Source organism: Paroedura picta, chromosome 6 (genome assembly GCF_049243985.1).
Source record: "Paroedura picta isolate Pp20150507F chromosome 6, Ppicta_v3.0, whole genome shotgun sequence".
NCBI classification, from domain to species: domain Eukaryota; kingdom Metazoa; phylum Chordata; class Lepidosauria; order Squamata; family Gekkonidae; genus Paroedura; species Paroedura picta.
In genome coordinates this window covers 61,246,551-61,307,498 of record NC_135374.1, presented here as the reverse complement: position 1 = coordinate 61,307,498, position 60,948 = coordinate 61,246,551, and the positions used below count along the sequence as shown (strand labels likewise).

Here is a 60,948-nt window from a genome sequence, read left to right as displayed (position 1 = left end):
AGATCAGGAATGGGTTATAAATGAATATCCCATGGAGCACCATTAAATCCATTATAACAAAATTGAAAGAATATGGTTCCGCTACAAACCTGCCACCCTCCAAAAATCACAGATTGGGCAAGAAAGGCATTAGTCAGAAATGCAACAATGATACCAAGGATAAAATTGAAGGAGCTGCAAAGATGGGGATATCTGTTCATAGGACTACTTTAACCCATATACTCCACAGAGTGTATGGGCATGTGGCTTAAAAGAAACTATTGCTTAATTCAAGTAATAAGACACATTTGGAGTCTGCCCAACTACATATGGCATACTCCCCAAACACATGGAGGAAAGTTCTGTGGTCAGACAAGACAAAAATTGAACTTTTTGGCCAGCTTAGGAAACATGCAAACCCAACATTTCCTATCACTCTGAGAACACCAGTCCCACAGTGAAGCATGGTTGAGTCAATATTTATTTATTTTTATTATTTATTTAGATTTATATACCACCCTCCCCGAAGGCTCAGGCTTGGCTGTGGGGATGTTTTTCAACTGGTCAGGACTGAAGGAAAGATGGATGGCACTAAATATACAGCAGTTCTTGAGCAAAACCTGTTTCATTCTCCCACAGATCTGAGACTGGGATGAAGGTTCACATTCCAGCAGGACAATGGCCCTAAACATATGACTAAAGCTGTACTTGAATGGTTTAAAGAGACGAATGTTAATGTCCTGAAATGGCCTAGTCAAAGCCCAGACCTCCATCCAATTGATAATCTGTGGCATGACTTGAAGATTGCTGTACACCAATGCTACCCATCTAGCTTGAAGAAGTTGGAGCAGTTTTGCCTTGAGGAATGGGTAAAGTCCCCGTGGCTAGACATGCTAAGCTGATAGAGGCATACCACAAGAGATCTGCAGCTGTAATTGCAACAAAAGGTAGCTCTATAAAGTATTGGCTTTGGGGGATGAATACTTCTGCACAGTCATGAGCGCTGCTTTTCTTATGAGCACTATTTGTGTCATAATAAAAATATGTTACACCTCCAAAGTGACAGGCATGTTGTGAGAATCAAATAGTTCTTGCCCCAACTCACCCCAACTTAGTTCCAGGTTGTAATTTTATTTATTTATTGTGCAACTTCTGTCCTGTCCCACATGCCTCAGGGCAGTGAACAACAGACATTCTTAAATATTTAAAACAATTAAAAAAACAAACAGTCTTGTTAGAAATCTATTAAAAAGTTTAAAATATAATTTAAATCAGTATATTAAAACCAGTAACCCCATTGGGAGAGGGGGGTAGGGAAAATGAGGGAGGCCCTAGTCAGATGTTTCCTAAGTTTAGTTCTGCTGGCCTAAAACATAAGCTTGGCAGAGGAGCTTCATCTTGCAGGCCCTGCAGGACTGTACAATGCAACAAATGCAACAAAACAGGGCAAACTCTGAGGAGGGTGAATACTTCTGCAAGCCACTGTATGTTGCATCAGTGTATGGCACAAAACCTTCTTAGGTATGGCACCCAGCTATATCAACAAACCGTTTTTCCACAGCAGCTTGCCTGTGACTTTCATTACCAGGTTAAAAAGCCCAGCCTAATCCAAATCCTTTGTTTGGGTCTCCACTGAATTGTAATAGCTCTGGCTTTTAATAAATTTGTTTGTTGCTTGGTAAATTCATATACTATCATCTGAAGCCAGCTGCTCTCACTCATCAGATGAAATTTGATTCAAGAAAGAATATTCATGAGAGTTTGTGGCCCTGTGGCAGGGATGGCTAAACTGTGGCTCTCCAGATGTCCATGAACTATAATTACCATGAGCCCTTGCTAGCATCATGCTGGCATCTGGCATGAGGAGCTCATGGTAATTGTAGTCTATGGACATCTGGAAAGGCACAATTTGGCCACCCCTGGCCTATGGGGTCATGCTGGGGGGAGCAAAGGGAAACGGAGAGTTAGTGTGTGAGGGGGTGATAATCCAGAGGAAGTGATCATGGCAAGGTAGGATTGCCAACCACCAGGTGGGGCCTGGAGATCTGGAATGCCAACTGATTTCCAGACTTCAATTCCCCTGGAGAAAATGGATGTTTTGTATAGTGGACTCTACACCATTGTACTCTGCTGAAGTCAATTGCCTCCTGAAATCCTGCCCTCCCCAGACTCCACCTCAAAAACTTATTGGAACTTCCAAACCCAGAGTTGGCAACCCTATGGTGGGGGCGAGGGATGAGGTTGGTGTTGCTGCCTCCCCAATACATAGTCTATGCCCGCATTTCTCAACCTTTTTACTACTGAGAAATCCTTGAAACATTCTTTAGGCTACAAGAAACCCCAGCATGACAGGATTGTGTAGAATATGGTTGGGAAGCATAGCTGTGTACATGCCCACCTGGGATCCTTCTCCTTCCTACCGCCTCCTGTCTCATCATTGACCATCTGGGGAGGGGTTGCCATGATCATATATGTTCATATCACCTGATAAATGTTTAACAACAGCGCTTCCAGGGCTGTCAAGAAACTCCACGGTTTTATCGAACCCCAGATGAGAAAGCATGGTCTAAGCTGACCACCTCATTATAAAGCTGATTTATATATTGTTCTGATGTGTTGAGTAAAGAGAGGCATTTATTTTGATTGCACTTTTACTGTCTTAGTCATCTTGAACACCTAACAAACGATTAAAATAAGTAAAAAAGACTATACTAGCTTTACAATTACTTTTGTATAAAATTACTGCTAAATTCATTGATTGCATATTTAAGCTGCATTCATAGCATATTTAAGTAACAGAGACTCATATTAGTGCCATTTCATTGTGACAGGGTCTCTGGACATGATATGAAATTATTGTAAAAAGGTAAAGGTAAAGGTATCCCCTATGCAAGCACCGAGTCATATCTGACCCTTGGGGTGATGCCCTCTAGCGTTTTCATGGCAGACTAAATACGGGGTGGTTTGCCAGTGCCTTCCCCAGTCATTACCGTTTACCCCCCAGCAAGCTGGGTACTCATTTTACCGACCTCGGAAGGATGGAAGGCTGAGTTAACCTTGAGCCGGCTGCTGGGATTGAACTCTTATGAAATTATTGTATTACTTCTTAAACTTCCCTTTCCTGCAAGGGGGCTCTTTTATGCAGGCTGGCTTTCAGATGTCATGGCACAGTCTGTAGTATATTGAGTTATAGTACTGATCTCCCATTTATTTAGTACTGGATGAGACCATTCCTTATTTTTCATGGTTGGATGCACCCTTTGATACAGATGGAGACGTGTGTTTCCATCCAGGATTACTAGCTGCTGTACACAACTAATTTGCAATGGGGCCTATAAATATGCTTTAAGTGAACGAAAGGCTGGTTTTGCCAGTTCCCTTTTGTTAGCTATTCAGTTGTTCACCTTCTGCTGCTATTGCAGTGGATCACTTTTATGTTTGTTTTACTGAACACCTGCTTGTGGCTTAACTATTTCAGCTCTTCATCAGAGCCATTCATCAGGTGTGATGCTCCTGACTGGCTCCAGTTTTACAAGACTATAACGTCTCTGTTTTCATAGTACCTACATACACTGCACCCCCCCCCCCCCCGATACAGGCTGAGTTCCCCATATGGTTTCCAGATGGGAACATATTGGTTTTGTTAGCCACCTTCGAAGCAGTCTGTCAGCCAGGTCCCCTCTCAGAAACAAATAAATTGTCTAGTGTCTACTGTATTTCCTTTCAGGCTGCACTCTCCACTTTAAACTTGGCTGTGTTTCAGAGCAATCAAAATCCAATCAGCCATTGTGCTAACTCCATATGTTTTATTTCCAGACTGAGCTGTGCGAAGGAAGCGAAAAGAATTTTAGATCTGTGGCTGCATTCAGGGTGACGGGCTGCAGATCCTTTTGTATGTTTTTCATTTGAAGAGAGCCTATTGAGCAGATATCAGGTTTCGTGGCACAAAGAGTGGGAAGCCCAATACTGCCAACATAGTTGTCTTTCACAGGACGCAGGGCACCTGTGATATGAAGTAAGACAATGTGCTGGGCATGTGAGACTCATAGGGATGAGCACCAGGCATTACACAAGCTTGACAAGTCAAACGTCATGAGTGTCAATCTCTTCCATCGGCACAGAGAGTCTTCCTCTTAGGGTTGCCAGTAGTCTTTTGCTGAGGAATGTTGCCGCTGCCGCCTGAGCCCCTGCTCCACTTGCGTTTCCGCCGACGCCCCTGACTTCCTGCTGCGTGCTGGGGGGCGCTGCCAGCAGCAGCTGCGCAGTGCCATGCTGAAGGGGAGCCCCAGCATGGCGGCTGCTGAGCCGGCAGCAGAATGGCAGGGCAGCCCCCGAGGCAGCAGCCATGGAGGAGGACAAGGAGGAGCCATGGCCCGGTACCAACTGATCCATGGACCAGTGCCGGTCTCCGGACCGGGGGTTGGGGACCACTGCTCTAGAAGAGCTGAGTTGCATTGTAGTTTTCTAAGGTTACTATGATATGTTGCTATTCTCAGCTTTTAAAGACTTCTAAAGTGATCTGAAAATGACATAAGCAGTGGGGTGTATTGTCTTTTGCCAGTGATTTTACAGATATATTACATTAGAAGACAATAACACACAACCACATTGTGATGGTGGTGGTGGAAAGTGTTATCAAGTTGCAAACAACTGATGGTGACCCCATAGGGTTTTCAGGGCAAGAGACTAACAGAAGTGGTTTGCCATTGCCAGCCTCTGCAGAGCAACCCTGGAATTCCTTGGTGGTCTCCCATCCAAATACTAACCAGAGCTGATTCTGCTTAGGTTCTGAGATCAGACTAGCCTGGGCCATCCAGGTGAGGACAAGCCATAATATATGCAGTTTAAAAAAAGAATCATAGTCATCTGCAACACATATTCCACTAGTATGACCCCCAAGGAGGCACACTAAATACCACTAGGTAGGAGTACTCCTTTGATTGTAAGAATCAAACCCAGGCAATGCAGATTACACTGCAAAGAATCTGTAAACCACTCTGTGGGAGCGGTAGGAATAAAAGGCTAAGGGCAATGTGGGAGGAGAAAGGGGCGGAGTGAGTCCGGGATAAAAACTTGCAGGGGCCAATCAGGCTCCTGATTGGCCCCTCCGAGTGTCAGTCTGGGGGTTGGCGGGGAAAGAGCCTTCACTGCCAGGAAAGGAGCAGGAGCGCCACGTCGAAGATGCGGCGGTCCTGCTCCTGTCAGTCCAAGAGGTGAGGGGGCCAGGGGAAGAGCCTTCACCGCCCGGTGGTGAAGCCGGGACATCGGGGGGGAGGGTGGGCGAAAGGCTTCCACGTGCGAAAGGAGCAGGCCTGCTCCTTTTGCCGTCCAGAAGCTGGGACCTGAGGAGGGGGGAAGAGAGACATTCCCAGCCCGGTGCCTGGGAACACCTTTAGCCTGGGGGGGGGGGGGGAGGAGACAGGCACTTCCCAGGCTCCCGGGCAGCATGATCGCTGGCTCGAAGAGCCGGCGACCGTGCTGCCCTGTTGCCTAGGAACGGCTTTAGCTGATTGCCACTGTTGGATGGTAGGTGAATTTCCTCCAGGTTAGGCTGGATTCTGTTTTGGTGGAGGGATCACTTGAGCATGAAATTAGGGTCACTGTGGGTGGGCAGGTAGTTGTGAGTTTCTGCATTGTGCAGGGGGTTGGATTAGATGACCCTGGAGGTCCCTTCCAACTCTATGATTCTATTATATGTTTAGCTCTTGAAGCTGCCCATGCTTGTCGCCACTAGCACTTCCTGCAGTAGTGAGTTCCATGTGTTAATTACTCTTTGGGTGAAGAAGTACTAAACCTGCTGCTCATTAGTTTCATTGAGTGTACACAAGTAGGGATGATCTATTTGGCTCAGATAAGCCACAAAATACTTGAATCAGTACTGATTCATGTACTTTGGGGGCTTAACCAAGATGGATTCCACATCCCATAGTTTAAACAAGATAAATCAGAGAAGCCCGAATCACTTGATTTGGCTAATTGATTTGCTTGACTAAAGTCTCAGAATTCTCTGAGGGGCCCTTCTGTTTTTATGCTTTTCAGTTCCCATGCTCCCTGTTGTGTGCCTAGTTGTTATGGCTCTTCTCTTCCCATCTGGAGGTGTCAACTGTAAACTGTACTACCCTTTAATGATAAGAACCATTCTGAGTTAAATTGTGTACCAGGGAGGAGGGATTTGCCTCTATAATTGTGTTACATTTACTTTTGTTTTTGTCTTCGGCAACACAGAAGTCTTGTGATGTTGTTTTGTACTCTCCTGAATAAACTACTGAGTTTCTAGCCAAAATTTCAAGTTTGCCTTTTAAAGTGAGATTTGCCATGGAACATTGACAGATTGTCAAAGACCCCTTTCTTCAATGTTCGTCTAAGTTATAAGCAGCCCTGCTTGAGCTCAGTGCCATATTAACCATCAAATAATGGCCCTCAGAGAGATGACCAGTCCCCATAGAAGGTAAGGCAGCTGGAGGTCGTTTGGTGACAGGAACTATGGCAGGAACCTTGGAAACACCATAGATTGCTGATCCTGAGGATCAGCTCTGTGTCAGGGTCTTTAAAAGTGTCCTCAGCAGACCCCTCTGAAGGTGTGGCGTGTGGGCTCTGCACAGCCTCAGATGGGATCTGCTGACGAGAGAACCCACCAAATACCCCAGCATGCCTCTCCCTCTTAGCTAAGCTAAGCAGATCCTCAGCTATTTTTAAGTCTCTGTGCTGGGGGTAGGGGGGAGGCTAAATGACCCAAGCAGTTGATCCACAGAGTGAGGCCTATCTCCGTGGATCAGCTGTTTGTCAGGCTATGGCCAAGTTGATTCTACTGTACTCAAATCACGTGAATTCCTATACTGATAATTGAATTGGGGTGATTTGGGTATACCAGAATCAATTGCGTCTGAATCAAAACAGTACCAACTTTTTTCTTGGTGCATATCCCTTCTCATATGTTCTTGTATATCTTCCCTATTCCAGGCATAATTTTGTAAAGGATGTCATGTCACCCTTCAATTGTTTATTTATAGGCTGCAACACATATTTATACAGGAACATTCTGATACTGGCTGATTCAGTTTCAGTCCCCTTCATAATAATCCCCAGCATAGCTTTTGCTTTTTTATTGCAGTTGCACACTGAGTTGACATCTTCAGGGAGTTATCTAACATGGTGGTTCCCAACCACCGGTCTGCGGCCCGGTGCCGGGCCGTGAAGGCCCTGGCACTGGGCCATGGCTTCCTGCCTCCACAGGGCCGCACCAGGCGCGCATGCGCGGTTGCACAATGTGTGGCTGCAAACGCACATGCGTGGCACTCCTGCACATGTGTGGCATGCGCGGCCGGGCGATCGCCCTCCCCGCCGCCACCAGTCTGCAGCCTGGAAAAGGTTGTGGACCACTGATCTAACACATCTGCAAGATCTCTATCCTGGTCAGTTATCCCCAGTACAGACTCCATAAATGTATATTGATAGTTAGGAGTTTTGGCTCCAAATATGTATTACCTTTCACTTGTCCACACTGAACCTCATTCGCCATCCTTGACAGATCCCTCTGGAGCTCCTCACAGTCCTCCCTGGTTCTCCCTGCCCTGAACAACTGTGTGTCATCTGCAAACTTAGCCAGTTCACTGCTTATTCCCAACTCCAAATCACTAATGAACAAGGAAAAAAGTACCGACTCTAGTACTGAACCGTGCAGTACCCTACTGCTTACCACCTTCTATTGTGAAAATTGCCCCTTGTGGATTAAAAACAGGTTAATTAACAGGAAATCTATAAGAAGACTTGCCCTCTTATCCCACAACTGCTGAATTTACTTAGGAGCTTTTGACAAAGAACTTTAATCAACTTCAAAAGTTTTCGGGAAGTCTATGTCACTCCTGTCCACATATTTGTTTACCCCCTCAAAGAACCCTAACAGGTTAGTGAGGCAAAGTCTTTCCTTAGAGAACTCATGCCAATTCTTCCTCAGTAACTCTTGTTCATCAATATGCCTACGAATTCTGTCTTTAATCATTGATTCCACAAACTTACCTAGGATCAACAGTAAACTGAGAGGCCTGTGATTTCCCAAAATACCTCTTGAACCTTTTTTTTTTAAATGAAAGTTACATTAGCTACCTTCCAGTCCTTGGTTAATGGAGGTAGATTTTAACAATAGACTGCATATTTTGTTAAGAGTGTGACTTGACAGCACTTTCTACCACCACCATGAGATAGGAACAAATATATTGCAGGGGAGTCACTTATAGGAGGGAGAACCATTCATTTCAGAAGTGTTTACGTCTAGCTGTAACTTGGTGGACAAGAGAAAAGAAATGGGCACAAGGCTCATGTGATTCAGCCCTACCTCTGGGACATAACATATGACTTCCATAAGGTGAAGCCTTCTTTCAGAGAGTCAGCAGGTAATAAGCTACATAGAGAACAGGTGAGACAACATGAGTGGAATCCAGCCTTCCTTTGACTTGTCCAGTTGCTCTTTCATAACCAATAATTTATACCAGGTGGTGTACATTTGGTTAATTAAATGCAGCATGCAAGGCAGACAGGGGATACAGGGAGAATATTAATACTTGTAGCAGCAGCAAAGTACTGTAGCTTAGTTCACAGGGTGCCACTGGTGCAGCTTTCAGTGTCCCCCATGGGCACAAAATGTTCAGGTTCATTTGAAATGACTATGCTCCTTGAAGTATGAGATGAACTTAATACTATCAGCTACTGTATATCTGAGACATAGAGACATTACATCATACTACATCGGTCTGGTTTGTGGCTGTAAATCCATCCCCTCTCCCTCCAGAGATGGCATCAGGGTTGACAGGAGCTTGGCAGCTTTCATGTTGGTTGTAAACAGACTTGGCAGGACTCATTGTGGTGTTTTTGCCAGGGTGTCCTGGCTGTACATGGTCTGGTGGAAGCCAAACCCTTCAGTGTGTTGACAGGGGCATGGCTAAAAGGGGTTCACTCTGTAGAGCATCAAGGAAAATGCTGATGTGGCATCTATAAAGAACAAAGAATGCAGTTTGTTCTCTAACTCTACTGTTAGTTTATACACCCAAATTTATCAGCTTCAGAATCCACTACCAGGCCTGGATTTGCAAGGCTCCTCTGAGGCTGCTCTGTTCTCATCTGCCCAGGGCCTAGGCAGTATGTCCTGGTGTAAGTAACATGTGCCATGATCCTTTTAGAAGAAGAAAAAGAAGAGTTGGTTCTTATATGCTGCTTTTCTCTATGGGAAGGCGATTTAAGCGGCTTATAGTTGCCTTCCCTTTCCTCTCTTCTCAGCAGACACCCTGTGAGGTTGGTGAAGCTGAGAGAGCCCTGATATTACTGCTCTGTCAGAACAGCTTTATCAGTGCTGTGGTAAGCCCAAGGTCACCCATCTGGCTGCATGTGGGGGAGTGCGGAATCAGACCCGGCTCGCCAGATTAGGAACCCGCACTCCTAACCACTACACAAAGCTTGCTCTTTTTTACCAATCTGAGGCAAAGCAGAAGCCCCAGCAAGTGGGAGAGGATAGGCTGATGAAACCAGCACTGTTTTGAGAATGCAGTGAACATAGTCTGCTCATAAATAAGCCCACAAAGGAGAATACCCTCCTTGATCTAAACAATCATACATATGGCATGCATCCCAGTCTTCTCCATCAAGCTCAGTTCTGTCACATGGCACATTGAATCACAGTAAGCTGCACAACTTTTATCATAACATTTGTGTGGGGGCTGGGGGGGGGGTTGGTAGCTTCTGCCCAAATACTGACTTGTTGGTGAAATGTCAAACAATGAACAAAAGGAATTACTTTGCATTTCAAGAGACAGCTTTGGTATATGGCTGTGCCTTTAGCTGCTGTAGCTCCAGTGAAGCTCAAAGTATTCCAGAACCTGCACTATGTCATTTGGTAGTGGCTCACCAAAGCCCCAAATGGAGTTTCCACCACCACCACCACCCTTAATCTAGTCGGCGCTTTTAACTAGAGACACTGAGCGTACTGTAAACTGGTTCTGAGATCACTTCAGAACCCATGCTAACATGGGAATAGCAATCATTATACACTATTCTGACAAGCCATGGCTTGCTTATAACTGTGTGGGCAAAATAATAAAGCTCATTCTTGAGTTCATGCAGTCCTATGCAGAGGTACACCCTTCTAAGTCAAACGAAGGCCTGGATTTGGGTTGGGAAATAGTTGGAGATGTTGCGGGTGGATCTGGGGTTGGTGGGGCTTGGGGAGGGGAGGGATCTTAGTTGTGTGAAATGCTATGCATGTAAACCTTTAAAAATTGCCATTTTCTCCAGGAGAATTGATCCGTATTGTTTGGAGACAGGAACATATATAGGGCTTGGCAACCATGTGACGTGCCACTTCCTGGGGGGCACCACTGAGCTGCCTGTCCCCTGTCCCATTCCCCTGCCAACTGTGTGACTCTCTCCCCCAATGGGGTGGACACATGGCATCTGTGGCACCTGTGGTGCCTTCAAGTAGGGTGGGCTGGAGCACCAGTGGATTAACATGGCTATCCATTTTGGTATTGGTATGTTTTTCTTTAAACAGTTTAACAATAGTTGAAAATAACCACAGGAACTGTGTGAGTGAATTATTATTATGTCTATTTATGTGTCATATAGTAGCACTATAATGATGAAAAATCACTCCTTTATCATTCCTATTTTATACTAGTAAAAAAGTCCATTGTATAAGAAATACAATGGGCGCTAGCAGGCGGGGGCAGAACAAGGGACAGGCGAGGGTAGGGTGAGGGAAGGTCGCGTGCCCGAAAGAGGAGGCCTTTTGCTAGGGCGAGCGGCAGCGCCACGGTGTCTCGGCGGCGGCCTGGGAAAGGAGTGGAGAATGGAGGCCATGGGTTCGTGCGGCGGCTCCCTGGCGTCGTGGTGCTCTGGCCAGCGGTATCTTCTTTCCGGCGGCCATTAGGCAAGGGAGGCCCTGGCAGCGGCGCTGCGTGCGACTGCCGGCGGGGGGGCTCCCTTGGCCGGCGGCCTGACGCGGCGAGAGGCGCTTCGTGCCTCCCGCTGCGTCAGGCCGCCGGCAAGGGAGCAACTGCGAGCTGCACTCTGCGCGGCTTGCAGTTGCTCCCTTGTCAGCAGGGCGGGGATTGGCCCGGCCGATGGTCTGTCTGGAGGAAGGGGCCAATCGGCACCCTTCCTCATCCCGAACAGAGCCCGCCCTAACTCCTCCCTATAAGCCCTTACGGCTTTACTTAGTCCGCGGCACCTGTGGCGCCTTGGGCTGTGTTAAGATAATTCTTCAGCATATCTATCAAGGTATTATGCTTGTTGTTTTTTGCCATTAAGTCACAGCTGACTTATGACAACCCCACAGGGTTTTCAAGGCAAGAGACATCCAGAGTGGTTTGCCATTACCTGCTTCTGTGTCACAATTAAGTGCAATTCTAGGCTTGCCAGCCATTTGGAGAAAGAAAAAAAAAGTCCCAATAAAGGCTTAATGGGGTGTTACTCACCTCCATCCCATGAAATGTGTGTGTGTGTATGTAAAATACCATTAAGTCACAGACAACGCATGGTGATCCCAGCCAGGGTCTTTCAAGGCAAGTGATAACCAGAAGTGGTTTGCCATTGCCTTCCTCTGCAAACCATTCTTTGGAGATCTCCATTCCAGCTCTTAAAAATCTACACCTGCCCATTGCCACACATTAAGCCTGTATTGAAGAGCAGGATACTTTCTTACTCTAGATTGTTGGCAAACCTGTGTAATTCATAGAGAGGACTCTAGACTAAGCTTTATCCTGATCATCACTAATGAACTCTGAAAAAAGGAGCCAATAAATGCTTACAGATGGATATGCAGGTTTGTGAAATATGCTTTACTCTCATGTGAAGCTCCTATGGCACTGCCTGATTCTTCCTTAGGAAATGCATGAATACTTAGGAAAAAAGCTATGGAATGTAGGCAGCTTGATTATTTGTCATCTGCAATTTGTGTTTACAGAAATGAGTTAAAATTACAGCCCAAACGCCTTTGGAATAGTTTCCATCAAGAGGAGTGAAAAATAACTCTCTGCTGAGGCAGACAACTGGAAACAATCAGCAGGCTTGCAACCCACATAGGCGGTAGCAGTAAAAAACACCCTTTGCTCACAACAGTTTTAGCTTGGCTATGTGGCCCTCTAAACTTGGCCCAGAAAATGCAGAGTTTCTCCAGACATGCTTAATATACTCTACTATTGTTGTTTGAGCGTCCTTATGTTCTCTGAGGGAGCTTTTAAACATAGTGTAGTGGACCCATTAAGTTCACACCAGGGCTTATTTTTCTGAAAACAGCATACTATTCAGGAGTGAAATAGAGTGTTAGCCTTTTCTTCTAGGCTGTATTTCAAGTCACATTTTTGTTTGGAAAATAGGGGTGGTACACCATTGTGGGGGAGCTGTGTGTGTGTGTGTGTGTGTGAGAGAGAGAGAGAGAGAGAGAGAATTTCCAAATCTGATAAATGTTGACGATCCTGTGTAAATGTTCTGTTTATCTAAAAGCTCGAGTGTACCGCTGCATGTTAATAGTCATTTAAATAGGATTGTCAGCATTCCTTTATGTGAGTCTGAAAAGTGTAGAAACATATATTCAGATATTCACACACACGCATGCACACATATATCCATATGTAATATAATACAATGTATATGCTACACTTAACTAATCCTTGTAAAAGGAACATTATCCCTTGAAAACCTTTACAATCCTATATGCCTTCTGGATTTCAATGGGAGGGAAAATTGATGAAAAGATTAACTGAAATAGTTTCTGGTGGGAGACTGGGGGAGAACTAAGCCTCTTGGCTAAATCTTTTGCAGATGGCAGACAGTTTAATTGCTGTGGTAAACTTGTCTGACGTTGGAAAACTTTGGGTGTGATACTACTAATCCACTGAAACTGGCAAAAATAGGTCTCAAACGATGCCATGCCATGTGTCCATTTCAGAACTGCAACTTGGCTGCTCAGATTTCAAGAAGAGTTTCCTTTCTCCCCATCTTTCTCAGTTTCTTTCCCCCTCTCTTGACCTGCGCAAATTGTGCAAGGCCCATTTGAATTAGAAAGCAATAGAAACATCAAATCAAGGAAAATCACGGAAGGAAGCAAATAAGCCCGCAATATTCTGCTTCACTGAGTAGCCTTGAAAACTAATGTGCTCTATGCAGCTGCATAAATTTATCTAAGGAAGTGCTTTTTGGCATGCTAATATAAAAACTACCTGCAGGAATATGGCCTGCAGATTAAAGATCTCTCTTAATTTTTTTAGTATTTAGAATTCCTAGATACTGATCCATGATCAGATATGGTATAGTTTACCTCCAACTCATTGCTGAATGGCCAAATGTTGTACACATTTGAAATACCTAGCCATCCTATCTTGTCAGAAACTAGGAAGACACCTGATTTAAAGAGAGGGAAAGCTCAAGGGAGCCTATTAAAAACATGAATTTTGTATCACACTAGGAGAAATTTGAGATCCTCCTTCCTAAAAAATGCAAGTGAAAATTAAGTGCAATCCTTAATTTCTATAATTATCTATGCAGTGTTCCCATTAATATTTACCTGGAAATCAGTAATATTTGATGCTTGCGTAAGTTTTCTCCTCATGCTTATCAGAATAGCAATCCTTTGATAACTTTTATTTTACATTTTTTTAAATTCACTATTGTCATCTAAAAACCATATCATCCCTCTGAGAGTTTCCATGGGTGTAAGGATTTCTGTCCATAGATCATTACTTTCTAGTCTTCCTCACTCCAGCTGCAGCCCAAAATGCACATTGTAATCCTTATATCCACAGAAACACTGTGGTGAACCCAAGCCATTGAGCAGATGTCTCTATATATGACACAAGGCAGAGGTCCTTGATCTTTTTGAGACTGCAGGCACGTCTGGAATTTTGAGCGGGAGTGGTAAGCACAACTCCAAAATGGACATATGTGCCGTTTCCATTTCTTTCTAATAAGCCATCCTTCGGGGGGGGGGGGGGTAAAAAACTTTTTCTGCTGCATGTATATGGGCTAGCATGTCAGATACAAACCTTCCAAATGTGATGTTGACACATTGATGTTCCTAGGAAGGCTAGGACTTTCTGTACATAAACAGCATCTCTGTCCCTAAAACCTTTTTATTTGGCAGTAGTACTAACCATTCAGTTATGTTTTTGGATCTTACTTACATTGCATAAATTAGCTGGATTGTGCCTCTACCTTCAAGATCATTGCAACAGACATTTTACAGAACCACTAGATGGTAGCTGTATACTGTGTGTTTCCAAGCCGACTAGTATAATATATAATGATGATTACCAAATCTCATTCAACTTTTGACTGCATTTCAGCATTGTATATATAGAGGGCACCATATCATGTCTAATAGTAAAATGATAGTAGTGATGTATTTGATAAACTGATGCAGCACACATATAAGTCAATAATTATTCATATTACTACTATTTAGCAATGAAAAGCGGCTTCAGGTGTGTCTGGACCATAGTCTCTGGATAAAGAGACATGAGAAACATGCAAGAGCTTGGTAAATTCATCTCCACTGAAATGCCCACTGCACTTTCCGTTTTCAAAATGTAATTTCATAATCATATCCCTTCCATTCTTTGTGATTAGGCTGTTATATAAATTTATAATATAAATTTCTTTTAGGTTTCCTTAAAACGGGGAACAGATATCTTTCATAATTATTGAAGCAAAATTTCAGTTTCTCATTGGAGTTCAGTTTGTTGCACATGGAAACTATGGGATTTGTATCTGGTTTTTCCCCCCTTTGTAATGATATGTTTTCCATGATCTGGATAGCCCAGGTTAGCCTGATCTCATCAGATCTTAGAAGCTAAGCAGGTTCAGCCATGGCTGGTATTTATATGGGAGACTTTTAAAGAGTACCAGGGTCATGACTCAGAGACAGGCAATGGCAAACCACCTCTGAATGTCTCGCACCTTGAAAACCCTACAGCATCACCATAAGTCAGCTGTGACTTGATGGCCCTCTCCACTGGGAGCAATGCCCTAATAGCACAGTCATGGTCAAGAACAACAGCACAAAATACTGATTGGAAAACCAGCACATCAGTGCTTATTGCTATATGTTGTGTGGATTGTACAAAGCACACAGGAAAAATATTTCAGTTGACTCTTCCTTGACTTTGAAGATATGCGGTGGGGATCCCAGCTCAGTAACTCCAGATGATTCCAACCTGGTTCACACATGCTCGAGAATGGTGTGGTAATAATAATGAGATGGTAGAATGAGCTGCACCACTTCTGAATGCATGTGGAACACCACATTTGTAATGTTTCCCTATATTAATACTCCAGCAAATATAAAATCAACACTGCCAATAATGGTAGAACCATTTCCCTCACTATACTAGTTTTGTACTTGCATTGAGTTTTTATTAATACAGAGGAACCCACAAGTTGGAACTCCCTATGGTATAGTCCATTCTACTGCCCTCCTTCTCCTACGTGTATGAACCAGCCATAACTATTACAGGTACAGCAGTTACCATTTCAGACTATGATCTGGGAAGCCTAGGTTTGAATCCTCGTTCTAATCATGGAAATTCATTGGGTAACCAACGGCCAGTCACACACTCACAATCCAACCTATCTCACAGAGTTGTGGAAATAAAATGGAGAACAGAAGAACAATGCAAGATAATTTTGGTTCTCATTGAGTAGGAAGGTGAGGCATAAATGAAGTGAATAATATAAAACATGGGGGCAGATGGTGGGTACGAAGAAGAGAAGGAAGCAGGGAAAGGGGTTGCCAGGGGGGGAAAAACTTGAAAGACGGGAAATGGGGGAAAACAAGACATTCTTTAAAGTTCCACCACTTATTAATTACTATGTGGTTGTTGTTGAATAGTAGCAAGCAGCCAGGCCTGTCAGTGGTTGCTACCAAACTCAGGGTGTTCAGGGTTCCCACTAGTTCAGGAGATCTCCCACTTCCAGCTGGCTCTACCCACTACCACTAACTGGGTGAATGGGGGAAACTGCCAAGAGAAATGAGTATGATGGCAGCTGGTTTTGCTGGCGAGACACTGACATCCCTTCCAGCATGATCCATAAGTGATTTAGTGTCAGATGGCACTTTAGTGTTCACCCCAAATACTGTTTGAACCATAGACTTTGGGGTCAATGCTAGAGCATTGCTGGGATGTGATGGCATAACTTCCAGGTCATGCCAAAAGTGATGTAAGCACACTGGGCTACTCTCTAGCACAGAGTTTTGGCTGATTGTTAGATTGTCATTGCAGATGCAAACACTTCTGGATTGTGCCAAAAGTGACATCCCCACAGGTGGCTACAAGCCTTGAGCTGGCAACCCTGTCTGGGCCTGGCTCACTAAATCCTCCCTCATAGGCCCAACAGGCTTGGCAAGGACTGTGTCGCCTCTCCTTGCCTTTTACTGACAGAAACAAAGGCCTGAAAGTTGACAATAAAGCTTTGATTGCTTAGCAACCCCCACAACAGTCACTTGTAAAAGGGGCCACTGATGTAGCATCTTATAGATATTTTGATTAAATTGGTTGTCGGGAGTGATTGATGGGCACAAGCTGGGGGAGGTGCTGGAAGCTCATAGTGTGTTCCTCACTCCTTGGAAGGAGATGAGGAATGCTGCAAAAGCTGCGATCGTGGAGAGAAAAACAGGGAGGGCTCTCTAGTGCAAAATGAATGTAGGACGCTGCAAAATGTTGCACTGATCCATACTGCGCTGATCATGTTACTTTTCCCTTTGTGCAGAATGGCCCTGAATATTCATCTCTAGATATTGTATAGGCTAGTGCAAATATAGGCTTACATGTCAAATGTAATTTTTCTCTCCCCTCACAGTCAAGTTACTGGCAATATAACTGCCAGGCAACAGGACTACTTCAGGGCACTATTTTTCAATGTTCATGGATTCCTGTGTGGTTTGAGTAAGATCATTTGATCTATTAAATCTCTAATCTCTTGCTGAATGTGCAGAAGAAGGTCTATAGAGGCAGTTATAATGCAATCTGTAAAGTATTAACAAAACTTTAGTTCATGAGTAAGATCCTTTTTTAGTATATTACACCTATGTATTCATTTCGGCATGATTTTAACTAACCAACTTATACAGAATTTAGTACTTTCACCATTGCATTGAACAGTACAAATTCTCATGTAAAAAAGGTAAATGAGGATATACATTGATTTGAAAGCCTCTTGAAAGATAAGAGGTATAAGTTCAAATTACAAATGTTTTGGTGAACGCAAAGTGAACAAAGATTAAATGTCCACTGTTACGGCTGTTTTTTGGCTATACATAAGTTTTCTCAAAGTCATTCTTTAGAGGCTGAAACTTTCTATGCATCACTAAAGCAAAATGTTGAATGATCACCCATGAAAATCTGAGCAAAATCAGTTCAGCTGCCTTTGGAGTTCTGTGGATGACCATATGGACATGCCTGATTTCAAGTGTGCTCTCCACATATATAGCACAGGAACTCCAAAGCTGCATCATACTCTGCTCATTTCTCAGGGGGGTCACTGAAGTCTAGTGAAAAACTGGGAATAAATATTTTGGGTTGAATCCAAAGTCATAAACCTTGAGTACAGATAAACCATATAAAAGGTAAAGGTAAAGGTATCCCCTGTGCAAGCACCGAGTCATGTCTGACCCTTGGGGTGACGCCCTCCAGCGTTTTCATGGCAGACTCAATACGGGGTGGTTTGCCAGTGCCTTCCCCAGTCATTACCGTTTACCCCCCAGCAAGCTGGGTGCTCATTTTACCGACCTCGGAAGGATGGAAGGCTGAGTCAACCTTGAGCCGGCTGCTGGGATCGAACTCCCAGCCTCATGGGCAAAGCTTTCAGACGGCTGCCTTACCACTCTGCGCCACAAGAGGCTCTTTTAACCATATAAACTAAGCTTCTTATTCCTCTTTCTTGAATCTATTAAATGTCTTCATTATGCTTATGCTAATTTGCTGCTCACTTTCTACCCGTATATATGGACTGGTAACTTCCATTTCATTGTATCTGAAAAAGTGTGCATGTACATGAAAGTGTGCATGTACATAAAACTCTGTTGGTCTTAAAGGTGCCACCAGACTCAAATTTAGCTCTGCTGCTTCAGACCAACACAGCAATCCACCTTAATAGGTCTTTTGATACTTGATGGGCTAATCCTAGAAGCTCCAGTCCACCACCAATAACCACCAATAACCAATGGATGAAGGGAGAAGGGGTGATTAGGCCAATTGACCGAACATACATACATACATACATACATACATACATACATACATACATACATACATACATACATACATACATACATACATACAAAATTAAAATGCATTCAGAAATGTCCCCATATGGAAGAATCAGATGGTCTCATGTGGTAGAGTTTGGGGTGGAACTGGCTGCTCCTGCCTCTACCATTTCACTCTCACTTCCAGTGCTGTGTGGCACCCTTGCCTCTGCCAGCTCCTTTGCCTCCCAGGAATCAGAGCAACTCATATCGCTTTCATTCCTTATTCCCAGACACATGGTGGTAAGTCGTGTGACGTATACCAACTGAGGGTTTGGGAAACCCCCTTATGGAAGGTTGCTAGCTGCACTGTGTTTCAAGAGTCCTGGGAGAAGAGGAAGGAATAATTTATTTTATCTGGTTCCTGGGCAGCAGCAGCAAATGTTGTAGTTCCCTGTAGCTGTGGGGTGGTCTTTTGCAAACTGGCCACTGATGGTACCCCCTGTTTAGCTTCCACTGAGTCCATAATGAGACTGTCATCTGAGGCCAGGGCACTTTGTTTTACTATCAGTAGATGTATGTCATAGTATTATTTGTCTTCTAAATAGTCCACATATACCACAGAGACTGTTGCCAGCATTTCTTTTTATTCTGGGCAGTCTTTCTGTTTGGATAATGTATGAAGGTCAAGTAATACTAGGAGTTAACTTGTGGCAAGATGAACTGTTAATCTTATGGGTTTAATTACTTTGGAGTATAAACATCCCTAAATGTTTAAAGTCCAGATGCACTTCTGAAACCAACAAGATATTCAGAATATAAACTTTGGATAATCAAAGCTCCCTTTGTCAGATACAAGTAGGAATGGAAATTTCTCAGCTTTTATATCCCAGTCTAAGTGTAAAACTACAGGCAATACAACTGAACTCACAAGTTTCATCTACCGTGATAGTTGATAACTTGCTGTATTCAATTGCCAGTGAAATGCTAACAGATTTCTCCCACATGCACTTTCTCCTACCTCTCCCTTTTGACCCTTGTCCATACAGGACCATACAGGACAGGTGACTGCTTGAGGAGGGGGAACTAAGCAAAATCACTTCCCTACCTTTTCTCACATGTGGCCTTATTTCCTATTTGGAAATAGCACCTCTCTTTTGTTTTAAGAGCCATATGATTATTCTTCCAGAGTAATTCTCTTTCTAGCAACATCATTGGTTCTACCTAATAACTACAATTATATATAACTAGCAGTGAAGCTTTTGGCATTCAAGAATGCAATGGTCCTAGCCCACATGTTTGGCCCCCTGTCCCCCAGGCCTCTGGTGAGTGGGATGTGGGGTTGGGACTAGAGCAGACCAGCCAGCCCTCTGTCTGAGGGGCCTGCAAGCCTCTCCCCGCTTCCCAGCATGCACAAGGCAGAGGTGAGACCGTAGCAGACCAAGCAGCAAGCAGGGCTGCTAGGGCTGGCTCTTCAACCATGGTGCTGCTGAGCATGGCTATCCCTCCTCCCATGCTCCTCAGGGTGTGGGAGCCATCCTGAGGATAGGAACATCCCAGCTGCTGGCCCGCTGACCATGTAGCCGTCAAATGTGGCTGTTCCTTCCCATGCCACTCCTCAGCAGGTGGGAGGTGGCATCAGGACTGGAGTGGCCCAGCTAGTGAGCAGAGCCACCAGAGCCAGCCTTCCCACCAACAGCACTGCTGAGCATGGCTAGGCCAGGATCAGAGTGGCCTGGCTGGGTAGTATGGGCACTGAGGTCAGCCCCTCTGCTTGCGGTGTCATCAAATGTGGCCAGGGACGATGCGTGTAGACTGGAGCAGGTGAGCCAGGCTGCCAGCCTGCCATGCATTCTCCTGACTTACCTTTAACCTCTTGCTGCAGAGTGACTCCTCTCCCCACCTGGTAAGAGGCCAGAAGCAGCAGAAAGTAGGTGGAGGAGGAAGAAGAGGGGAAGGAAGATGAGTAATTGGCTCTGAGTGAAGGAGTACATATCCTCCACTGAGGGCCAGTCAGGGACTTTGGAATGTTTAACACATTGTCAGAAGTACGTGCACAATTTTATATATTATGATTAAATGGGCTATGCACTAAAATACAAAGCATGCTTCTCTACCCCCCCCCCCCCCAAATTGGGAATGAGATTAGTTTTTAAAAGCTTCAAGGCTCATGATTCCAAAAGGGGTGGCATTAAAAAAGCACTATGCATCTATGATTAGAGTCAATGCAGCTGTCAGAGGGCTGGTTTTGGTCCCCATCACGTATTGGATATGAGTTGAGGATTCTCCTCAGTTTGTGTTGGGGCAGGGACTTATGGGACATAGGCAGTATCATAGATATGGCTGCATCACTTCCACAAAAAACCTGGAAGTGATATAGGGAAGTTCTAGGAAATGCCAGAAGCTTTCTAGTAAAACCATAGAGTTCCAGCTGATTCCTATAGCTACCCTACATCTCCTATAGCTACCCTACATCCACAAAACCTGGAAGTGACATAGCAACCATTTTGTTTTTCCTGTTGTTTCTCTGAGGCCGATTCTTCAAGGGCAGAAAAGGCCGGGTGGCATCAGTATGGATGTGGGGCTAATCCCCACGTCCACATGATATCACCGCCATTCTTCCCACCTCCAGGGCCTGTCACAGGTTGGGCCCTCATTTAACGTGGGCTAGGGGAACTCAGGAGAATCTGCATTCCCTTTTCGCACTGTGGGGCAAATGGAGCCTGTCCCATGGCAGGTCTGTGTGGACGGAAAGGGCAGGCTCCACCCCACCCTACAGAGGATGGGATGAGGCAAAAAAAAAAAATGCCCTGGTCAGCTTTGCAATGCTTAAAAAAAATTATTTTGCAGGAAGGTGGGATTGCATTCCTATGCAATCCCACCTTCCTGCAAAATTAAAAAACTTGGATGTCCCCCCTCCCCACCGTGCAGGGGAACCTGTCTGTCGTTGCTGCATCCTCCTGGGGGACACATTTCAGTGGCAGAGTCGATCTGGCACTGAAATGTATTCCCCGTGGGGTCACAGAAAGCAGTGGAGCAAGCAGCTCCACAGCTCTGCACTGGTGGAGGCCTGGAGTGGCACCGCTGGTGCAGAATCTACCTGAGTGTCAGCAAACAAAGAAGGCTGCCAGCAGGAATCCTCCAGACATAGTGGAAGTCCTACCTCAGTTCCTCAATGTATACTGCAAAATTATGGTTTAGGACCAAAGGTAGGATTGCCAACTCTGGGGGCCATTCCGCACCAGGATCTATGTTGCAAATTGGTTGCGGAACAAAAAAACGCCATTTTAAATAGTGGAATTCGTCGTTATGCATACCTTACCTGGCTTTGTAGTGGAATCCAGTTGCGTTTCTATCGTTTCCCACAGGTTTCCGGTCTCGGCAAAAATCGCTAGCCAGGAAGCGATATTGCTGAGCTTTGTCCCGCCCCTGGCCGTCAATCAAACGAGCAGCCAATGGGCGGCCGTTATCATGCTCCCCAAAAGCCCCTTTCCCTTTAAGGCAGGTTTAAAACACACACACACACACGTTGCAACGAATCTGCGTTGATTCGTTGCAACAGAGAGACCCATCTAGCTAGCAGGTGGTGTTTGAGCTGCCGTTTCATCATTGCCACGCTCCCCCTGAGTGAAAAAAACACACACACACCCTGCACGGGCGCAATTTTTGGCCGAAAATAAAGTGAAAAATAAAGAGAAAATAAACCAGTCCTTCTGGGGAGGGACTGCAGCCGGGGAAGCCTCGCTGGGTAAACGAAGGCTCGCCAGTGCGTTGATCTCTGCTCACTCTGAGAAAAAAAAATGGTGATCGCTTCGCTGGAAGATCAGAGAAGAGAGCCAGGGGGAGGGACTTTGCAGAAACCACAACAATGGTAATGCACAGAACTTTCCCGCTAGTGTTGCAGATTGGTTGCAAGAGTGTAGTGCTTTGCGGAGGGTGAATCCACTTTTTGGGATTTCTCTGAAAGCGCTACAATGAAGCGCTTTTTGCTGATCGGTTTCAGGAGTGTGGCAGATTGTCACGTTGTGCATAACTGCAAATTAGTAGCGATTTCAATTTGCCACACTCCTGCTACAAAGAATCAGTGTGGAATGGCCCTGGGTTGGGGAATACCTGGAGACTTTGGTTTTAGAGCTGGGAGTGGTGGGATTGGGGGATGGAGGGACTTCAGTGGAGTATAATGCTATGGAGTACATTCTCTAAAGCAGCGATTGCCTCCAGGGGAACTGATCTCTGTTGCCTGGAGATGAGCCATAATTCCAGGGGATCCCCAGGTTCCACCTGAGGACTGGCATCTCTAACCAAAGGGATGCCAGTCCTCTTCCACCCACATCATTTCCCCCACTGAAACCCTGTGGATGGGTGCTACTGGGCCTGTTAGGGAAGCCCACCTATATTCCAAGAAGCATGTAGATTCCCCCAAATAATTCCTCCTAGGGTAATGTGTGAAAAGGAAGTCATTGCAGCTTTCTCACTTTTCCCTTCTCCTATTCACTGAAATCTGGTAAAGGGTCCCTGCTCCTGACCTTGCAGTCTTGGGGCACTGGGCTTTTGCAGGCTTTCGCTTTAGCAAAACACTTGTGCTCACTGGTATGCATGTAAAGTGAAAATTCTCTGTCAATAGAATCAGAGATTATGAAAAGCTGAATAGCTACAGCAACAATTATCTACTTAATTTCTTCTGCATATCATAATTAATACATTTCACTGTGCCTATCAACTGCAGAGAAAATTTGGGTTGATGTAACTTTGTGTCTAATTTAATCCATTAAATTTAAATAACCATTACTATATTTGTTGGCCGATGCCAATCATGGAAACTGCAAAGCTAGATCATCCACAAACAAAACATGCATTTCTACCTATTTGATAAGACTCTCCAAAGGAAAGGAAAATAACCCCCTTTCCCTATGAATGACCTAATGAAATTTAGGTATTCTTAAAATGATTGAGAGCCAGTTAAGAGTGGAAGTGAGAAGGAAGTAGCAATTCACTCCCTCAAGCCTCTAGGCAATTATGGAATCCTTGTGGGCAACTGAATAGAGGAATCTCCAGATAATTGGTTCTCTCTGTGAATTAATAGGTTGTTCCTTTGAGTAGTATGCTGAGGGTCAAACATGACAGCAATGAACAGGACCACCTGTAAATAAGGCTGAGGCTTCTGCATACCTGGGAAACTCCCTAAATAAGCAAAAACAAACAAACCAAAAAGGCCAAAACCCAAAATTAATTAAAAAGCAGAAATGATGAAAGAAAAGTCTAATGAGAACTGAGCGTGCATATTTCTATCGAAATGCTGAGAACAGTTGAGAGATGGTCAAAGTTTAGTTATGGTCTCCAACACAACCCCATATGAGTTCTCCTCAGCTTGGGCTGGGAAAACAAACGGCTGTGAAGGAACTGCCCTGCTCAAGCCCTTAAAAGTTTATGATCTGCAGATATGAGAGGCTCTCCAGTGATTTAGATGGTTCCTTACAATACCCTGCATTCCCTCCAGTTTGCACATATGAACTGCAGACCCATAGTATGTATCCTACTCATCTGAAACTGATGACTGACTGAAGGCCAGTTCTGATGTTCTTCAGTAATGTGGATGTTTCCTCCCACAGAAACTTTGTTATGCCACTTTCACATGGATAAGGTGTTGGGAAACAGCTCCACATGGAACACATTAAAACAATGCTTCACATCAGGGTCATCATCAGTTTTTAATCAATGCATGACAAATTTTATTTTCTGCTGGAAAAAAACCCGAAGGACAGCTAGTGATAGAAACCAGATTTCTTACACTTTTGTATATTGAAAAAGTCAATTTCAGAATGGAATAGTAGAACCAATGATTTGCAAAAGGAACATAGTAGATGTGAGGGATTTATTTTAATGTCTGTGGAAATAGGAAATTCCTGATATTTGACTGCTGTTTCTTTTGTAAATGCACTCTTTTGAAAACACCATGCTACATGCCATAGACATATTTAAACATGCATATGTTATTGCTGGCTATTTTACAGCTGTTTGCCTCTGGATAAAGCTCTGTTGTATTCTAACTGAGCAATCTTTCTTTGTAATATGAACTTAATGCATTCACACAAGTGACTGGAACAAGGCATTTCTTCATTTCTGGAACCATTAATGACTTTCTTGAGAGAAACTATGAAGTCGTTTTTGTTGTGTTTGTCAGCTGGGTTTTGACTGTATGTTTTGTTCTATAAAGGGGCTATTCAAAGCTCTCCCTTCAGGCTTAATTAATTGCAGACCCTTTGGAAGGCCAGGCCTCCAGCTCTGGAGAGGTTCCAGTCTGGTTTCCATTTAGCCTGTGGGCTGAATCTAAGCATCTTGAAACCCTCCTGGCATGTAGCTGCCTGACTTCTACTCTCTTTGTAGACACCTGAAGCAGAGCTACATCTATCAAAAAGAATTTAGAAAGCATTGTTATCATTTGCCTTCTAATGGGTGCAGAGTTCCCTCCTCCCCATTTTGTGACTTACTTATCAAAGGTAGATTGACAGAATTTCCTAGAAATTATCTACACTCAAAGCAGAAAGACGATCTGAGGAACTTCTTTAGTGATAGTGTAACCTTCAGACAAATACAAACTTTTTGGGGGCTTGGAAGTGATGTTGCGCTGCTGTCCTTGCCCTTGGTATACATATTTATTTTTATTTTGCATGTTTATGTAGGTTTTTAAATTGTCCCTAAAGGTAAAAGAAAAGCTAAAGCAAACCCAAAGAAACTTGGCCAGTGTTACTGTAGAGATGCATACTTATTTTAGTGTGATGGTGGAGAGTACTAACTTATTTGATAAAGCTCATGATGAATAAAGCAACACACTTTCTCACTTCCTCCCCAAGGCACTATTAGTAAAGTGATTAAGTTTATGGCTGGTACTTGAAGGATTGTGGATAACCATCTACTTATGTGCTCACATAGTCCTTAAAAAAAGGCTAAGTAGTAAAATTATCTAGAACAGGCACTGCTTTTGTTATAGATTTTTTTTGAAAAAGGCATGAGAAATCCTCCATTCATTTTTGAATAACCCTAATGATTCTCTTTGTCATGGCTTTTACTTGTCTTTAGGAATATATAGAGGTTGCATGTAGCTCATGGCCTCCCAAAGCACCTCAATTTATCCCAGGGGATGGTTAATTTACTCAGTTGGCCAAAGTCCCAAGTCTTAATGAATTTTCCTCTTCAGCTTTATTCCACCACTACCCCTGGACATACAAAACATATAGGACTCTTTTCTCCTGCCACCACTAGAAAATGGATGAAAAATATAATCTACCTGAGACTTGCCCATCGAAGGCTGCACCCGGCTCACCTGAGGCAAGACAAGGCAAAGGCAAGGGAGGATGCAGTGTCTGGTTTGGGCCACCCCACCCCATGCTAGGCAGCACACCCAAGCAACATCCAGTGAATTGGTTAGGCAGGCTACCTCTTTCTTTCACCCTCTCACATTTGGGAGGGGAACTCAAGGTCAGGCAGACTACCTCTTCTTTTCTCTCACCTTTTCTTGGTGGCTGAGGGCTGGGAGAGGGGCCCTTTCCCAAGGTTTTTCACTTCATCTGCAACTTCTCATAGGGTTGCTGTGAGGATAAAGGTTGTTGTGTAGGAAAGGTGATGCAGAGGGAAGTGAGCTGCTGCTCACAAGTCCTTCCAGGTTCCCCACTATGCAACTGGGCCTGATCCAGCAACTAGCGCTGTGAGACTGCGCTGCTAGGGGCAGAGAAGGAGGATAAACAGAAGACCATCAGTGGGGAGGGGGAGATAAGGACAGGTTCATGGGTAGAGAGGAAGGGGAGGAGGCAGGAAAAGGAGAAAGGCTATGGGGACTTTAAGGAAAAGGAAAGAAGAAATAAGCAGGTGAGGAGATAGTGGGGGAGGAGGGACCACAATACGCCCTGCAAGCTCTTGGCAGCTTCCTGGTCATAGTTGTCAATCTGTACTTAAGATTCTCTATTTTGTCTTTTAAAATATGTTGTTCCAAATAAATACTCCACACCTATTTCAAATATAAGGCTGATTCAGGTAGGTGGATCTCTTTCTATATAGGCCAAGTTAGCCTTTTATGTGGCTGACAGACAAAACGTTTTTCAGGAACAAGGGGAAAGTTGGACTCTACTTGTACTCAGACTCTCTAATTGTCAGTTTGTTTTTGATACAAAAAAGAAAAAGCATATGACTGAGGGAAAAATACCTAACGCTTATTAAGAGAGAATAATAAATGGATAGTAAACAAACTCTCTTCTTACATCTAAAAGTTACCCCCAATTTACCTTCCTTATAATTTGCAATGTTTTACACAGATGCCTCCCTAGAATTGCCTTGAGATGTTTCTTCTCTCCATCCCTTCTCCCACTCTTCCCTTTCTACTACATTCTTCACTAGCCAAAGCTTCCACATTGTCTTCAAGAACTGTCCTGCATTGTAGTAGTCAAACCTAAAAGTTACTGATACATGGATCAATTTGGTAATGCCAACTCTATCCACAAATGAAGAGAGTCAACTACTGGCCAACTACTACAATAAATGGTGGCTCATCTCAAGGATTGGAAAAACAGAATGCTCCTGTTTCCATCTCAGTAACAATCTTACCAACCATGAACTTGCCTTGCTAACCTTTTAGAGTTCTTTGAGGAGGTAAACAAACATGTGGACATGGGTGACTCAGTAGTTGATGTTTATCTAGTCTTTCAGAAAGCTTTCGATAAAGTTCCTCATCAAAGGTCCTAAGTAAACTCAGTATTCATGGAGAGAACAAGTCCTCTTGTAGATTAAAAACTGGTTAATTAACAGGAAATAGAGAGTGAGTATACATGGGCAGTTTCATAGTGGAAGGTGGTAAACAGTGGGGTACTGCAGAGCTTGGTCCTAGACATGGTACTTTTTAACTTGTTCATTAATTATTTGGACATTGGACATAATGAACATGTTCTATTTCCTGTGTCCGTAAGTCAGCCTACTGTTTTTTGTGGTACTCTTGTTTGTTTCATGTCCATTCTGGGGTGTTTCAGAGGCATTTTGACCCAGAACAGGTTAATAAGGGGGTGAGAGTTCCATTTTTTTCATTTCTAAAATATTGTTCTCTACTGACTGTAATGCACCTCACTGATTTTTACAGTTCTCTTGTTTGTTTAATGCCTGTTCCGTCCCATTCTGTGCCATTCTAGCTTTTACCCTGTCCCATAATTCTATACATTCTCAGTGCTCCTTGGATTTCTAACTCCATACAGATGCAGCTAGGGCAGGAAGGTTCCACCACTCTTTGCAGCAAGGATGGGTGTTTTAAAATTTTTTTTGTAAAGGTGGGATTCCATAACAACACAATCCTACCTTCATAAACAAATTTTAAATGCCCTGATCAGCCCCACAGTGCCACTAAGCCCTACAGAACTGAATGGGGCATTTTTTGTCCCCCTCCACAACACCTCTTCCCTGTCCACACAGGCTGGCACCTGGATAGACCTCATTGGCCCCATAGCAGACTGGAAAACATGGAAATATCTGCATTTCCTTGCTGTGGGGTAATGGAGGGCATAACACGAGCCAGGCCCAGGCCGGGCTGGTGACAAAGTTGTATGGAAGTGGGGATTAGCCCCGGTGCCCTACGAGTACTGGCCCAGCCTTTTCTGCATGTGCAGAAAACATCACAGTGGCTTACAATCACCAGCCCTTCTGGCCCAAGGTCACCCAGCTGGCTGTATGTGGAGGAAGAGTGAGGAATCAAACCTGGTTCTCCATATTAGAGGCTGCTGCTCTTAACCACTACATCAAGCTGGCCTTTTCCCAGCTGCAATGAAAGAAGCTGCTGAAGCTGGGACCTCAAAGTACTAAGAAGGGCTATCTTTCTAGAGATGCTTTGCCAGGCAAACTTAATGAAAATGATGAGGATTCTAAAGCGCTTCCTGTCTCTTCTGTTATCTGAGCTCTAGGGGCCAGTGTGGTGGTAGGTTTTATGGTGAATGCAATGTCATTTGATGGGTCATGGGGAATTCCACTGCTGATTCCGCATCCAGTGGATTGCAGCAGAGAAAATGCTGCCTCATCGCTGAAGGACACCATTGTAGAAAGGACTGGAGAATGTGTCTGAACCAGTTTCTGCTGAGAAGAACTATTTGGAAACTGATACCATAGAATCCCAATAGCCAAATAGTTGGATCTTTAGCATAAACACATTTCCCGGAATGAAAGCTTGTGCTAAAGTTGTGCTGATACTTGCTCCTTAACCATGAAAGCTGTTTACTTTGACTTGGCAAGTATGTGCAGTAACTTGCTTGGGATTTTCTTTTGACTTTGGGGTAGGATTTGTGTGTTTGTTTTTGCTTAATGAGAAAAAGAGGGACATAGTTATGACTTGCTCACTCTAAGAAAAAAACCCAACAGCTTCTGAATTTTATATTCCATCTAAGTTGTTTGACTGAAAATGAGTTCAGTGTCTCTTATGCCAGTATGTCCAACCTCCCATAAACATAAAAGGCAACAGCCCACCAAAGCTAAATCTCCAAACAGTTTGGAGGTCTGGGCTCCAGACTGTCAGACAATATTTGCATGCATGCAGTTGTCAGTTTTGCATGGCTGAAAGACATATCTGACATGCCTCAAATGTTTTGCATGTGTGCAATATCGAGGTAAAATTGCGCAACTAACTGGAGCCAGCAAGAGTAAGGGATGCATAGAGAAATACTACTTTCCTCATTCCAGCTTTCCCTTTTGCAGCTAAACAGAGTACAAACTTGTTATCTATCCATGGAGCCAGTCTTGACTGCTCCCTTCTACACATTGGTTTGTCTGTTGTCCACAGAGGTATGCAAAAAACAAGTAAGCCTTTTTAAGTACAATGTAACAGGCTTTAGTCCCCACACTGAAATGTTTGAGACTTAAAATGCATATATTGGCTGACTGTGCCAATATATGCGCAACAGCATATGATTATGCCTCATCTGTTTATTTACGTATTGTATTTATATACCGCCCATCCTGAAGGCTCAGGACGGTTAACATGAAACCAGAAATGATACAGGTAACTCCATTTTTTAATATTGAGCCAACGCTGGTTAAGGATGGTACCCATGGGGAAAGGTGTGATTATAATGCTAAAACCACATCTTCTAACTGCAAAGAAAAGCACAAGAAATATTGTCTTTTAATCTCTGGTCCAGAAAATCTGGTGCTATTATGCATATACCATTTTTTTCCATAATCAGTTCAACAACCCTTTTAAATCATCCTTTCGAAAACCGCTTTTAAAACATTCCCATTTATGCATGTGCTCTAATACTGCGTTGCTTTTTTGGGCACTGATTATGCATTTGAAAGGGGAAACTTCCTCTGTTGTGCTGTAGTGTCACCTGATCGCCACTCTGGCACAAGCTGCTGGCAGGAATTCATGGGAATTGTAGTTCATGGACATCAGACTTTAAAACAAGAAATGTGGACCCACTGGCTTTTGAATGCAAAATTAACACCTTTCTCTCTCTGAGGTATACTGTTCCTTGTAGACAGTGGGAAGGATGGGCCACAGGTCTCCAAGCAAACGTAAAGCTTCCACCATCCCTTCCCCTCCCCTGTGGAGGTTTTTTAAAACTACTGATGAGCCCCAAATGGGAGCCATAGCCTATAGCTTGAAGCAGTTCTGCTGCCTCATTCTCCCATGAAACAGAACCAGCATTTCAGGTAGCTGCTTAGCCAATGCAAGGCAGCACATTGGCCCCCCTCTGGCCATATCACTGATTAGAGGTGGAACTCTGTAGTCTCAGGAGTGTTTGCTGTGGCAGGAAATGCCACACATACCAGAGAAGTGATCCTCCTCATTTACATGGCAATTAGGTGGTTCAGTTGTCAGGGAGATGAACAAATTGCATGTTCATGTGATTGCTGGCAATCGGCAGCAGGTGCCTTGAGCTCCCATTGGTGGATGAGGGACTGTGAGCAGAAAAGGGATTGTCACAGGGGTGGAAACCAAAAACACACTAATGTTTATTCATGAAAAAGAGCATCCTCAGTACCATCACAGAAGAAAAGTAGTTGCAAAGCTAGTTTTAAATACTACACTGAAAAAATGCAGTCGACGCTATGAGGAGGGGTGGCCATGCAAAATCAAAAATACTACAATGGGTTTTGCACAGTTAAAACAATCCTATGTGCAGAAATAAAAACAACAATGTCTTTTTGGGCAGACTTTTTGTGAGGTTTCCTGCCATGCATAATACACCCTATATGAAAATGCTTACTGCCTTTCTTTAAGGAAATGTAGTATCTCCAGCTGCAATTGAATGGACTGAAAATGTAGGTATTAGTTTTTAGGGGGATTGCCTAATTTGTCAGCATAACTGTGGTACCTACTTAGCTATACATTTCTACAGGGCATCTCTGAGACCTGGGAGATCCTGGAGTAAGAAAGTATGTAACATTATAATTGTGAGATAAAATAATTTGTAAAATAGTACTGGAAGAAGAAATCCAAACCCTTATAATTGCTCACAAGAATATCTAGGGAGTACAAAATGCAGTTGTCCATGGTTGCCAAAAATATGACCATACAAATAAATGGACATGGGGGAGGGGTATCTCAAGGAATGAAAAGCAAAGGAAGTAGAAGTATTCAGGATCATACCCTGTGAACAAGTCATAGTCTGATTATCATGATACAGTATTAAATGCAGTTTGGTCATCTAAGAATTGTAAAAACATGAATGAGAATGTGTAAATAGTTTCATTTGACCTAGTTCATGTTTAAAACAGACTCTGACTCAGGCCGTCTTTGCCAGCAGTTTCCCCTCACATAAGATTCAAAGGTTGCTGGAATAGCCTCCTAACTAGTACGTGTGAATTGTGGCTTGCACAAATGTGTGTTTCTGTGACATCTGAGGCAGGGAGGGGAGGAAAGAATTTCATATAATCAAAAGCAGTTATCAAAATCTGGTCTGCCTGAAACTCCCACAGTTCTGTATTAATAATATATAACTTTGAGCCCAACTACACCTTATGTTTTCTTATATCCTTCCTCAGGACTGGTCATAGATATGTTCTGGGGACTCCATGCTTTCTGCGCATGTGTGTGTGCGTGTGGCCCAATTTGGATTTGGACGAAGAAGGTACCCATTAGCCTTATGCTAAGGTCATATTAGATAGTTCTGTATTTTTAAACAGAGGAGAAAGAAGGGGGGAATCTTGATAATGTTTTTGGTATTCTTGAATACATACTACATTTCCATGAGCAAAAACTCTGATGTCCACCTGGGTTATTATTCAGAATGCTACTTTGCATGGCATTGCCAAATTTATACTTTCTTTACAAGCCTTTCTCCAAATGCGCTGCAGTTTCTTCACAACATATATGAAGAGTTAAAAGCCATTATTATTGACATTTCTTGCCACAAATGAGAAATCTAACTGTGCTGTGTGTGTTTTTACATGACCATCAGTCTCACCATCTTTAATGTACTTTTCTTTGCTACAATAGAGGGAGGTAAGATGTTGAATTGAAATGCAGACACATTAACTCTCTATACATATCTCTTTCAGGCATTGCCTTCTCAGGGATGATCCACTCATAGGTGCAGGAACAATCTTAATCCCAATTGTCTCCATGGGACATTAGTGGATATACTTGTTTTTAGGATAATGGCTGGCCAAAATCAAACACAGAACACATGGAAGGGTACTATTTATTATATTTATTTATTTATTTCTATACTGACCTCCCAGTGAGCTGGCTCACAGTGGTGTACATCAGTCAAAACATATAAATAACACAATGAAATTAAACAAGCTTTAAATAAAAATTCTAAAAACAGTCAGCATATTAAACAATGCTGATGTCAGAGGTCCTCGTATCAATCACCTTCTGTTTTTCCTGACTAGCTTACAGTCAGGGGGGCATCTTCGATAGGAGGAGTCCAATAGATGTTATTTCACTGACCCCAACAAAAAGCCTGGTGGAGGAGCTTCATCTTACAAATGTAGTGGCTAGGAGCATGGCCCTAAACTGGCAAGCCGGGTTTGATTCCCCACTCTCCCACATGATGCCAGCTGGGTGAACTTGGGCTAGTGACAGTCCTGTTAGAGCTGTTCTCACAGAACAGTCCTGTCAGGGCTCTCTCTGCCTCACCCACCTCACAGGGTGTCTGTTGTGGGGAGGGGGAAAGGAAGGCAATTGTAAGCCACTTTGAAACTCCTTCATGTAGAGAAAAGTGGCATATAAGAACCAACTTCAGAATAATTTGAAAAATTAAAAAAAATACTTTGGGGGGTTTAAAATATCCACAAATTAAACAGGTCTTGTCCACATATATGCAAATTATGCGCTTACCAGAAGAGTTGGTGGCAGCTGATGCGAGGAGTTCCACTGTGGTGGGAGATACTGGGAAAGGCTCTGGGTTCAGCCATCATGACAGCAGATGTCAGGAGAGGCTCCAGGCTTAGTGACAGTGGCAGCAGATACCAGGAGAGGCTTCAGTCCCAGGCATGGTGGCAGACTCTGGGAGCCACATTGGGCCTGACCAGGCCAGGTTGCCCTGGAGGATGCCAGGAACCACTCTGGACTCTACGCTATGTGGTAAGGCCTGGAGCCACTCCTGGCTTGGCAATGGGAAGGGAGGTGGGATCCCTCCACACACATCTCATGCCCCCCCCCTCTAGTGTTTTTACAATTGGGTCAAAAGAATCATTCTTCCCATGCCAATGAAAACAAAGGCAAATCAGGAGGTCTGGGACATTTATTCCTAATCCCTTTCCTAATAATCCCTAACACAGAGTTTGCCTTTTCCACTGTTGCAGCACACTGGGCGGACACTTCCACTGAGGTATCCATTATGATGCCAAAATCATTCCCCCTTTCATTCTCAGTGTAGTGGTTACAGAGTTGGATTAGGATCTAGGGAGACCCAGTTTCACATCCCTACTCTGCCCTGCCATGGAAACAGGTTCATGCTGAGTGACCCTGGGCCAGTCAGATACTCTCAGCCTAACCTCCCTCACAGAGTTGTTATGAAGATGAAATGGAGGAGAGGAGAATAACAGAAGCGTCTTTGGGTCCCCACCAGGGGTATAAATGAAGTAAATAACAGATATTTTAGAAACTAAAAACAAGGTCCAAATCATTTCAAAAGTGGGAAGACAGATGTGTTTTCATTTCATTGTATGTATCAAGAAAATGGAATGAGCAAATCAGAACTTTTCTTCTCATTGTGATTGCCTAAACCAACAATTTTGCTGCTTTGGCAAGCAGATCCACAAAATAATTTACAAGATTTGCAACTACCACAAGTAGGAAGCTATTACAGCCTCAGCAACTTTGGGGAATTTCCCCCCAGATGCTAAATTTGCATAAAGGATAAAATGTCTGTTTTTTAAAGTTGCTTTTACGGTCTTGGTTGACTCATAAGTACTGCTGTTAACATGTGCCAAACTGCATGTCAAGACTGCATCCAAACATTTTCAAGCATCATACAAACACTGGTTGGATTAATTTCATTATAGATGTTTTCCATAAAAAGAAAATGTTCACAGTCTTACTTCAAAATAGGATGCTGTTGAACGTTTTTTGCCACATGACAGATAAGTGTTTTGGCCACAAGATGTCAGAGCTTGACATGCAGATACATAGACACATTTCTGAGGGGAAGCCCTGGTATGCGGCAGCTAAGAGTGGCACCTAAAGTCTTAATGAATAAGTTTGGCACCTGATAAACTGAACTGTAGCTTACAAGAGCGTATGTCACAACACATGTCTTCAGTGTGCCACGAGACTTTGTTATTTGAATTCAGGCATACATACATTTCATGTTATTCTGTAGCAAGGGTCAAATTTGATCGCACTGAAACATAAAACATGTTCACTGACAGCCTTTCGAAGGGTGTCTAAGGTTCTTTCCTCAAGGTCTGTTCTCATACCATGTAAGAACTAGCCCATGACACTTTTTTCTTCAAAATATCCTATTTGTGCAAGTGCTTGCTGAAAGTGGTATAGTTGTGCTGAAAGGATGATTCTTCCTCAGCAACACTAGGTACTGATTACTAATTAAATTTAAAAGACCCATTCCTACCCATCCAGGCTTAAAATCTAAAGTTTAAACACATGTACAGAGGTCACAGATTAACTGAACAATTACCAATTTGTAAATCTTATGTAAGTTCCCAAAGAACAAACTAGGGGGTTAGAACTGTACAGAACTGTTGGGCTGCTGACCTTACTGATATACTACAGATTATGAGGACCACTGCCTGGCATCGTCCAGCAGAGCAAAGCTTTTTAGATATATTGAAAAGTACTTCCTATGTGCTTGCCAGTGCCTGGTTTAGCACTACAGCATGAAATCACCTGTGTGGGGAAAATGCTATCTAGAGAAATTCAAATGGGAAGATGGGAAAACCATGTTCAAGTTTTGTCTTTGCTACAAAGTCACCTGTGATCTCTGGCAATTCAGTTTGTTTAGCTGGAAAACAGCTTACCTGTATACCTTTCTGGGCCAGCCTGAGGAAAAATATATTTAGTATAATTGGGATAGCATTGACTAGACATCATCTGATTTGCTTATCATTGCTAGCTTCATGTATATAATTCCAGTAATTTCTCAGATTTAGTATTTTATATTCGTTCGATCTACCTGTTTTTCCTACATTTCCTTCTGTTAATGTTATATGACCAGTATATATTTATATTTTATTGTCTCCGCCATCTGCCATTCCAAACCCATCCCTGAGGAGCTGCCCCAGTTTGTTTTCACTTCAAGTACAGATCAAAGATCCCTTGACAGAGAAATCTAGGAGAGCCTGTATGGACAGAGGGCTTGCACATATGCTCTGAATATTTCTGTTGTCCTTTGCTCCACACAGACTACAGGACTGACCCTTAAACTTTTCAGTAGTTGTGGAGCACATAAGTATTTGAAAGGTGGTCACTTGGAGGAGGGCAGGATGCTGTTTCCGTTGGCTGCAGAGGAGAGGATGCACAGTAATGGGTTTAAACTATAAGTACAATGATATAGGCTAGCTATCAGGAAAAAATTTTTCACAGTCAGAGTAGTTCAGCAGTGGAATAGGCTGCCTAAGGAGGTGGTGAGCTCCCCCTCACTGGCAGTCTTCAAGCAAAAGTTGGATACACACTTTTCTCGGATGCTTTAGGATGCTTAGGGCTGATCCTGCGTTGAGCAGGGGGTTGGACTAGATGGCCTGTATGGCCCCTTCCAACTCTATGATTCTGTGATTCTAGAAATTCCAGAGCCCTTTTTATTGCTGTGAGGTCAAGGACAGTCAATTTAAATCCTATTATAACATGGATGAAGTGTGAAGCATTAGTAACCTTTCCAGGAAGATTAAAAATTGTGCATATCCTTGGATGGCATTCTAACCTTTCCTTTATTTGTCTCCATACAATTAGATAATGGTTGTGTGGATTGTTATCTAGTTTAGATTCGGGACATTGGCAGTTTGACAAACCAGCATTATTTTTATCCAGCAATCCAGCAAGTAATTAAATGTAGTTTATTTGAATTCAGTCTTTATGGGGAACAAGATGGAAATCAACCTACAATATGTTTGCCTTTGTTTTGGATCTGTTATGTAAAGTTCAAAGAGACATTTGCAAAGATTTGAAATAGCAGGTTCAGAATATTTAGAAATGTTCTTAATTGTGCATTTATGTCTCACTGAGTTCAGTGGGAAACTGGCACATCTGGCACTGGACTGCACCCAGTGTCCAGCATATCATATTGCTATGAAATAGTCGGAATCAAGCTTTGTTACTGGTGTAGGACAATGCCTTTAAAAAAGATCAGCATGACAAAAATAAATTGATGCAAACGGGCAGGCTCAGTAGCATAGTACTGGTCTGGTTTCATATGAATGAACCTTGGACTTAAATATCCTCTGATCTCCCTCCCCATCCTTCTTCTCTTGAAATCTCCGCTTTCCCTGACTCTTTCGAAGGAAATCATTGTGGCATGAATGGAGTGTCTCTAGATGGACAACTCCATCCACAACCATCCTACAGCTGCCCCTTTAAACTGGAGAAAAGCAGGGTTTTCCCCTTTATGATTAAAGATGATATCCCCAAAACACCACGAGTCATGCTTGGGATGAAAAAAAAGTCATGTAGATGCTCCTAAACAGGATTAAACAATCTGGGGGCTTCCTGCTTTCCACGAGGGAAAAATCTCAGTGTGGAATCAGTCCTGAAAAACAGGCAGGAATTTTTGTTTGCTTTGAAAATTGAATTATAAATCAGGAAGTGTAAGTCTCTGCTTTGTGCAGCAAACTTGATTGCTTTGGGTATATCAGTATTACTCAGTGTTGTTGCAGGATAGAGATAAAGCAAGAATTACAGAAATATGTGTTTAAATTGGTCCCCCACTCACCCCATGCACACACGTACATGTGTGTCTGCTGGGTTCAACTATTGTTTCAGTCTTAAATTCATTGTGTAGCCTTAGTTAAGATACATAGGATTTTGCAGCTCTTCTTCCACTTCAATCAGAGTTTCCCATTTGCCTTCAGGACGGTTCACGTAAACATTTATTTTAAAAAACTGATGTCATATTCAAAAATCCGCACAGCAAATCAGCAAATATGGACTGGAAACACAGAAACTTACAGTCATCAGGCTTCAACAAAGAGCAAACAGTAATTAATTTTATAAAATAGATATTGTAGTCAGTTCTTCTAAAAAAGTGGAACTTTCATTCTTCTTTTTTAAAAAAATTATATTCAGCACCTACATAGTTTATGGCAGTACTTCTGAAGAGATGGTTTCTTGTTTGGATTCAGTGATTCTTTCTATAGTTGGATAAGATATAGTAGCCCTGAGGCAGTGCATAGTTCAGTGTCTCATTTTCTCCTGTGTTTACATTTAAATCAAGAGTGGCTTGTGCAAGGGATACAGGGGTCATTGTATAAAGAGTTCCAGAAAATACACTTATTACCAGTTTCCCTATCACACACTTCTCATTCTTTGCTTATAAGAAAATATTATTAGAACATAAAAGCCCCAAATGACTACATTTGATGATGTCTCACTTCAGACTATTTGACATAACTTCATCTATCATGTGTAAAGCAGCAGTGGAAAGGGCCCCGTTTAGGAGACTTCATTTGGTGAGAGCCAGCTTGCTGTAGTGGTTGAGTGGCAGCTTTTAATCTGGGAAGCCAGGTTTGATTCCCCACTCCCCCACATGCAGCCAGCCGGGTGACCTTGACCTTATCAGTGCTCAAGCTGTTCTGACCGAGCAGTGATATCAGGGCTCTCTCAACCTCACCCACCTCACAGGGTGTCTATTGTGGGGAGAGGAAAGGGAAGGCGACTGTAAGCAACTTTTGGTAGAGAAAAGTGGCATATAAGAACCAATTCTTCTTCTTCTCCTCCTCCTCCTCCTCCTTCTATCAAGACAGCAGCACCATGTTGAGTGTGTTTAGAGCCCACCAGCCAAAGATGGTCACTGCAGTATATGAATGTAGCTTTCATTACTTCAGATACACGACTGAGTTTTCATTCCAAATGTAAATAAAATCCTCTAGAAAATGAGGTCCTGATTTGAACAGCTGGAGGACAAGAAGCAAGAAGAGTAAATAAAGGCCTCTGCTTATATTTTGTGTTAACTTGAAAGGGAGCTGCAAATAATTAGTCAAGTGAGCCATTTGCAGTATGCAGTTTACTTTATACATTTAACCCCATGTTCTCTTTCAAAATGAACTTCAGAGCTTATAAATGTGAGTACAGGTAACTGAGGACTGGTTTCATCACAATTTTTGCAGGGAGCAGGTATGAGGCAAGGAGAACTGCCGTAACATATCGTATTTTTTTCTATGAGGAGTGTGTCAAGATTATTGCAATTTATTACAAACTTGTAATGGGGATCCAGGGGTGGCAACCTTCATAGTTGTTCCTGAATTATGACTGACCAGCAGACCACAGGGATCAGTTCCCTGGAAGAAAATTCCAGTTTCAGAGTATTGGGATTTGCCCTGCCCCTTCCAGACAAACAACATAACAGCAATCTGAAGCAGAGCAACCCCTTTCCAAGCCAGTTAATTTCTGTGGTATTAGAAGGGGTCACTGCTTACAATTGCACTGTCAGACAGAAGCTAGATCTTCTTCAAAGAACTAAATTGGGTCTACTTATTTTAGATCTTATTCATAACTATTTGTCAACAAATTTCACTCTAGAGAAGATTGAACTTCATTAAATACAAATTAGGGCAAATTCCCTATCCTTCCTGGACGAGAAAGATTTTGCAAAGTTGGGAAAAGTTGCAAAAAAACCCAAGTTGCAAAACGACTGGATCAGGAGGAAAACAGACCAGAGAATTTGTTTATTTCTCATCACAGGAAATAATGGAGATCAGATGAGTGCATCCTCTTTGGGCACCCATAGAATTGGATCCCCTAGTTCAAACTTTTTGCAACTTGGTGGTTCTTTTAAGGACAGGCTTCTTCAGCAAGTCTTTGGGTGATATATGTCAACCAGTTCTCAATCCACCTAACAGTAATAAGATCTATACCACAATTTACCAACTTGCCAATAAGAATTTCATTTGGAACCTTATAAAAAGCCTTACTGAAATCAAGGTAAACAATGTCCACAGCATTCCCCAATCTAGCAAGCTAGTAACTTGCTCAAAAAAAGAGATAAGGTGACTTCCGGCTAAGATGTCGTTCTGAGAGGGTTGCAGGGCATCTGCTCTGCTATCTCTGAAGCCTGACAGGGGTCAATCGCGCAATCAATTGGCAGAAAAGAGGAGGGGTACGCAAACCCCACCTCACCTTTCTACCCAGGAAGTTCTTGGGGCCGTCTCCAATCCTTTAGGGAGTATATCTCCCTGGATTATAGGCTGTCAGCGTTCCAGGTCCAGAGGACGACTGCCATATTCTATCTCGGTCTTTCGTTTCTCTCTTTAATCTTAAAGCATCTGCTTCAACCCTACACGACGAATTACTGCAAATGAACGTTGTGAACTGAGGGGAGGACATCGGCTGAGTTCCAAAACTGCAAGTATCTCTCGTCTTTTTTTCTCTGTCTCTCTTCCTGAATCAAAGCCCTTTGTTTCCCCCCTCCTTTTACTCTGCTCTGCCCGAAGCCACCTCATTATGAGGCAGGCTAATTCTCCTAACTAAGTAGAAGAAGGACTCAAATCAACTCAAATTAATTGGCAAAAGCTCTTACTGCAATTGTTTTGGTTTTCAGAGATAAGAGATAACAGCTGTGAATGGAAAGATCTCATGAGAACTCTGTTCCAGCACAAGAATATCTGCCTTACTGACTTCAATACGTCACATGCCTGTGCCGGAACATTAGAGGATAAAACAGAGGACCTCTACTGGCCACTTGTAAAATTGTTTGAGGCTGGCTGTTGTTTTTTAAGTCAAAAACATGTCTATGTTAAAAAGATTGGCTCATCTAATAGAGAAACAAACCCAAGATTTCAAAGCATTTACAGAAGGATTGGTCAAAAATATCTTTAAGGAGATCCAAGATGGCAAGGAAGAAGTCTCCAACAGGAATGATGGATCAATAACAGTGGCTGATGACAGCTCTAAACAAGGTGGAAAACCAACAGTAGAAGAGAAATCTGAAATTCTGGAGACGGAAAAGGGGATGCCGGAGTTCTGCAGCCCAGATAAGGACACCCTTTTAAAAAAGACATACAGCCATCTCAAAGCAACAGTGTACAAAAATCAATCAAAAGATATATGGATCTGTAGTGAAAGTAACCGATTTAAAGGAGCTCTTTGGGGGGAAAATTGTATTGATACTGGAGTCCAGGAGGTGCAGTGGCCTCAAGATTTATCGATGCATATTCTGCGGGAAAGAGTACAACTGCACTTTCTACGCCAAAGGCCAATGGGACAGAATATAAGTCTACGGGAACGACAAGATGCAGCAAGCCTCGAGATGAGACCCCCTTAAGAAGACCAAAAGCTCATATTGTTCTATGTTTAATGTTAAGCATTTAATCTAAACCTGGAAACTTACTATTTCCTGTATTAATAACATATACTGTATTCTATATTTCTATTTTTATGAAAAAGGGGAAGCAGTGTTTTTTTCTCTCTTGTTTCTTTTCTTTTGTAGGCATATAGATAATATAATCGTTAGTGTTGGAAATATAAAATGGGGTTTTCCCCCCTTATTTTTTTTCTTCTTTATTAGTGTATTGTTATAGGGCCAAAGCTCACACTGATCTGTAGAAAACGTTTAATGTTAAGCTCTCAACTTAAATCTGAAAATATACCTGTCAGGATGGCTCTTAGAATGGGTCAAGTATAAATTGTTTTGTAGATGTATCTGTATTAAGGATAAGGAGAAGCTATGAAATCCTCTTGTAAGTTTTTTTTTTTTGTACATCTTTAAGGCAAAGCCCTACTTTCTTTTCCCTTCATTAGAGTATTGATACAGGGCCAAAACCCATACTGTTCTACAAGAAATGTTTAATGTTAAGCATCTAACTTAAACCTAGAAATATCTGTCAGGATAGCTCTTAGATTGTATTAAGCAGTTAACGTGAGGTCTATGATCTCTCAAGTAGGTTGATTATTAACAACTTCTCTTTTGTATATCTAAATAGGCCTTTTAAAAAAAAATTAGTGGAAATGTGGATGGCTCTTAGACTCAGTTTTGGGCAAAAGTTTATAACATTGTGTAGTTAATGTAGGGTCGTACATTTTCAAATGATGATTATATTTTATATTCTACTGTTCTTTGTATTAATAACTCGTATTGCATCCTATATTTCTATCTTTATGAAAATAAAAAAACTTGTATAAAAAAAAGAGAGATAAGGTTACTCTGGTATGACTTATTCTTAAGAAAGCCACACTGACTCTTAGTAATTATAGCCATCCTCTCTAGCTGCTCAAGGACGGACTGCTTGATGATTTGTTCTAAAATTTTGCCAGCTATAGACATCAAGCTGATGGGTCGGCAGTTACCCGGATCCTCCTTTTCCTCCTTTTGAAGATGGGGAAACATTTGCCTTCCTCTAATCTTCTGGCACTTTACCTGTTCTCCAAGAATTGTCAAAAATAATGGACAGGGGATCAGCAATTACATCTGCAAGTTCTATTAGAGCAGGGTAGTCAACCTGTGGTCCTCCAGATGTTCATGGACAACAATTCCCATGAGGATTGTAGCCCATGGACATCTGGAGGACTACAGGTTGACTACCCCTGTTTTAAAGAAGAGTTGGTTCTTATATGCTGCCTTTCTCCACCAGAAGTAGTCTCAAAGCGGCTTTCAATTGCCTTCCCTTTTCTTCTTCCTACAACAGACACCCTGTGAGGTAGGTGAGGCTGAGAGAGCCCTGATATTACTCCTGATATTTGGAGTGGGTATTTGTGTGGATATATAAATATGTGAGATTATTTTCCTTCTGCTAATGTGTATGTGGACATGTGGTCGCATACATTTTGTGGGAAGTGGGTCATAGAGAAGGTGGCAGTAATTACGCAGTGTTTATTTTTCAGAATGCCAATGCATCTGCAGGAGCATCTCTACTCCATGGATGACCTACTGTACAAGAGGGCAGGCATGGAGGCAGGAGGTTTATGTAAGTGGGTGGAACATACCAACCAAACCTGTACAGTATGCATTTGAACCTACAAATTAGGTGCATTTTATATTCCAGTCACTTCAGGCCAATTACCATCCAGCTGTTTTCTTTTTTGTGTGTGCTCACAACTTTATGATTACAATAATTGCAGGTGAAATGAATGGCATTTGGGTGTCCCCATTTGGCTACTAGGGCATCACATGGCCTAGAAAGATGAAATCCACAAATAACTGTGGGCAGGAAATCTAGGTCATGATTGTTTGGATTAGGAGCACTCTAAGGGCAAGGGACAACTTGGATTATATGCACAGGCAGAAGGCCTTTTTGGAGGTGGGAAAAAGCACACTCATTATCCAAGCTTGAAAGTTTGCAGTTTTCTTGCTCCTGGCTTTTGAATTTAGCACCAAATCAAAATTTGGAACAAATTGAGAAATGGGTAGCATATATATTGGATTTGCCACTGGAAAAAAAATGAAGCGGCAAACTCCTTAGGTAACAGAGCATAAAAACTACAAAACAACACATTGTTAAACACTGGGATAATAACCATGACACTCTCTTCCTTAGCATAATCCCAGCTATGTCAGAAATGGCACACACTACTTGGAACCTAGAAGGTTTCCTTACTTGATGCCAAGGTATGTTTCAGAGCTCCTTAGTTCTGATTAGAACTTAGAAGACAAATACATCTGTATTATTGCTGGTTATTGCTGTGTTGAACGATTACTGAGTTTATCTTCCTTACATTTGGTTTTGTTCACAAATGTCTCAGTTTGCATCTCTCACAGTTCATGGCATTTTGACCACACTATTTACATTAAAATAAAATCTGCATCCATGTGTGTGAATATATATAATTCTCCACATGGCCATCAGTGGATACCTCCAGAGACTGGGAGCCATTAATAGACAAGACTGATCTTTCCACGAAAAGATTGTGGGAAAGATTTGTGGGGTTCTAGTCCAGCACAATTGTGGTGGGAGCAGCCAGACTAGGGGCACATTACTCCCTACAGTTACTCTGAGGGAAGAGGGGGGGGGAGGGAGGCTACAGCCTTGATCCATGGGGGGAAAATACAAATACAAATACAAATAACCTTTATTTTATATTCTGCCCTTTTTGGGAGCTCAAAGTGAGCAACAGCACAATAGTACACAACGATAGTACATTAAAAAAAAATCTTCATTCCCCCCAGTTAAAATTTACAGTCAAACGGTGGGTTCAGAGTTTTCAGAGTGATCTTCCTCAGTTCCCAGAGTAGGGCCAATACGTCTTGTTGATATTTATGGATATTGACCCTATGTCTGGTGGAACAGCTGTCTTTCTCCCATGATGTCCCTGATGTCTCCCTGAGAAGGCCCTGGTCCTGGTCAAGGTCAATTTCACTTCCTTTGGACTGGGAATCCTAAGCAGAATCTGATCTGCTGATCTTAAGATTCATGTGGAGTATAAAGGAATAGACCAGGGCCAGTTTACCCATGTAAACTGTATAAACTGTATAAACTGCACATGCTATGAGCTCTGCACTTCCAGGGGTCCTTCCATGGATCAAGGCTGTAGCCTCCCCCCTCCCCCCTCTTCCCTCAGAGTAACTGTAGGGAGTAATGTGCCCCTAGTCTGGCTGCTCCCACCACAATTGTGCTGGACTAGGACCCCACAAATCTTTGAACTGGCTCTGGTGCTATAGGCCACGCAAATCCTTAAACCACTCTTTTTAAATAGATAGTCCCACAGATATGTTGGTCCCAGACCATTTAGCGCTTTAAAGGTTAGCACCAAAATCTTGAATCTGATCCAGACTCTAATCTGGAGCCAATGCAGCTGGCCAAGCACCAGTGTCATGTGTGTCCTCCATTGGGTCCCTGTGAGGATCCTGCATCCTAAGAACTGGGCCCTTCTAAAGATAAGACAAACTTATTTTCTGTGTATGTTGAGAAAGGAAAGTGTTGGTGTGACCAATTCTGCACTGAGGTGTAAAACATGCAACACTCCTGCTTGCAAATGTGTGATAGGAAATCACATATTTGCATACTTTCTGATGGGAGACCAGTCCCGCGTTATCCCTCTGGCTCATTGTGGCTTTTTGCCTTAACAGTGGTTGTTTTAAGGTTTCAAACTTCCTCCCCCGCAGAGTCCTGAAATTAATTGTTATGGGGAAATGCCACAATAATAAAACATTTTTACAAAACTTGCACTTATGCGTTGCTTAGGGATCATGCCACAACAATAAAACATTTGCTTAAATCCCTTATTGGGATTCTTTGTATAATGGTCTCTCTTTATGTTTGGATAGATTGGCCATGGTAACCAGAGCCCAATGATTTTGTGTTAACAATAAAGATTTAAAACAAAGAGCATGGCCACCAAGTTAAAAGGGATAGGGCTGCTGCATCACATGCCCCCCCTCCCATTCATACCTCACTGCCAGAAAACACAAACAGGAGTTTGTTTCAGCTGCCCGTTCCAAATATTACTGTGCACACTGAAGAGAACATTTTATTTGAAGTGAGGGCATGTTGCTTTGCGGTCCTGTAGCTATGCGGACCATGCCATTAAAAAAAATTCGATTAGAAAATAGAGAGGGGGGCAGGCGCGAGGGTGGGCAAAATCCTACTAAGACCATCGTGAATTTCTCCCTCCAGACAGGCTTGCCCCTGTTTGTGCTCTAATCTGCAGTGCGGCAAGAAGAGGGAAATCGGGATTTTGCATTTTCCTCATCACGGAGCAAACTGGATGAAAACTCACGCCACCTACTGGAAAGCTCCAGGTTGCTGCTGACATTATGTGGAAGAAGCACTAAAACCCGCAAGTAATGAGAGGCTGTCCAGGGGTAAATTCCTTGTGTGGAATCGGTGTGTGAATCGCTCCAGGAGATGAAGTAGTAGGTGCAAACTTAAATGGATTCCGGGGAATAGTAGAGGACAGGAAGGCCTGAAGGATCATTGTCCATGGGGTCGCGATGGGTTGGACATGACTTCGTACCTAACAACAACAATAAATAATTGGTACAGTTGAAAGATTTATGACCTTAAATTCTTTACAAACCACAGCATCTTGAAACCATTAGCTATCACTTGTCTTGAAAACCTGACCATTTGATTCTCCTACATCAACATAATTTAAGGAAGCCATTGTTTGTCACAATACTTGCAAGAAATCTCACAGAGCATGTCATAGTTTTCTTGTTACTTTGGCTAAGGAAACATAAGGACATGCTACTATTGCTTTTGTGAGTGTTTTTCCTTACAGAGAGAGGAAAGAGAAGTTCTTTGGGGGGGAAAATATTTTCCAGTAGGAAGGATAAAGGGATGCAACACACATATATATATACTCAATCAGAGCAAGTTTGTCCCAAGCTCAACAGCCTCCTTATCTCTCTTCTTCTTCTGGCTTCCTGCAGTGACTTCAACTTTTAGAACAGTTTTAAACTTGTGTGAGTTCTTAAGGAAGTCAAATGGACTATTGGGCTTTACAGTATATTTTGAAGTTGGCTAAAAATAACAGTTTGTTATGGGATTGTGTTTTGTTATTGTTGTTGTAAAGCAAAACATGTGCAAGCAGATAAGAGCCCAGAGGAAGGAGAAAAGCAATTGAAGTAGGAAACATCTTTAAAGAAACACATCTACAATATGCATATTCTGAAAAGCTGAATGGTTATTTGGGAGATTAGATCCATGCATATTTTCAGTAGAGGATGAGGATAAAATGGAGATGGTGCAGGGGAGAGTGACAAGGATGATCTGGGCCTGGGAACCAAGCCCTCTGAGGAAAGGCTGAGGGACTTGAGAATGTTCAGCCTGGAGAAGAGGAGGTTGAGAGGGGACATGATTGCTCTCTTTAAGTATTTGAAAAGTTGTCACATGGAGGAAGGCAGGGAGTGGTTTCTGTTGGCAGCAGGGGGTAGATCCTGTAGTAATGAGTTTAAACTCCATGTAGAACAGTATCAGCTAGATATCAAGAAAATTTAGTAGTTCAGCAGTGGAATAGGCTGCCTAAGAAGGTGGTGAGCTCCCCCTTATTAGCAGTCTTTAAGCAGCAGCTGCACAGATAATTATCCTGGATGCTTCAGGCTGATCCTGCATTGAGTAGGTGGGTTGAACTAGATGGCCGGTATGGCCCCTTCCAACACTATGATTCTAAGATCTTCATCATTTGAATTCATTTAATCCAATTCTTTCTATCATTTTAATTAGGCACTAACCTATGCAGTTGGTTTGGACACTGTGTGAATAAATGAAACATGGAACCTTTCCCATTTGGATGTTTCTATGCTGTGGCTTAGAGCCTCTCGTGGCGCAGAGTGGTAAGGCAGCCATCTGAAAACTTTGCCCATGAGGCTGGGAGTTCAATCCCAGTAGCCGGCTCAAGGCTGACTCAGCCTTCCATCCTTCCGAGGTTGGTAAAATGAGTACCCAGCTTGCTGGGGGGTAAACGGTAATGACTGGGGAAGGCACTGGCAAACCACCCCATATTGAGTCTGCCATGAAAACGCTAGAGGGCGTCACCCCAAGGGTGTCCATATGCATGGACTCGGTGCTTGCACAGGGGATACCTTTACCTTTACCTTTACCTTTACCTATGCTGTGGCTTAAATCAATATTCGTACATTTCATCTGTGTGAAGAGCTGTGTTCTTCCCACACATACTTTCACCCCTCCGGAGATCTGTGTAGCATTCAGGTAACAGTCTAGTCAATTTGGCTGACACCATCAGTTTTTAATAATATTAATATGCACCAAAACTGTTGCTGATGAACAAGTCTGCTGCTTTGAATGGGGGAAAAAACACAGACACACCCTCCACTGGTGAAACTTACAAAGCTTTTAACTTTAAAAATAGAACTCCAGAAGCAATGGCAGAAGGGCTGATAGGCAATAATGAAGAAGCATGCTACATCTTGTCAGGTAGTCCCCAACCACATCATGATGGCTTTGCATCTAGCTTGTTACGGGACAATATGGATCTCCATCCAGAATAGACAAATCAAAGGAGTGCCTTTTTCTGCCACACTAACCAAAAACCATATGGTAACCTTGAAGCCAAAAATTTAAAAAGGTTTGAAAATGCGCACGTTGTCTTGTCCTTAGAAGTTCATCCTAAGAATACTTTTAGCTAAACTCCTTTGTCATCATTTGGAGTTATTTGCAAATAAGTATGGTTAGGAACTAGGTGATCATTCTCCCCTGTTGATCATTTTACACCTTGCTCTCTACTCTTTATAATTAAATTACCTCTGTTTAAATCTTACTTATCATACATTCCTTCTCAGTTAGCCAGTTAGTTAATTGGGCCTTCAATTACAACCTTTATGTCATCAGGATTTGCCTAAGGTTATTTAACCTTTTTCTTGTGGGAGTTAGGTAGGAAGCTAAACTGTCTAACAGTCAATGAGATCTCTAGGTCTGTGCACTGATGTTGGTGAAGCAAGAGTCTGCTGTGTCCAAAGCAGTGGGTGATGTTTTGAGTGAAGGAAAGACGTGTCTGACTGAGGCTTGACCTGTTGTTTTGACTGTTCTTCTGTCTCTAGACCTTATTAACTAGGCAGGCTCCTCCTGTTGTCTAGTGTTTTTTCATGAATTGCAAATGTAAATCACACCCAGTCTCTGGGAATTCAACAGAGCTTGAAAACCAGGTTGTTGCTAAGTCATGGTGTTCAGCTCTAAGTGTTATAACAGAAAAGCATGGGCTGTGTCTATTATTTTAACATGTTGAATGAGGTGTTTCCAGATTGTATCTCCTGGTTTACTACCAATAGTTAAATATATCTTTAGTCAAAATAACATACATCCCAAATACTCTCCAGGCAAGGATGAATTCCCCACTACCACCATTCTTGCTCTTCTGGAATGGATCACCACTATTTACAATGTTTTCTGCACTGCCCAGTCAAAACCTAAATGGATGCCATGCATTCAGTCTTTGGTCATTTTCAAGTTACCCTAAAAACACTGGGTTGGTTCATATTTAATGCTCAACCATGGCTTATTTAAAACATAGTCAGTTGATGAAACCAGAAAGGGGTCTGCAGACAATCATTGAAACCTGGCTTGCCTTGCTAATTCCCAGTTTGAGCACTGTCATTCTTTCACTCATCTCTATGATAAAGATCTGGCTGGTATCCTAGCTGGCTTCACAGCTACGGATACCAGTCCCCAAGTGGGACTTGGGGAGCTCCCAGGTTTACAACTCATCCCCAGGTGACTTCTAATCTGGCGAGCCAGGTGTGATTCCCTGCTCCTCCTCCACATGCAGCCAGCTGGGTGACCTTGCACTCACCACAGCCCTGATCAAGCTGTTCTGACCAAGCAGTAATATTAGGGCTCTCTCAGCCTCACCTACCTCACAGAGTGTATCTGCTGTGGGGAGAGGAAAGGGAAGGCGATTGTAAGCCGCTTTGAGATTCCTCCTGGTAGAGAAAAGTGGCATATAAGAACCAACTCTTCTTCTTCGTCTGGTTGAGAATCCCTGCAGTCTGCTGGAGGGAGATAATACTCTGCTGGATTGTGATCAGAGCATTTAAGCCTTAAAATATGTAATTCAGTTATGAGATTTGGATATAATAAGTTTGTTTGAAACCATAAGGTGAACTTTGGAGATAAGTGACTGGTTTCAGCAAGTGTCTAGATTGTGCTACATGAAATTCTGAACATCTGAGAAGAGGTTTTTTTCAGTTGGTTGGCCAGACCAGTGTAATATTTTTCCTGTTTTTATAGGAATACTATCTCCTCAGCTATACCTGTTTCTTCTTTGAATCATTCTTGACACACCTACGGAAATCTATTAACTTCTCAGTCACCACAGATACTTTTAATAGAAACAGGAAGAAAAGGTGTAGCAATGTTTATAAAACCAGTGATATTCTCCTGAAGTCGGATGAACCATACAATGAAAGGGAAATTAAAGCCTACAAGGATAGACTGGTTTTAAAAAACTAGAGACTCTTTGATAAATTGGGGTCAGACAGTATAAATTAATATTACGAGGTCAATTCATCTCCTAACATGTAATTCTACCTTCAAAAAGACTTTCCTGTAAGGTTAACATTGATGCAGATGCTAATATGCCATACTGTGGTCCTTTTCATGCCTCACTTATATCGGTGCTCACAGCAATATCATGCTGCTATGCAGCACTGTTGCACCATGGAACAAGCCAGGGAGGACTCACAAATGCTGCTGCTGCAGGTGAGGTAGGAGTTGGGCTGTAAAAGTTCCAACATTCCACCAAAGCCAACTGTTGTCATCTGTTGTCTTGTGAAGAGCTGTAGAAGATCTCAGGCAGAGGTCTTTCATATCACCAACTATCTAATATTTTTTAATTTAACAACAACAACAATAACAAACTGAAGATGCTGGGAACTGAACCTGGGACCTTCTACATGCTAAGCAGATACTCTGCCACTAAGCCTTCTTCAAACACTGGGGAGGCAGGCCAATCCTTTTGAAGATCTAAATGCCTTATACCAGTGGTCCCCAACTTTTTATCACTGGGGACCAGTCAACACTTGACAATTTTACTGAGGCCCGGGCAGGGTAGTCTTTTGCTGAGGGACGTTGCCGCCGCCTGAGCCCCTGCTCCACTTGCTTTCCCGCCGGTGCCTCTGACTTCCTGCTGCCCAGAGGGGGGTGCTGTCAGCAGCAGCTGCGCAGTGCCACACCAAGGGGGAGCCCCAGCCTTGGCAGCCACTGGAGAGCACCAAAGGTGAGCCGGCAGCAGAGTGGCAGGGCAGCCTTGGAGGCAGCAGCTGGGGAGGAGGACGAGGAGGAGCTGCAGCCTGGTACCGACTGATCTACGGACCGTTCCCGGTCTCCAGACCAGGGGTTGGGGACCACCGCCTTATACTAAATTTGACCCCTCGTCTATCAAGGTCAGGATTATCTACTCATTGGCAGCAGCTCTTCAGGCTCTCAGGCAGAGGTCTTTCCCATCTTTCCCATCACCTGATTCTTCTAAGTAGAGCTACTGGGGATTGAATCTGAGATCTTTTCATGCCAAGCAGATGATCTACCACTAAGCCATGGTATCTCCTCAAAGAATCAATATCACAAATACAATGCCTCTTCGGGAGTACTTGGGGAAATGTGCTGCTTAAAAAAAAAACCCTCCCTAACAGATAATTGATTGACTAAATGTAGTGCACAATAAGTTATTAGTGTGATACCTTTGATGGCAACATTACTATACTCTGCTGGTTGGTTAACATGCCTACCACATATTCTGCTGCTCTATCTCCCATTTCTCCTTCACTTCCACCGCTGGTACTTTCATAGAAATTAAACAGATGGGCTTGAATCTTCATGTACTTGGAGGAATATTGATTGACTGATTGAGGAATATTGATTGACTGATTGATTGATTTAGTTAGTTAGTTAGCCCACTCTTGACTTTTGCTGGAACAACATCTAAGTTCTTTGCATGGTTGATTGGCAGGCTTACATAACTTCCAGACTGCAGCCTTGATCCGTATTTACTTCACCTCCAAGCCACCTCTTTTGAAGGGCTGTCAAACAGTCATTCTACATGTCCAGATTTTATGTGGAACTTCATCATGTGGGTGTGCGTGGTATTTTAGTTTAAAATATTTCACTGGAGCAATAGCCAAATTTAACACTCCGATTGGTTTATGCAATCACCACCCCCAAAATACACCAGTGAATCATACCTTATTTGTCTGTCTGGCTGATTGGTCAGCTGATTTCCTGCATGAGACTTTAAATATTTTTTAAAATTAACAATAAGAAAACTATAAAGAGTTACAATGATAAAGAGTTTTACAAATATTTCAAATATTTATCCCAGTGTTTTTGAGTCTTCTGGCGGTCTGTGGTTAAGCAGATCTGTTGGTTTAGCCATTACTGCTAATTCTCTAAGTTTTGTGTTCCATGAGTCCATGTGGGAAGCGTACTGTTGCTTCCAGCTGGCGGCAATGAAGAGTCCAGCTGCTGTTTTCATGTGGAAGAAGAATTCAGCTTAACATCATGTATTTGGGGTCTAATACAAACTTACACTTAAACACAGTTTGCAATTTATCATGAACCTTTATCCAAAACTTTTTGATGAATTTATAGTTTCACTACATGTGGAAAAAAGATCCAGTAGCATCTTGACATTTCCAACATTTACCATCAGTTTGTTTGAACATTTTGCTAATAATCTTAGGTGTCAAATACCACCTATAAAACATCTTATACCAATTTTCATGCAGTGTTTGATATTTCATCAATTTCACATTTTTACACCATAGTTGTTCCCATTCCTCAATATTAATAATTACACCAAAGTTTTGCATCCATTTTATCATGCAAGTTTTCACTTGTTCTGATTCAGTTTTATATCTGAGCAAGAGTTTATAAATTCTGCCAAAAAATGTGGTTTGTCTTGCATTATCAACTTTTCAAATTCAGTTTGGTCTCTCAAGATTCCTTGGGATTCTTTTAATTCTTCTTTCATCGTAGATGTAACTAAGCCAATCTGCTCTTTTTTCTTCTTGTTGTATCTTGTGCCAACTTTCATTTTCCTTTCTTTGTCTATCAGATTTTGAATATGCAGAAAATTGGTCATCTTACTCCTTGTTATCTTTTCAATGGTAATTTTAAATGATGAAGCTTTTGGACTAATCCTTCCTCTATACCTTTCCCATATCTTCAGAAAGCCAGTTCTCCATATTTGATGCCATCCAGTATCTGGATTCTTTTTTTTTTTTTTTTGCTGGTCATAATAAATGGTGTAAATTTTGAATATAACTCATTTCTTCACATTTCAAGCTTTCCAGTGAATCTTTGATTCTCTGTTACCCTGTGTTAAAACTGCTGCATGGTAGTAAAACTTAATGTTAGGAAAACCTAACCCACCATATTGTTCAAATCCTTATCTATGTAAACTCCAAAATATTTAACCTTATTAGGATTAGCTTCTTTCTTTTCAAGAAAATTGGAGATATGAAGAGAACGTTTCATGCAAAATTGGGTATGATAGGGGACCAAAATGGTAGGGACCTCGCAGAAGCAGAAGAGAATAAACAAAGGTGGCAAAATTATACAGAACAACTATACAAGAGCGAGCTTAACATCCCTGATGACCACAGTGGGGTAGTTACTGACCTGGAGCCAGACATCCTGGAATGTGAAGTCAAATGGGCCTTAGGAAGTCTGAGCAACAATAAAGCTAGTGGTAGTGACAGCATTCCAGTTGAACTATTCAAAATCTTAAAGGACGATGCAGTAAAAATGCTACACTCAATATGCCAGCAAATTTGGAAAACTCAACAATGGCCACAGGATTGGAAAAGGTCAGTTTACATTCCAATCCCAAAGAAGGGCAATGCCAAAGAATGTTCAAACTACTGCACCATTGCACTCATTTCTCATGCTAGCAAAGTTATGCTCAAAATCCTACAAGCTAGGCTCCAGCAATATGTGGATCGAGAACTTCCAGAAGTACAGGCAGGATTTCGAAGAGGCAGAGGAAATAGAGATCAAATTGGCAACATACGCTGGATCATGGAGAAAGCTAGGGAGTACCAGAAGAACGTCTACTTCTGCTTCATTGACTATGCTAAAGCCTTTGATTGTGTGAAGCACAACAAATTGTGGCAAGTTGTTAAAGAGATGGGAATACCAGAGCATCTTATTTGTCTCTTGAGAAATTTATATGCAGGTCAAGAAGCAACAGTGAGAACTGAACATGGAATCACTGACTGGTTCAAAATTGAGAAAGGAGTTAGGCAACGCTGTATACTGTCGCCTTGCCTATTTAACTTGTATGCAGAGCACATCATGAGAAATGCGGGATTAGAGGAGTCACAAATTGGGATCAAGATTGCAGGGAGAAATATCAACAACCTCAGATATGCAGATGATACCACTCTAATGGCAGAAAGTGAAGAGGAACTAAAGAGCCTGTTGATGCGGGTGAAGGAGGAGAGTGCAAAAGTTGGCTTGAAACTCAACATCAAGAAAACAAAGATCATGGCATCTGGCCCTCTCAATTCCTGGCAAATAGATGGGGAAGAAATGGAGATTGTAACAGATTTTATTTTCCTGGGCTCCAAGATCACTGCAGATGGGGACTGCAGCAAAGAAATTAAAAGACACTTGCTCCTGGGGAGGAAAGCTATGGCAAATCTAGACAGCATCCTAAAAAGCAGAGATATCACCCTGCCAACAAAAGTGCGTTTAGTCAAGGCTATGGTATTCCCAGTTGCAATGTATGGCTGCGAGAGTTGGACCATAAGTTGGACCATAAGGAAGGCCGAGCGTCAAAGAATTGAGGCTTTTGAACTCTGGTGCTGGAGAAGACTCTTGCGAGTCCCTTGGACTGCAAGGCAAACAAACCGGTCAGTCCTAGAGTAGATCAACCCTGACTGCTCTTTAGAAGGCCAGATCCTGAAGATGAAACTCAAATACTTTGGCCACCTCATGAGAAGGAAGGATTCCCTGGAGAAGAGCCTAATGCTGGGAGCGATCGAGGGCAAAAGAAGAAGGGGACGACAGAGAATGAGGTGGCTGGATGGAGTCACTGAAGCAGTAGGTGCAAACTTAAATGGACTCCGGGGAATGGTAGAGGACAGGAAGGCCTGGAGGATCATTGTCCATGGGGTCGCGATGGGTCAGACACGACTTCGCACATAACAAAGGATTAGCTTCACAGCCCAAGATACTTGCAATCTCATTAGTTCTCTCAACTTGTCCTTTTTGTTTATTCTATAACCAGATAACATTCCAAAGCCTTTTAAACAGTTCATCAGTCTAGGCATAGACATTTCAGGTTTGGTTATCATTACTATAATACCATTAGCATAGCTTCTAATATTAAATTCTTCTCCATCTTTATTATTATTATTATCATCATCATCATCATCATCATCATCATCATCATCATCATCATCATTATTGGACTGGCTGTGTTGTCAAAGAAAAATATACAAGAAGGAAAGAAACTGCCTCTTCTTCTAGACTATTAATTACATTGCAAAGGTAGTGGTGGCATGCAAATAATAATTTAAAAAAAATAATTGTTGCTCATCCTACCTTTCTTGGGCCGGATGCCCAAAAAGTGGCACAGATTTTTTTACACTTCTATAAAACAGCTGTCATGCAGAATACCGTGCTTCTAATGAAAAAAAAAAAAGATAGAGGAAAAAATGATTTGAGAAAGAGCATGAGGAAATGAAGAACAATTAAGGTGGCATGGGTTTGTTAACAAAGCTGTGTAGAAACAGGTTAAAGAACATTAACATAGGACAACAAAAATGGAACACCAAAACAGTCTGGAGATGCTATGATACTGAGAATTAAAGACATTCCCAGATTATTTCCAAAAATCATTATTTTTTTAATGCATATGTGATATTAAAGGTAAAGGTAAAGGTATCCCCTGTGCAAGCACCGAGTCATGTCTGACCCTTGGGGTGACGCCCTCTAGCGTTTTCATGGCAGACTCAATTCGGGGTGGTTTGCCAGTGCCTTCCCCAGTCATGACCGTTTACCCCCCAGCAACAAGCTGGGTACTCATTTTACCGACCTCGGAAGGATGGAAGGCTGAGTCTACCTTGAGCCGGCTGCTGGGATTGAACTCCCAGCCTCATGGGCAAAGCTTTCAGACGGCTGCCTTACCACTCTGCGCCACAAGAGGCTCTATATATGTGATATTACAGTATCATTAAAGAACATGTGTGTGCTTAGTCTTTGTATAGTTACCATAGACTGCACAGTGATACTAAGTACTATTTTGTATGGTGGCATGTATAATGTATAGTGGCAGGAATTTATATTAGAAAGGATCTATTTCTTCAGGATCTATTGTTTCTTGGTCATTTTGTTATCTAGGGATGAGGACACCTTACTGGTAATATATGGCTGGGCTCCACACCCAAGTGACAGAGGCCAGAGTACTCAGTATGATGTACTGCAGCAGCCTTGCCCATTCATAACTATTAGGTAGCTGTCTCCTTTAGCTGTATTCAGTGTAGGTTTTGCACATCTCCACCCTCCTCCTAACCCGTTTTTGGGCAAAACATCCTGTTTGGAATTGATCCAACCAGACCTACTAAACTCTTGAGAGGGAGGTGTCAAGAATTGAAGACAGTAGACTTAAGGACCACACCTAGGCTATGTCAGCTGGCATGCTCATGTCTCTTCATATGTAATTTCCAACTGCCTGAAAGAGGAAAAGCTGAAGAAGTTTGTATTTGTAGATGCATCCTTTCCTGCAACCATAATCCATCCCTCTAACATTTATATCCTGCACTTCCTCCAGGGCAGGAGGCCAAGAGGGCAATGGAGGATGGGAAACTAGAAACAAACCACTCATGAGATAAGATCAACGGGCTGAGTGCCACTGTTTTCAAGAACTGGGTTGTGGGGACAAAGAGGTTAGGAAAGCAGACTGTGATAGGAAGGGTGACTGAGACCGTTTCCATACTGGAGGCTTTATACCAAGCTGCAGGCTGGAGTTTGAGCTGGGGCAGGTTGCTCCGCCTCTTCCTGCTTCTGGATCAAGCTCAATACCAGTTGCTGTAATGGTTCTAACAAGGAGCCCCCCTGCTTCTCTAGAGTGAGAACTTTCCCTTTAGCCACTGAGCTAGCATGTGACTTGGGAAAAACAGTGTTCATAAAAACACCAATCAGGGATGATGCTGTTGGTACTAAACAGGGGCAACCTGCTGGTTATTTAGCATGCCTCTCCGGCATGTGTCTGATGAGTCACTCTCCTCATGGCTTCCCTTGCCATGCCAAGGAAAGAGATATGTAAAGATGCCACAGGGAAATTGAAACTGCCACAACCATGGCAGTGCTGCAAGAAAAACAGCTAGAACTGGCTCAGTTGAAAGACAGGAACATTTCATTTGGATTAGTTACTCTGAAAAGGTTAATGAATAGGGTGTGTCCAGCTCAGTTTAGGATTACTTGTTGTCTAACTACACAGCCCAATGTGACAGCACTGTCGTCATGGAATGAAGGATGATAAGAGCGATGGATGTTGAAAAAGAGACATATGCAAGTTCAACACATCTCAGTGTAAGAGCCACAGGAATGTAGTGATCAGAGTGGGACTAGGCTCTTGGGAGACCTGGGCTCAAATCTGGTGGAAGTTTGCTGGGTGGGCCAGTTGTGCACTTTCAGTCTAACCTACTTTGCGGTGTTGTTGTGAGAGTAAAGTGGAAGATAGGAGAATGATGTCAGCCATTTGGGACTCCTTTGGGGGAGAATGGCGAGGCAGAAGGGAAGGGTGGAATGGAAATGAAAATTAAATTGAAAAAGTAAGTAAAATTAAAGTTACTGGGGCGGGACTTTTCTTAAGAACAGCACAGAATAATTGATTTTATCTGAAGATTTTGTAACTTACCTTTCCTCCTAAAAGGCCAAGGCAGCTAACTGGAGATCATAAAAACATGATAAAAATAGTGAAATAAATTGACATATCATGCATTAAATTCCTCCTCCCCATTTTTCCCCAGAGCACACTTTTCTACTATACTACTTGATTATCCATATGGGGTGGGTGGGCGGGCGGGGAGGCTTCCTTAGTCCTAGGTACTTATGTAAGGCCGTATGCTACTATAGTGGCATATTTTGCCATGTGGGGGTACAGCAACCAGCCTTCAAACAATAAGACTTAAATGAATCTCTTGAAGATTCTATGTCCTTCCTCATGAAATAAATATGCCAAGTCCCTTAGCACCTTGTCTTTCATTGCTTAACTATCAATTGCGCTACTCTCATGATCACAACAAACAAAACATTAATTGTTTTAATTAACAGGCTGTTGCCATATTTATATCCATGGCAGTCATCTCTTTTGCATGTAACACATCCCCCAAGGCCACAGGTGACGTTGCATGGGGAAGAGCTAAGCTCAACAGCAACACCAGTGCCAAAGAAAAGGTCTCTGTGATGTCAACTGGAGCAGCATCAGCTTTCCTGGGTGTTGTCACAAGGTAGCCTATTATGAGCTTACTGGTTCAGCAACTTTAGCCTCCCAAGATCATGCCAAGAGGATGGTTCAACACACTTAAATGGCTGGGCATAAACCACAACATTGATGTGAGGTAAGTTGCTGTGCAGTCTCCTGTGAGGAAAACAGATACGATTGCTTCATTTACATTCAGTCCAGGAGCGTAGTGTGATGGTCAGGCTGATCACTTTATAGACTCACTTATAGCTGGAGTCTGAGACCTCTGCCTCCCTCCAAAATGTTTCCTGGTAAGTTCTGGCAGAATAAAGTCTGATCACCTTGGATATATATGAGTAATCAGTAAGAACTGAAGGTGACACTGAATAAGAAATGAGGAAAAAGAAAAACTGTGCTTCTTTCATTCATCATGAGCAGGTGGTTCTTAATGTATCATAAGATACTCCCCATATGCTTACCCAGCATGTAGTCATGTGGCATTATTCTAGAACTCTCAGGTTGTTAGGTCAGAATCAAATATTGCAGCTCCTTGCGGGTAGGAGCTCTTCATCTGTTGAGTAAATTTTCATCATACCCTTTCTCCAAGTTTTGGTTCTTGATTCTACTTTCCCCCATCTTATGCTCACAATAACATTGTGAAGTAAATTAGACTGAGAGAGAATGACTGTGACCTTGTCTGCATTGGGAATTTGCCCCGACCCACTGCTCGTATGGTGGCAGGGAAATTCCCGGTTCCACATGACATCACGGCCGGGCCTGAGTCATCCCAGGCCTGGCCCGACTCAGGCCCTCGTTTGCCCCGGGGCAAGGGACTGAAGATATATCTGTGTTCCCTTTTTTTGTCCTAGGCACCAAAGGGGCTTATGTCAGTCCTGAGCTGTCAGGAAGGGAAAAGTCGGGCAGTTCTGGCCTGACTCCTCCCCACTCATGGCTGTGACTACTGCATCCTGGAAGGGACAAAAAATGCTCCATGAAGCTGCATGGTGGAGCCACCTGGGGCACTGTCATGCAATACCACATTCTTCAAACAAACAAGAGAACAGCCCCCCCCCCAGCCCCACAGCACAGTGGAAAGTTGCCACCCCGACTGCCTCATCTGGAGGAACAAGTCTGGGTGCAGTGAGGAAAATGCTTCCCCATCTTGACCCAGGAAGAGGCAGGGCAACCTGCTCTGGCCCAAACACCTGGCCTGGTGGTGCACTGCCAGTGCAAAATGGGTCTGAGTCAAAGCAAACCCTCAAACAACTTCCCTTTCAGGGAGTTATTGACAATAGCATCAGTAAAAGGCAAAATTGAAGTGAGGGGAATCATGGCTGTGGTCACCCATGTGGCTAAGGCCAGTGGCATTGCCATCACTCTCCATATGAGGACATTATTATTTAGCCATCTCTGATTGACTCTGATTGCCATGTTGTCATCACACTTCAGTCATGATCCCTGATCAGTCCAGGAAGGACAAAATATTAGAAATTAAATAGTGCTGCCGTAGCACAAGGGAGATGAATGTAGTAAGCAACAATGAACAGGCTTGAAAGAAAGGAGAAAGAAATAAAGGGGATAGGGGAAATGTGTTGGCTTCCATGAAAGTTTAATGTGCTACTCAAATGCAGAAAATGAGCAAGAATTTGGCATAGACCTTCTCAGGCAGGGGTAGTCAACCTGTGGTCCTCCAGTGGTCCATGGACTACAATTCCCATGAGCCCCTGCCAGCATTTGCTGGCAGGGGCTCATGGGAATTGTAGTCAATGAACATCTGGAGAACCACAGGTTGACTACCCCTGTTCTCAGACATGTCTTTTTGACATGTTGCTTGGGCATGTTAAATCAGTCATCTATGCCAATATTTATTTATTTGCAGTAATGCTATTCCATCTCTCTAAAACCTTGCCCATTGTCTGTTTCACTGCTTTCATGTTCAGAATAATCACAATGGGTGTGGGAAAAGGTTTGGCCTAACCAAAGTATTTACCAAGCAGAGTTGTCATGTAACATATATTTGTTTTAAAAGATTACGACATGCATTTGGCTTGTTTAATTGTTAGCTAGCCACCTCAGAAATATACCTCAAGATCTATGTGATTTGACATTATCATTTTTTTCTTGTGGCATTTTGAAAGTTTGTGTTATGCTCATGGTGATAATGAGGCTTTTGGTGAAATCATGGGAATTTACATTAGTAAAAATAACATCACACCTGCGGAATGGCGAAGCGCTAAATAATATTGCCCCTCCTCACCTTTTTACTGTCTTGCCTTTGTCTGCCTTCATTTAGTGCATCTTACCCTCCTCATCTGTTGCTGGAAGAGGCGGAAGAGAGCAACGCGTCTTATATGTGTCGCGCTTCCACCTGTCAATCAATTCAGGCAACCTATCCCCTTTCTCCAACAGTTTAAAGGTCCTGCGATGCCTGCTACTATTTTTTAATTCATACTTCTCCACTGCAATACCTATGCATAGAATCATAGATGCATAGTGCTTTTTGGATGCCACCCCTTATGGGATCAATTGTCCTTTGATAAATTAGAACATTAATATTGTTCCTGATTTTTTTTTGGGGGGGGGAGAAAACCTTTCAAGAGGCATGCATTGTTGAATAAAATTTTCTTTTATTTCTGGCATCGCTTACACGTGTGTCTGCCTATTCGTTGTTCCAGGCTCTTAGGAAGTAACAATGACTTGTGTAATATGAAATCCCTGATGGTTTGAGAAGGGTCCAATCATAACTGATTACACCCCCCCCCCAAAAAAAACCCTTTTTATCATATAATGTATGCATGGTTTGCCAGACCCCCTGGTGGAGGCAGGGGTTCCTGCTGCCAGGTTCTACCCCCTCTGCCAGTGGGGGGACACAAGGCGACAGGTGAAAGCCCAGGCCACATTACTGGTGATGCAGTGACATAGCTTGCAACATGCACTGGAAGTGATGTCATCAAATTGTCAACATCTAAGCAATGCTCTGGTATTTGTGCAAAAAATTTGTTAGAAACCTTTTTGCCCAGATACCAGAACATTGCCACTGTGGGGCAATGTAATCATGTCACTTCCAGTATATGTCGAAAGTGACATAGCCACATCATTGGTGACATCACTTGGGCCTTCCTCCCACTCCTGGTAAGTCCCCTGCCAGTTGCCAGGAGGGATGTGGCAAACCTAATGCATGCTAACATCTGTAATTATCAACACAAACAGCAGAAACACGGTATTTGTTTAGGTCTGGATTTAAAAAACGGTTTGTGAGTTACGTTTTATTTCCTAAATAATCTCATACATTCTTGATAAACCCATTCAGTGTAGGATATCCACAGCCACACAAGGAGTACCACATTTACAGTGGCATATCTATTGATTACTTAGAGCTGTAGAGACTTTTTACATTGGAATGTGTGACATATCACCTATGTAATAACAGTCTTGACTGCCTACTATGGTTTCCTCATTTCAGTAGAATTTTAACCTATATTCTCACGTGATTTCTTAGGTGATCTTTTCTTCCCCCCAACAAGTATTCTTGATTGCCTAGCAGCTATAGTTTAATTTCCCAAGATGAGACATGCTTGCTTGCTTGAGCAAGGGAATGCGACTGACACAATCATCTGCCCCAGGGCTCATCAGTCATGAGACTCCCGTCACTTGCACAACTGTATGCTAAACCCTTTTGACACTGGGCTGGCCAAGAACACAAAACTACCAGTTATTTGAGGAAGAATGAGGAACGTAGACAATTCTGTCATCCATAGATGGTGGTTTTCCTGGTCCTGTTTGTTTATTCTCTTCGACACAATTGATAACAAAGTGCATAAAGACTGAAATTGCAGGCGGAAAGCAAACTCTCTTTTAAACACACACACACAGACACACACATATAAACTGGGTATTAAATAGGTGATAGTGGCATTAAGTTCTAGCACGATATTGTGAAGTATTCTCGACTGGTTTTATTTAGCTGCACCTTGCACAGTACAGAATTATCATCACGGAAGTGTCTTTTCTAGCAAACCCAATGACCTGTCTTGGCTGCTCTCCAGCCTGAAATTCCACTCTGTTACTCAGCAGTAGGTGCAACCCATTAATGACGTCAGCGCTGCAGCCTCAGGCCCCCCTTTTCCCCTTAACACGTAATAATTTGCAGATGTTGGCAGTTAGTTGTGGTACTTGAGCTGAAGCTCTGTCTAAGTGCCAAACCACAAAGCACATATCATTTTTACAATTTACAATTCCTGGAACTGAACAGTATGCTACAGCAGTCAATGGATAAAGATGAATCCGTAGCATTCTTTCTTGGCAG

General features: G+C 42.7%; 1 protein-coding gene and 1 long non-coding RNA gene across 2 annotated transcripts; one reads left to right on the top strand and one right to left on the bottom strand.

Annotated features, from left to right (window-relative positions):
* The first annotated feature begins 624 nt into the window (after window positions 1-624).
* On the top strand, window positions 625-40,526 carry LOC143840701 (uncharacterized). The gene is made up of 2 exons (XM_077344248.1): window positions 625-926; window positions 39,385-40,526. Exon 2 carries the CDS (start codon window positions 39,571-39,573, stop codon window positions 40,105-40,107), a length of 537 nt encoding a protein of 178 aa, XP_077200363.1. The 5' UTR covers window positions 625-926; window positions 39,385-39,570; the 3' UTR covers window positions 40,108-40,526.
* Window positions 40,527-50,883: 10,357 nt separating this feature from the next.
* LOC143840700 (uncharacterized) lies at window positions 50,884-56,628 on the bottom strand. Its single transcript, XR_013232330.1, has 3 exons — window positions 56,097-56,628; window positions 53,780-53,861; window positions 50,884-51,559 (listed from the first exon to the last, which is right to left on the bottom strand). It is a non-coding gene; the product is annotated as an uncharacterized LOC143840700 (long non-coding RNA).
* Window positions 56,629-60,948: the final 4,320 nt, after the last annotated feature.

What these genes read in the sequence shown, in the direction of transcription:
- LOC143840701 (XM_077344248.1), top strand. Translation starts at nt 39,571, where the DNA reads ATGTCTATGTTAAAAAGATTGGCTCATCTAATAGAGAAACAAACCCAA.